The 52,984-nt window shown below is 39.1% G+C and overlaps 1 protein-coding gene and 3 long non-coding RNA genes across 4 annotated transcripts; 3 read left to right on the forward strand and 1 right to left on the reverse strand.

Moving 5' to 3' along the window:
- Positions 1-6,288: 6,288 nt before the first annotated feature.
- On the forward strand, positions 6,289-14,644 carry LOC110015486 (uncharacterized). The gene is made up of 2 exons (XR_002290694.2): positions 6,289-13,675; positions 13,966-14,644. It is a non-coding gene; the product is annotated as an uncharacterized LOC110015486 (long non-coding RNA).
- An 817-nt stretch (positions 14,645-15,461) lies between these two features.
- Positions 15,462-19,136, reverse strand: tob1a (transducer of ERBB2, 1a). Its single transcript, XM_004071497.3, has 2 exons — positions 18,790-19,136; positions 15,462-17,646 (listed from the first exon to the last, which is right to left on the reverse strand). Exon 2 carries the CDS (start codon positions 17,423-17,425, stop codon positions 16,403-16,405), a length of 1,023 nt encoding a protein of 340 aa, XP_004071545.1. The 5' UTR covers positions 17,426-17,646; positions 18,790-19,136; the 3' UTR covers positions 15,462-16,402.
- Positions 19,137-27,919: 8,783 nt separating this feature from the next.
- LOC110015421 (uncharacterized) lies at positions 27,920-31,919 on the forward strand. Its single transcript, XR_002290613.2, has 2 exons — positions 27,920-31,581; positions 31,662-31,919. It is a non-coding gene; the product is annotated as an uncharacterized LOC110015421 (long non-coding RNA).
- Positions 31,920-33,964: 2,045 nt separating this feature from the next.
- Positions 33,965-37,554, forward strand: LOC144994296 (uncharacterized). Its single transcript, XR_013657751.1, has 5 exons — positions 33,965-34,882; positions 35,403-35,460; positions 35,603-35,678; positions 36,490-36,585; positions 37,078-37,554. It is a non-coding gene; the product is annotated as an uncharacterized LOC144994296 (long non-coding RNA).
- The last annotated feature ends 15,430 nt before the right edge of the window (positions 37,555-52,984 follow it).

Genomic DNA, 52,984 nt, shown 5'->3' on the forward strand with positions numbered 1-52,984 from the left:
AGGGTACACCCATGTAAATCAGCGAGCAAACACCGAAACACGCTTTTCACAGAGACGTGGGAGGAAGTGGAAGTGTCATTCTTGAAAAAAGGGTTAATAACTGCACTGGTAAGGTTCTAAAGTGAGGGCTCAGGTGTTATTATAAAGTGTGTCAGATCATAGTACTTTAAAAAATACGAATCTTAACCCTTGTGTGGGTGTGTGATTATACAAATCATGACTCCAGAGACTGAAGTTCTCACAAGATGTTTACCACAAAGGCTCACAGGAGTCATTTGGAAGTGTCTGTCAGGCTGCAGACAAAGTTTTGGCACAGAAACAGACAGGTGTGTTCACACAAGCCCTCTTTACACACTTTGCTCAAGGAGGAACTACTTACTATTTGTGTCTGTTATTCTGTCTGTGATGCACTGAGGTGGGGGAAGCTGGCATAAGTGCATGCAGAATAAAACACAGGAAGGAGGGTAATCCTCAGCCTTTGAATCCACTAAAGCAGAGCTGCAGGAGAGAGCCAGTGTAGCTCAGCTGTTTGTTCAGTTTGAGCATGCAAACATGGCGATAGCACAGTTGCTTCGTTGTGTACTAGCATGGTAGTTGCGCAAAATTAGACACTTTTTGGCGCAGTCCCAAAGCCTCACATGTTTGTTTGTAGTTCTTGGTAAGAGTCAACCTTTTTTTTATGTTGGAAGGTCCTGGTTGGAGAATACCTTTTTTCAGCTTGGGCGTGGTCCTGTTGCTGCGTTACAAGCTTCTAAATCAGGCGTCTTCTGCCACCCGAGGCTCCGGAGTCGCATGCGGCAAAAGAAAATAAAATGATAGTAATTTTTAAAAGTAAGAGTTACTAAATAAGCATTGATTTAATTTAGATTCGTTTATAAACATATGACTGATGGACCTAGAAGTCAGATGAACTACGTAAAGGTTTTTCCATCCATCCCTGCTGACATCAAGAGGTCTTGTTTGCGTTATGCTTCTTCCAGGATGCACACATTTTTAAATACTAAGCAAAAGTTTGACTTTTTTCTGATTGCTCAGTTTATTTGATGAGTTTAAAGCACATACCCCCTTATACTGCAGAACAATGGTCAGAGAGGAATTGCTCATTTTAAATAATGTTTCTACTGGATCAAAAATCAATTAATTCCTATTTATGTTCATGTTGACAGCAGTAGTAAGTAGGAAAAGACATGATGACTCACCAAAGTAGACCTGAGGGAAACGGAAAGGAGAACATTTGCACAGGAAGTCTTTTATTTTAAAAGGAATTCATAAGAACTTCAGTCAGAAGTCAAAATGTATTTCACATTTTGACAAACTGCAAGTTTCTATTTATATTTCTGTTTTCATTCAAGCAAAAAAAGATTTTTTTTTTTTTTTTTTATAAAAGTAACAATTTAATGAATGCAAAGCAGTGTCGATTTCACCTAAAGGGTGAAAGAAGACTTTGTGGCTCCTATTAGGAAAAAAACAGCCTCAAATGGCTCTTTTACTGTTAAAGTTTGCAGGCACCTGTTCTAAATCAACTAGTTGGGACCAAAACTGTTTTGAAGGATTCGGTTTTGCAAATCAATTTGAGCAAATTTCCACTTAAAAAAAAATCAATTTATATATTTCATTGTTTAAAATTTTGTTGTAGTTGATTTATTTTAAAAATCTGAGTACATTTTACATTTTTTGTTGCTTTTTTTCTTCACTTTGTTGGTGTTTTGTGGAGAAATGGTCATTTTCTTGTCATTTCTCCTGTTCTTATAAAATACATATTAAAATAATAATGGAAAACTTAAAAGTGGATTTACACAATAACAAATATACTCCAAATCACAGTGGATTTACTAGCACACTGCTTTTGTAAGTATCATTACACAGCAGGATCTCAGCTCACCTCCTGTTTTTCAGAACATTTGGAAAGCATCCACCAGTTGGCTCCAGTTTCAATACTGCACACAGAAGATAGCCATCTGTTCTATATTTTATTTTTCCACCAAGGTATCACTTTGCTGCTTCGCCCTAAAGTGTCCCCTGCCCCACATTTTTGGCAGAAAAACATCACAGGATATTTTGAATTAGATAAAAAGTATTTTCCCAAATGTAGTGACACGACATTACAATATGTTTCCAGCTGATTTGTATTTATTCTGTCAACAGCAGATTATATTTTAGCGATACGCAATGACACGGCCTGGCCGGACCCTTCTGCAGCTTATCCACGCTTCCTCCTTCCCCGTCAGAAACCTCGCAGTAATCTTCTGCGATGGCTGACAGCGCAATAGGCACTCTATCACCAGATGGGATGGATGTTTTAAAGGCCTACTGTGCTCTGCTATCAGCTGGAGAAAGGAAAAGCCTGAGTGGGAGATGCTCAATAAATCAGCAGAGAAACATAGAGCCCATTGCAGCACACAGGAGCAATGAGAGTGTCTGAGGAATAAGCTTTTCTAAGCAAACATCCAGCAGCCTTGTAAGAGACGTTGGAAAAGTTATCCGCTCCTATCAGTGCAAAAGTTTCTAATGCTATCACTCTGGATTTCTGTACCAAAGCAAAGATTAAGTGGAGGTTGCCAATCGGAAGCTCCTCTCTGTCCCAGAGTGTTTAATCTTCCTTGACTGGAAAAAAAAAAAAAAAAAAAGTCTCAACCTTCTCCCACATGCAGCTCCACTATGTTATTGTGTCATTTCTCAGTTTAACATCACACCATGTGATGGGGATACGTGGAAAATAACAAGACAGACAGGTTCAAATCATCAGAGAAAAGCTCATCACAACACAAAGTTGTTTTTGGTGCACACACTACCCCAGAAATCACAAGGCAGAAGTCGTCTCCACGGTCCAGCTAAGAGCTAAACCGATTTCATTTTTAGGCAAGGTTGGTCAACCAGAAATTACCTGAGGTTTTTCTGTGGTAAAGTTGCTGATTAAGGATTTTAAAGTGTCAGTTTTCTCACCTCAGAGGATCTAAGGGTGATCATTACTGCATTTAAATGATATGCTGACATTTATAACTGGATGCAATAAATCTCTGAGTAACGTCTTTAAGGTATCTTAGGGGGGATACTTAAATGTACTAAAGTTGTTTTTTTTAAGGTGTTCACTGTGAGGACTCTATGCTATATTTTGGTTTTCCAGTTGTGCTGCTGGTTTTGGTCATGTGAGAAATAAACATTCAACCATGTCTTAGTACTTTATTCTTCTTATTTTTTTGGTTTGGGACGCTGTTTTAATAAAAAGCAGATTATTTGTTACGTGGTGCGTTGTCACAATGACATTGTCGAATCATTTGGTCTCCTCCAGCTCCTGTCCGACTCGATAGACCTTGTTTTCTAAATGACATGTAATCAACTCAATCACTTGTCTACTTTGCTTTGCCCTTCTGTTTATTTTGGCAGGTAGTTGTCTGATAGATGATAAACATGATAGGTTGAAAACCTTTAAAGACATGAATCAGAGTTTCAATTGAACATTTCAATAAACTGAACATTTCAAACACATATCAAAATGCTCTTAAATTTAACTTGCAACCAATAACCAGCAATAAACATAAAATGTATTCTTTATTTAATATCAGTCCATACCGGTTGTGTCTTTGGTTTGGTTTCTGGAGCGGGAGTGGAATTAGACCAAACAAAAGATACAGGTGTGAGCTTTTTCAGTGATGAATGAGATGAGGTAGGTGTTTGTTTGTTGTTGACATGGGCATGTCTGGCCCAGGGGGAGACTGTAGGTTCGGCCCTGGTGGAGGCATTCCCAATTGCTGAGATGTTGAACATGAGAAACATGACAAAGCGCCGCTTAGCCGGCTGAGCCAGCAACAACCTCGACTGCAGCAGCAAAGAAAGCGATATACGCTGATTGTCATGATGGGTTAAATGAAGCATCAGTTCACAGAGAAAGTTCACCTCTTTCGTTTTTGTCCAGATGATGAAACAAAAGTTTGTTTTAAAGAAGCCAGCGCAGTTATATAGAACATTTAAGCTATGGGACCAGAACTTCTTTTTTAGGTGTGCATTATCACTGTGCAGTATCACTTTTTAATTCACACCCAGCAGCCGAGTATTCATGGTTTAAATTATCAGAACATTTAAATTTATCAGCTGCACCATTTTCTGACAGAATAACCTGACCACTTTGGACACAGTAGGAGAAATTTTGCTGCAGTGGTAGAAAACTCGGCCATTACAGTTGACACCATGCCATTTCAGATTGGTTTTCCTGCAGCCATTGAGTCATGCCATTCCATGTTCATCCATTATACTTGGGTTTTGATTGCTGGGGCCTTCTTTTAAGTTTCTTGTTCCTTTGGGGGGTCACTGGGACCACTCAACTTCATGTGTCCTTTTCTAAGGAAGGTCTCTGAGACCGCTCCTCCTCAATGTTCCCTGTCCTGTTCCTGTGTTTGCTAGTATGGAGTGACACCAGAGCCGCTCCTCTTCATGTGTCTGTTCCTGAGGAGGGTTGCTGTTTATCCCCCAAGGTCATGTTTCCCGTCCAGGAGGAGCATCATCAAGATTGCTTCCCTTTATGCATCCAGTCCCTGGATAGAGTCGTCTGAACTGCTTTTTCATGCTGTCTGTTCCTGAGGAGTAATTCACCATGTTGACCCCTCACCTCTGTTTGGCTGCAGGAGCCTTAACTGTTTTCTCGACTTGATTTTGTTTTGTTGATCCACAAGGTCGCCTCCTTCCAGGTTTTGTGCTGTATTTGGGCATTTGGAATTTGGCCCTCTTTTGTGAGGGGTACCGTGAGGATTCTGCATAGCCCATGCTACATACCCACCACCCTACGTACTCACCCAATGGGCATTCAAGTGGCCTCTACTAATAAAAATCTATCTAAATCTCGTAAATGTGTGTTTCGGGCTTTGTTCAAAACTCTTGTATTCATGCAAGAGTTTTACGTTCAATAGCAATGCCATTGAACATGCGTTGCAAGCAAAACAAGGTCGAACTTTGACCAATCAGGGTCTCCGATTTCGTATTGACTGGTGAAATCAAATACAACAAAAGCCTGACGACGTCTGTGTTTGTATTTCAAATACAGTTAAACTGAGGCCCCTCGTTGAGATGTTGGTGATCCATAGCCACCATTGCAAGGATGCTAGCAACGAACCAAACTGTTTCCGTTTTGTGCCCAACTTGCCAGATTTGCACCGCTTTGACATTTTGCACCAACTGTAGAAAACGAAAAAGAGGAAGAAACCCCTCCTTGCTTGTCCAGTTTAAACATCATGGGCTATACCCGCATTCAAGAATGCGCTAAACGCACGTTCTTGAACGCTCCTCAGATGACCGTTGTGTATGTAGCTTTAGAGACAATCAAAAGACATAAACGAATAAAAACTTTTGGGCTATGAGTCCAATAAAAATGCACCCTTTCTGACACTATGTGGCCATTTAGAAACAAGCAGATTTGTCTTTATTCTCAACCTTCAGATTTTCAGATCTTCAGAGGGTGCAGGTGATTTTATTTTGCCAAGATTCACCTGACTTCAGTCCAAAACACACGTAGTATTGATATCAACACCAAAGCAGTAACCTGCTATTCTCAGAAGAATTTAAACAAAAAACTGGTTGTGGTCCCCTGAAATGTGTTTCATGGAAAGTGAGCTCACACTGAGAAACACCTGCTGTAAGTTAAGAGATTTTATTTGAATATTGGCTCACTTTGAGGGTCCTGTTAATAGTTTGCAGTAAGCACATACTGCTATAAATCTAAATCCACTGTTAGTGGCTGACATGAGAAACTAAGTTGAATTTCAATGAAATTCTGTAGTAAATTGTTTCACCTGGTTGATACATTGTTTTGTTTTGAATGGCATTTCCCCTCTAAAGTATAAAAAACATGATGCTGAACATAACTTTTACCAGGAATATCTGGGGCGTTGCATTCTGGGACTCTCAAGAACTGCATTTCCAACACGTTAGCTTTTAAGTTGAAACTCCTATCGTCCCCCCAATGTTATATATAGTTTCATAAATGAAGTCAAATAGATTCATTATAATAAGCGGCTCCAGCCTCCTGTGCTAATGACTCAGAAGGGAGAAAATAAAATTCCCCATCTTTCTGGATCTGTATTAACTGCTCAACAGTAAACTGAGGGAGAAAACATTTGATTCTGAAAGGTATTTGTTTTAAGTTAAATGAAGACTCACTCATCTGCCACTCATCTATAGTTTTAAAGGAAAATCTTTGAAAGTCAGACATTTTGAATCTTCGGGAACACATGAACTGCTGTGTAATGAAGTCCATGTGCTTTAAAAGTGTAATGTGCATCTCCACAGCCATGGTAAGCAAAGATGCTCTCTTTGAACCAGGCTATCACTTGGAACATAAAGTAGCTTTCCAATATATATTTAGTCTCTGTCAAAGGGGACGTTTTCAAAGGATTTGGCAGAAAACGGACAACGGCTCATTATAGCAGTCATCTCACAAGCATGAGGCAAAGAGATTTTTAAAAGTACCTTTGTGGCAGTTTGGCTTAAGAAGATTAAATTCACCATCATTGAGTTGGTCTTGAAACAGATCAGTACCCCAACCACTAACCCAGCAGTTAAATGTCTCTTCATTTTTAAACTTTCATGGTCATCTTGGGTTTTAAAATGACCCCAATGCTCTCTAGGCTGAAGAAAATCAGCCAAACCAACATCTGAACCTTTTTTTCACACTGTGCATGTGATGCACACTCAAAAATGCGCTTAAAAAGGCGTTTTTGAGCGCGCTTTTAGCACATGGTGTTCACACTGGACCACTGCTGCTCGATACTAGCACATGTAGCAAAAGATGGAAGAGGTTTGGTGCAAAATGTCAAAGCGGTGCAAATCTTGTAAATCTTGCTCCAGGGTTTTTCTTTCACAGTTCTATTACAATATATAAAAGACTTGGTGTCATACTGGTGTCACACTTATTAGTTTATCCTTCATGATCAATTTTTAAACAGTTGGCACTTCTGTGAATTGAAAAGGACGCCATCCACACGTCATTACCAAATCAGAGTCACTGATGGGTCAGAGTTCAACTGCTTTAACTTTCAACGCATGTATAATGTTTTGCATGTGGAGCCCGAAAACAGACTTAAAATCTTAAAATCAGCAAGACTTTTGAACGCAGAAACCCCAAATGGCGCACATACACGCAATTACATACACTTTTTATTGGAAGTGATCACTTGAACGCGCGTTTCCCGGTGTGAACATAGGGGTTGCCATAGCAAATCATCCATCTAACCCAAACCTCAGCATCCTTCCTGCTCACACCAACCACCCACACATCGTCCTTCACTACATTCATAATCCTCATCTTTGGTCTTTCTCAAGGCCTCTTTCCTTGTAGCTCCAACCTCAACAACCTTTTAGAGCAGAGGTGTCCAACTTCAGGCTTTGGCATTTTGCTGTTTGTTTGTTTTTTTTTAATCCAGCCTTATCTGCTTCATTACCTAGATCAGGTGTGTTTAGCCAATAGCGAGCTTCAATGGCCGTTTGGTTGGAAAACATGTAGGACACCGGCCCTTGAGGCCTCAATTCTGACCCCCCTGTTCTAAAGTCACTGTCCACAACACGGCTGTTCTTCCATCAGACTTTTTTCCCCCTTATTTCATACTTATAGACACTCTATGGTCACACATCACACCTGAAACCTTCCTCCACTTGTTTCAACTAGCTTCCACACACCTCTCCACCTTTTTTTCCACCGTCTGTTGCTCTGGACTCACTAGTGCTTAAGTCCTCCACCTTCTTCATCTCTGATCTCTGTTACCTCACCCTCCCACTTGATGACTTTAGTTAAACACAGATGCTGTATCTTAATGCGGCTGACCTTCAATCCTCTCCTTTCCAGAGCAAACCTCCACATCAGTAAATGTTCCTCTCCCTGCCCTTTGCTCCCTCTACAGATCCCAATCTAAATCAAGATTGAATCATTTTAAAAAAAGCAGAAACTCTACACTTAACTAACTTGACCTGTGCAGTTAAGCAACTTTCTTGTTGTTTTTCACATCTTAACAAATGTTTTAGAGCTGAATCACACAGCAAGTTGAGTTGCAACAGTCCAAAACCTCAACATAATTTCACAATTCTTCAGTTAAACTTCCTCTAAAAGACAACAGTTATCAAACTTCTATCTTTGCTTTTTTTTCCAAACTTTTTTCAGCTTGTCCATGTAATCTGTAATCAGGTTCACATGCTGCCCCAAGGCGTAATGTCCACACAAATCTCCACGCAGATGACTCACATCACCGCGTGCTGAGTTCCATGTTGATGCTGCACCGTGACACAGAGAGGAGAAGGGAGACGCACCAACAGCACCAACAAAACTCCACCCATCTAATTCTCTGTCAAACCTCACTTGAGCACCAACGCTCTTATGCAACGCCACCCACTGAGGTCCCAGTGACACCTCCTTCACAAACTCGCACACATGCAACCCACACAGAAGAATTAACTTACAACATATTTGTTCTGTGTGGGGGAGAGGCGACATCACCAAGTCTGCCTGCATTGTGTCCACAGATCAAACACCACGGTGTAAACAAGGTGTGGGCTATTCAAAGATGGATATCAGGTCCATTTACTTCAGTTGTTAGAAGACAACCAGCTATTGTTGACATTTTGGGACGCAGGCTTTCCTAAAGAGTTAGACGGGGAACCTGACATAATGTTCATGACCCTACAGAAAGGCGTAAAATCACGAGTACGATAACTTAAAGCTTAGCAATAAGAACAAATAAACACACAGAAATCCACCCAACCTCTTTGTCTCAGCAGCTAAGCATGTGAGGAGGGAGTGATGCATGAGCTGGACTTCCTGTGATGGATATTCGGATGACATGATGCCTTTCTTCATACAGTAGGTCAACAAGCTCCATGTTCTTCATTAGTTCACATTAGCTAAAACTATATATCAAAAAAATCATAATTTTGAGGTAATGCTTGATGGTTTTTGTGACTTTTTTTGGATAATACAGGACATAAATAAAGAAAACTAAGCTTAAATTGCATTTCTGAGTATTTCTTTACTCAAATCACTGTGAAGTTTAAAAAAGATTAATTTTGTGACGTAGAAAATACACTGGGGCGGGCCACAAGCTCTCTGCTCTGGAGGAGAGGGCGGGGTTACTCTCCATTAATGGTCCCGCCCACAACTCAAACAAAAACCTTGCTAAATGAAGTTTAATGGGTGGATCTTTTTGCTATTACACCATTTCTAACCCATCGCTTGTTTTTAACGGTTGCCTTTTTTCTAAGTAATTGATCATGGTTCTACATTACTTAAAATTATTTCAATATCACATTTTAGGGTTTTTATTTGGTAAATTTCCCTTCATAGTTGTAAAACCTTTGCTTCCAAGTAAGTCATTTTTTTTCTAGTGGGGAGAAAACTCTCCTTTCCTGGCAATGCAAACCAAAACAGAGCAGGATGGATGGAAGAATCTCTACCATTACTGCAAACTCTGGGCCTATTAGTGTTTCTGTGTGGAATATTCTTGGCTGACAGGTGTGTGCCACATTCCCAAGTCCTTGCTTGAGCAAATGCGCCTGAGGATGCTGGTGGAGGTGGAAGACTGACATTTTTAACGAATCTCTGTTTTTAAAATACAGTGGGGCAAAAAGGTTTTTAGTCAGCCACCAATGTGGAAGTTCTCCCGCTTAAAAAGATGAGAGAGGCCTGTAATTTTCAAAGGTAAACCTTAAATATGAGACACAAAATAAGAAAAAAATACAGAAAATCACATTGCTTTATTTTTTTTAAATGTATTTGTAAATTATGGTGGAGAACCAGAAATCTTGTTTGTTTGTAGGTGACCAAATACTTAATTTCCAGCATAATTCACAAATAAATTCTATAAGAATCCGAAATTCTCATTTTTTCTCTTATAGTTGAGGTATACCTATGATGAAAACTACAGGCCTCTCGTTTTTTTTAAGTGGGAGAAATTGCGCATTTTGTGGCTGACTAAATACATCTTTGCAATGTGTACATTTTCAGTGAACACTAGTTAGGATTGTAGAGAAGCCTAAAAAAACAAGGATGATTAAACAAATAAAATACATATTAACATAGATTTTTTAAAGATGAGGGAGTCAAAGCATCTGTTTCACAGCTGTTTTTGACTTTAACCACAGCTGCAGGCAGTAAAAATACTTTTTGGATATGACTTGGAGATACTTTACCTGACGGGTCAAACCATTTGACAAATTTCTCCTCTGATGGCTAAATATGATCTGGTATGAGTTTTCTGCAGCTCACTTTGATGTGTGTCATATGACAGCCAGTTTTCCTCTCTGTGGAGGAAAATAGAATAGGTAAAAACCAAAAACAACCAAAGGGATCAAATTCATTTACACAAACAAAAATATAGAACTCGCTTTGGGATAACTGAATTTTTAAAATGTGTATCATTTACTACAAACTTCAAACATGGCAGCAAGTCTGCCTCTTGGCAGCAGAGCTCTTCAGACGTAGCTGCAAAGACACGTAACAATGAATATCGAAGGAATACTTTTGAAGGATTGCTTTTGGCTTTACACTTTCAATGTTTAACATTTCTGAGCATCCAGTGATGATTTCCCACTTTCTTCACTCTATTAATACTCGTTTATTCAAAACTAAAGTATAAATGCAGATCAAAATATTTAAAAAACAGTTGCCGTTGACTAGAAACACTATGTACATTAAAATAGTTAAGAAAAAATGTACAAATTTATACATAAAGTGCTTAAGAAAAGGAAATGCATATTTAATTGACAACCCAGCCTTTTAAAACCTATTATTAATGCGCTTTTACTCAGTTAACTTTTTATTTCTTTGTTTTTTTGACAATATTCTTTGTTCCACACATTAGAATCTTAAAGCAGTCAAAATTATTTTATGTCTTTCGGATCATTTTGCATATATTTTTCATTTTTGTCCTATTTTTTTCTTTTTAAAGTATATGCCCGAAATAAAATATCATAATCATCATCATCATCATCCTGGGACATCAGCACATATTTAATGTCTGCATGTACTCTAATGATAAAGTGTAAGCCAAAAGGCAAAATAAGATTAAAGCGAGATAACGGATTATTTAATGGTTTCATGGTTGAAACTTCAACTTGAGAGTGACTCAATGGGGAAAGTAGTAGTTGTGGTTCCTACTGTCACATGTATGAGTGTATGGTTTCTTTACCTTCTTTACCTGCTTCTGAATAATGCTACTTTTATTAAAGAATACTTATTTTTATTTTTTATTTGTTCTTTTCACTGTTTTAGTTGGTTAACTTTTAAATCTGTAAGAGCCACTTTTCATTCCTATGTGGTGCAGTAACAGCGACTTTCCTTCTGCAGAAAGGCCTGCAAAGCTCAGTCAGACGTTTGCATTTTATTAAGCAGGTTTCTGACTGGTTGTTCATTTCTTTTTTTTTTATTGGTTTTATCTTTTTTAGAGAATCCACGAGGTACTGTTAGTTATGAAATGAACGGCCCCACCTCTTTTTAATCATTGAAAGTCTTTCAACCGGTTTGTTTCCATCGATGCTGCAACTTAAGTTCCAGACATTAAACATCTACCTGTTTTTCTTCAAAGACACATGTTAACAGTTGTAAACGAGTGTTTTGACTCTGAGTAAAAAAAAAAAGTGGCTTCAGTCATCATTTAAACTCTTGGCCACAATAGAAACAATTTTTTCAAAAGTAACTATTTCTTTTTAGAAAGTAGCTTTACGGCAGTGAGAGTAAACTTGCACATGAGCGTCCCAGACAGCCCTATTATTGAGATAGTTGAAATTCCTCAACTTTAAGTCCAGCAATGCTGTTCCAGCTGCTGACATTTTTCCCTATGATTTTCATTTCAGCTTTTGTTATTCTAACTTTAACTGCCTTGCAGAAAAAAAAAGAGAATTTACCTGGAGGTTTATTACCTGCTGACACTTGTCGATTTGTCGATCAACTCCTTTAATGCTCAGCAGCAGCGAAATCCCTTTCATTTAGAGGTTCCTCTGCCCCTCTCACACCCCAACAGGTTGCCCGTCAGACACAGAAGCATCCATTTACAGCCTTGTCTCTGCGTTGGTGCAGGCGAACGGCACACAGGTGCCTTTTTCTCTGCATTTCTTTGCCCCAGGGGTCGGCATGAATCTAAGGTGTGTTTGCAAACACTTCCTTCATTATGCATTTGAATCAACAGAGAGGGGGTTAAAAAAAAGCTTCTATTAAGAACCTGGGCCTACAACTGTGTTGGAAAAATATTCAACTCTTGCGCAACCCAAATATGGAAACTAAGGGAACAAAGTGCAGGCCTCATGAGTTGAGGCATGACTGGAGGCTGGCCAGTTATCCCTGCTTTCTTTTTCTCTTTAGCTTGAGTAAATATTTTTCATTAAAGCTGTCCAAAGCAGACCCATATGCTGAGTAAATCTAACCCAACTCTTAAGTGGGCATGCTTCAAAAGCAGGATTTTCAGACTTTTTGGTACTAAGTCAGAAAAAGCTTTTTCCTGAGGGACATTTTTGTTTGCGTTTCCATTTTTACTCTTTGAGGTTTCCAAATCTGCAAGATTCTTTCAGTTTTCTGATATAGATTCTCTATAATCTCTTGATTTAAATCTATAGGAAATAATTTTTTTGCCTTCAGATTTCATAAATTCCCTCTTCGCTCCAGCACAGAAACAAGCTGGTGTTTGCACAAAGCTGGCTATGTCTTCTTCTCTTTATTAATCTTTTAAATGTGTATTTTTCGATGGATTCTACACCCTTCCTCCCCTTAAAACCACCTTTGATCCCTGCAATCAACTTCATGTACATGCATATCGTGACACACGTTATGCTTATTTATTTCTTTTTTTACATTTGTGGAGGAACGTGCATCACAAAAATTCAGAAGAAAATTCTAAGAAGAAAGAAGATAATTCTAGTTGATAAAGGGATTGTTTCGTTTTTGGGTTTTTTTCCCCCCAAAGTGAATGTTACACAGCTGTGAAAATGTTACACAGCTGTGAAGGCTGAGTATATCTGGGTGGGGCTGAAAACTACAAGCGTGTGGCAACCGGTGCTGAACCCAGGTGTGCAAGTAAGTAACTGATAAGAAAAGTATGGAGGTTCTGATCCTTGGTTTTATATCTATATCTGGAAATGCTGATTTTTTTTTTTTTTTTTGAGATTACTATTTATTACACATGGACTACAATTATCCTGTCTTACCCCTGAACTGTTGGGGTTATCTTTTACCGAGCTGCTGACAAAAAAGGGAGAGGTGTGACATCAGAAACTAAAGAACAGCAGTTAAGAAGGATGTAGTTTTCTTTTTATTTTTTTTAGATTTTTGGTTTTCCTCTGCAGAAAGGAGCAGATGGAGGACAGACAAACGAGAACACCAGGGATGGATCATTTGGAAACTAGAAAAGATGTAAACAATGGTTTGCTTAAGGCTGAATGGGAAATAAAGGTGGATAGGTTCTCTGGGTTGGGGCCTCAGCTTGCCTCTGCGGGGCACAGATAAGGCGTGGTGAGCTAATAGTCAGAGAAAAGCTCAGTATCTTCCAGCTTATCGTTGCTCAATCAGCTTCCCGAAATAGATGTGAGGTTGGACTGGGGCAGAGCCAATAACTGTTTTCTGCTGAGGAAGGTGACATTACCATACGGCCTGGTTGGCTGGCAGGGAGGCAAGCTGAGCTCCACCTGTTTTTATGACAGCCAAGGCGAGGTGGGGGTGAGCTCGGGCCACGTTTCAGTGGTCTTTTTAAAACCTCTTTTATTGCTGTTTCTTTTTTTTTGCTCCAACCTGATCTTTTCTTGTGTTTTCTCCTTTTTTTATGCCTTCAAATCATGTGTTTAAGAAAATAGAGGTGAAATTATTAAAATATGTTTTATTCTAGTAAATTCTTCTCAATTTGTGTCTCAAAACACTCATCTTGGTGTTTGTTTGAACAGTAAAATGAATGTAACTGCTTATAAATAAAGTTAAAGTGGGTTTGCTGACTGTTCTCTCCCTTCTGGCAGAAGTGACCTCCCTGGTGTCAACCTCCTGATAAGTCACAGCATGTGTGGAGTGACAGCCTGGAAAAAAATGGAGCAGTTGATATGGTGGGGGGGCGAGGGTCTCCTTTCTGCCCCCCCCCCCCCCCCCCCTCATTCCCCACACAGGGAGTCCCACATGTGATTTACAGCAAAACCGTCACCCACTGGAGGGGTATTTCAGGGTGACCCGTTCCCCGCAGCCTTTCCTTCAGAGGCCTACGTGCGCACAAACACAGAGTCACGGAGAAGCATAAACAAACATTCTCCTCCCCACCCCGTCCCGCTATCGGCACACGCCGTGAACTTTACTCAGTCGTATCAAGCCCCGAGCGCGTCAGGGAACGGTGGGACAGACGAGCCGTGATGAGCCAGCTCCGGCGGGGCCCAAATTTGGCAGCAGGGGTCAGGGTGACAGCGACCCGACGTCCAAACGCCTCTCGTCAACAGCAGTGAGACCAAACTAGCCTCAACTTTTAGGGGAATCATCAGATTATAGTCAAATATTATTTAAAAATTGTTTAAAACTTTTCACAGCTGTCAGCACTTGTAGGTCATTGAACCAACTCAATTATGTTCATTATACCTATTTATTATGTAATGTATATGTAACTAATCTGCTTTCTTTCCTTTTCTGTTAAGAAAATAAAAGCAGAATACAAAACTGCAGCCTCTTGGTTTCACTCCAGCTACTTTATAGTTCTAAATGAAAAGTTGTGGATCAAATTCTGCCGTCCACATAAAAAAAACAGTCCTTCCAGTTATTTGTTAACAGACCTCGTGGTCTGGGACACTAGGTGAAATGCAAGCAGTCAGCTTGGCCTTCTGTCACACAGTGATCAACACCGTTATTTAACACTTGAACTGCCCTCATTCTGTTCCAGCTGCGTACAACGCACTGGGATCATGTAAGCGGGCTCCTTGGAGGTTTATGTGCCTTCCAGAACCTGCTACTGCCAGGCTCACCAACCTGTAAAACCAGGGGGCCCGGCTCTAAGCTCACGGGGCTCACACCGTAAACCAACTCCCACTGAGCAAGAGAAATAATGTCTGTTTAATAGTTGCAACAGATTGGTAAGCACTCTTATGGAGTGTTAAGCTGCTGAGACCAGTAAATCTTCATCACAAGCACAGAAAATAAACTGTGCTGAGATATACTATTATCTGGTATTAGTTTAAATTCCTATGGATCAGCTGTGATCTATAGCTTTTATATTCATGAACCCCAGCATTGAGGAGAGGTGAATGGATGTTAGCCAAGAACATAATGTACGAAATTGATGATTAAAAAGGAATAACCGGATTCATGACTTTAGGGAAAGGAGCTGGAGTTTTGTCTGGACATGTTCAGCCCCAAGAAGGAAAGGGCTTGGTCTTCACTTCCTCCCAAACACCACCAAAATAAAGCGTTTTGTTTTTTCTCTCTCCAAGCTTTTGGTTTTAAAACTAACTTAATAAAGTGTAAGACACTGACTCAATACTTTTGTTATACCGTTTGCTTTTATCAAGTATTGCACAATGTAGGTACAAAATTAATATACGATTACATTTTGTCCATTATATAGCAAAAATCTTTAAACTCTTAACAGAAAATACAACTCTTATGTTTTCAAAAAAAAGCAAATATTCTTAAATCCCACCACTACGGAATATTCTGTACACAATCTTCAGGGTAGTCCATGTTTTTGTTTTGTTTTTTTATTTATTTTTTTTAAACAGATGAATTCAGGTTTTTTTTGTATATTTTTTTAATAAAAAAAAAAGAAAAACATAAAGTTGCTGCAGCCATCACAGATCACTGGAGTAGTAAAAAGATATAAATGCAATACCATGTCGTAGAAACAATAGATACTCTGATATTTTACAAACTCTTGTACTAAATTAAATTATACAATTAGAAAAAGACCAGGAAATCCCACTTATTTCTGCCAATTTTTTGACAAAATTGGCGATGTCCAGTTATGTTTTAAATACTGAAAGAGGCCATGACTTGTGATGATGTCTCTCTTTTTTTTCTTCTTTTTTTTTAATATATATATCTTAAAACAGTTACATAAAAAAAATATTTTGTGCTTGGTTGGCAAAAGAAATGACAACGATGCATTCGTAAGTTTAGGTAACCAAGCTTGGACATCTTGTACTACAAGCTTCATTGTTTAAAGAAAGAAAGAAAAAAAAGAAAACATTATAACTCAAGGGGGCGAAGAAATTCTCCCTCGGGCTCATGCTGTGACTCGAAACTGAGATCTTACAGGTTTACAAGTCTTTTTTTTTTATCTTTTACTTTGACATTCTGTTTTTTTGTTTACACTTTTTTAAGTTGTTTTTTTTTTTGAAAATGTGCATCTGTTTTGCTACCCCCCCATCACATTATCTCTGGTCATTTCTGCATGAAGTAGCTTAAGTAGTACTTTTACGCGTACTAGTTGGCCATGACTGGCTGGAATTGCTGGTTAGAATACTGCATGTTGCTCAAGCTGAAATTCAAGCCATCCATGAGGGACTTGTCGTTAAGGCCACCGTAGGCCGCAAACATATCGAAGGCATTGCTGTACTGCAGCGGGCTGAGGCTGAGCGAGCTGTCTCCTGGGAACAGAGCACTCTGGCTACCCTGGCCCTGCAGGGGAGGGAACACGAACTCCTTGGCATTCGGGGACAAGGCGGAGGGCTTTGGGTGCTGCTGTGGGCCAAGGCCCAGCCCGTACAGCGAGTGCATGGAGGTGGAGATGGCTTTCTGTTTGAGGAGACTGTTCACATTCAGGCCCAGGTTGGTGGGAGAGGTACGGGCCGCTTTGTTCCCAGCGTTGCTGCCGCCGTTGTTGTTGCTGCTGCGTCCACTGCTCTTCATCTTTGTGGAGCCAAACTTGGTAGCTGCGAAAGTGGCTGTAGTGAAGGTTAAAGGCTGAGTGGAGCGGGGCATGAAGGTGGGGCTGACTGCCGCCGAGTGGCCAAATGGGGGAGAAGGAGAGCTGGAGCCCGGAGAGGCACCGTTGGCAGGTTCACTGATGGGCATGAAGACCTGCGCTTCAGGGTTGAAACTGTTCTTGATCTCCTTGTCCAGATCGAGCCCTCCATTGTTGGCTCCACTTTCGTTGCTGTCATCGACATACAATACTTTGATGGGCCCCTTCTCTCCAATCTGATAGGACACCTCATAGGGGTCAATCCACACGCTGAGGTCCTGGGGCAGGTTATTGCGAACATCCTCGATCTCTAGCCCGCTCTCTTTGGCTGCTTTCTCCACCACAGGGTCTACCTTCTCCCCCACGTGGATGCATCGGAATCCTGAGCCTTTGTATGGCTTGTCTGGGTACCAGTGTCCTTCATATTTCTGCTTCAGCTGCCTCTCAAGCTCCTCGCCGAAGATGTTGACCCGCCTCCTGGGCAGCTTATTGTACAGGTACGAGATGATGAAGTTGAGAGCTACTTGGATTTCAAGCTGCATAGCGGACTGCTGAAGTGTACCAGATGTGTGAAGATTAGCTTCTTCTGACCTTGAACGTGTCCACCGGGTCTGCTTTGTTTATCCGTGTTTGGCAACACAGACGTGCTCCAGGCAGGGTGGCAAAAGCGACCGGGACGTGGGTGAAACAGGTTGGAAAATCAAAAAGTGCTGGTTTTGTGATGCAGTGGTGTCCCTCCACAGGGTGTTTAGTACTTTTTTTCCTGCAAAAAAACAAAGAAAGGGGATAAATACTCGAGGAAAGACAACTTATCCACCAAATAAGTATCTGAAATGACCAAAAACGAGGACAAAATATAATAAAGAAATCAAAATCTGTTTATGGCTGATCGGTATGCAGACATAGTAGAGCACAGATCCATCTTTCACTAGAGCTGGGAATCTTCTTACATAATAAGCTAGAGTGGCCCCAGAAAGCAGAATGGAGACAAAGTACGGTGAGGACCGTGCATTTATTTACAGTCAACGTAGCTAAGTTAACGCCTAGTCAATAATACCCGCTGGAAGCCAAGTTAGTGAGGAAACGATCTGGATTTCAGAGCTCCTAAACCTCTGTCACGGGACTGGTTCTGTGTGTAGAGATCTCATTAGGCTAGAGCTTCCCCACACTGAAAACAATGTCCAAATAAGACTTGGCAAACTGTGTCGACACCCATGTTTAGTGGTTTCAAGGGGAGTGGGGGGGGGTGACATCCTTTCCTCTGGAGCATATGTTTGGTGGAAAAAAATGATGTGCAAACGTTCACGGACATCCACGGCACGCGACCTGATCTGATAAAAGCCTGTCAATGACCTGTTGATAGGCTCAGAGACCAAAATCTAGAACATTCTAAACGGTCATTTTACTCTGAAGGGAACTATTTTCAATGAGGAGGTGGAACCCATTTCTACTCGACTCACGACTAGCTTGAAGGAAACTATTTTAGGAGCCATTTCGATTATTAGAGCTCCTAAAAATAGAAAGACAAAAAAATATACGACTTGGTGGTGACGTCAAAACCGTGTGACAGCAAAATGAATTTATTGTCGTTGATTGATATAATCTTGCGCCATCGTTGTGCCAGTTGCTCTAGCGGAGAAAAACTACCAAAATATGTCGCTTTTCGGGGTTGAGAAAGGTCAAAAATGGGGGATTAATTGCCCTTTTTGTACAGCCGGTGCCGTTTTTCCATGAAAATATAACACCCGAATAGCAAACACCGACCGTCTCTGCACGTACACCCCTCCCTAACTTCCACAGGACTGACGCAGCAAATCAGCTTAGAAAGTGCGAACACGGCTATAAAACGACAGCAAACATAAATGCAGACACTACAAGACGGGAAAAAGAAGTCGGGCATACTTACTTTTCGTAAAAAATAAAGATTCTCAGTAGTTCTGAAGTACCGTTGGTTAGTGCAAATAGGAATAAAGTATAAATACTTTCTTTACATAGGATATATTATCAGTTTTACAAAAAATATTCCAGTAAATGTAGGTTTCGGAGGATTGGCGTTTACGGTTTGCTTCGGTTTCTGTTCTTAAGGTTATTTTGCGTGTTTAAAGTCCTCTTTCAGCAGGCTTGCAGAGCAGCTCCCTCCTACACGGGAGTTTCGCAACTTCGTCCCCTTCTTGTGTTGCGTTGCCTTTATTTATAGATTTCCTCCGCCATGGGCACGAGGGAGGCGGTGATGCGGTTTCAGAGGTCAAAACAATACTGGCGAACGCTATTGGCCTGTTCGAGAAGTCCCTCCCTCGGAACCCGGCATTTTTCGAGCGTTCATTGGCTCATCAGGCTGTCAATCAGGACATTTGATTCCAAGAAATGGGAGGGACTCTCATGCACAGGGTTTGCGTCAGAGATAACATAGGTCTTTACTGACAACGAAAAGGGTATAAATAAACTGATAATGCGAAGGAAATAATGTAGTTTTGATACATTTTTTATTCCTACCTGAAACTTGACAAACCGTTATATATAATAGTATAAATACTAGTCAATGAGCTTTGGACATGGACAGTTTATGTGTTTTTTTAATCACATGAATTAAATTAACTTATTCCTGTTTCAATAACGGTAGTGTTCCCTGAAAGTTCTTTCTTTATTTATTTATTTATTTCATTTTGGCTTGAAACGCAGCAGGAATGGGGATGAATACAGGTTTAATGCCTGAAAGGAGATTCCCTGCAGCGGAACAATACAGCTGGCAGCAGTGTGGGTGGTGCCGTGTGCTATCTAGAAAACACAAGCGCTGATTGGTCGAAAACGGGGCAGGAGTCCTACTGGTGTATCCGTATCCAAGGTGCTGATGCAGGCAGCGCACGTCATCGCTCTGGTAAACGCACGCTGTCGCCCAGCTTAAAGTGCACTAACACATCAAACTATGCTAATGACACCAACTCGGTGCTCGGGGGCTGCAGTAATGCATCACACACACACACACACACACACACACACACACACACATAGAAGTGTTTTTATTGTTTATGGTGAGGGGCTAATATTGTAGACGAAACACAGTCGAGCAGTTAAAAGGGAGGAATGCTACTTTCATAGACAACTCCGTAATGGAAAACAGCAGTCTGTCTTGTATGGAAGGGACAGAGTGGACTTTGACTTGAGTGGAGTCATGTGCTTGTTGTATAAGTGTGTGCAAAGGCCTTCTTTGTATGGATCAAACACAAAAGACACACCATATCTTAACATTGGACCCTTAGATATTCACTCTGCGAGTGAATTTTTAGGATCAATTAAAAGTATATATAATTGAGTCTGAGTTCTTTAACTACTCACAATTGAGTGCACTATAGTGAATTTCTATGGCTTTTCTATGTCCGAATTCCCTTCCTACTCCCTAACTATTAAAAAAACAATATTGTGCGGGCCTATCTAGTTCTCTGGAGTGTAAGAGCAGTTTGGACTATATGCTCACTACTTTTTTTTTTTAACAGCGAACATGACGTCAAGGCCTTCACAAAGTAAAAACCTAATAAATAGGAACATTTTACGAAGACTATTTATGAATCCACTGTGTTCTGAAGATGAAAATGTGGAGGGTTTTAAAAAAACACATATTATTTCACAAAAATTCTTCAAACGCAAAACATTGAGGTCTACACTCACCAATCTAGTGAGTATCGATAGATTCTGACAGCACTACAAAATGGCAGACTTTATAGTGCACTGTAGTGAGTTGTTAAAAAATTTCAACACAATCTACAATTCCAAAATCTAGTGCCCTAAAAATTTCCCAAAAGTATCGGTAAAAAAGCCAGTGTGCATCATTGACTGTATAAGGAAACTGGACTGAGGGATCCCTCCATCCTCAGGTTCCAAGTACCCACTGGTCCCAATAAGCCAAATATTACTCAATCATTATATCAGTCAGAGTAACATTTCTTAACCAATCTTGCTAATTTTATTTCCATATTTTTTCTTTATTGCAAGTTATTCAAGCTATAAATTGGTCAATTAGATGCCCTCAATAAAAGTAGGTGGTCTCGCATTGAATATTCAAAACATTTTTATTGACAGAATCTCCCAAGTCCGCTTTCATCTGGTTCCAACATGTTAACGTCCGCATCGCAAAAAAATGGCGACTGAATCGACCTAATTTTCTACGGGTGATGGCAAACTTGCTCAGTCCAGTTCTCTTATACAGTCAATAGTGTGCAACAATGCTCACTAGATTGGCGAATATAGACCACAATGCATTGCATGTTAAATGATTTTTCATGTGAAATAAAGTGTTTTGGTTAAATATTTATAAACCATGCAAGTTTTTATCTTTGGAAGAGTGGGCTCATAAATAATCTTGGTAAAATGTTCATACTTTTTAGGTTTTAACTTAATGAAATCAGTGACATGTTATAAAAAATAATAGTGAGAATGGTGTCCAAATTGCTGTGAAAATCCAGGGCACTACATAGTTTTTTAGTTGTTAGGGAGGGAATTCAGACACCACCTATGTGTTGTTTTCTGTTTCTGGATGTAAACACTCCACTTCCTTCCTACTCATTTTGTGAAACTCAAGCTGTCTTAAACCTCTTTGCACTAGTAATAAACAGCCGTCACCTGACAGAGCAAGGTCGGCAGCCATAATGAGGCATGCTAAGACTGCTATATTGTCTTAGGGTGTAATCCTCTAATGATTAAAGCCTAATGCATCCACTACACTACAGCCTCTGTCACTTCTGCTTATGAAGAAGTGTAACACCTAAATATATCTAATCTCCCTCCCCTCCGTCAGTGCCTTTAGTCTGTTTCCAGTGATGCAAGTGTGGGCAGAGCCAGAAACAAGGTAAAAAGTCATTTACAAAGTGTTTGAGTTCATTTGAGGATTTTTTTTAAACTGCTAACACCTTAAAGAGGAAATGAAATCATGCTGTTCAGACATCACATCCTTTAAACACATCTTTAAAAAACCCTCACCTTTGTAATCTCACCCAGAAGTCAAAGAATAAAAAAAATATTTTCTCTATCAACAACTGGTCTTAGATTTATATTTTTATTATGCTAAATTACCTTTTTTTTCCTTCACACTTTTTAAGAAATATGTTAAATATTTGCAAAAACGTTTGTTTTGCTCTGAGCTGTCAAGCTCAAACTCCGTCTCAAAGCAATCAATTGATTCTTTGCTCTGGATGTGCTGGATTTATACATCATCACATACTACATGAAAACGAACAAATGGCACCTAAACAGACAAGATCCCTCTTCCGTTGTATACAACACTTCCATGTCTGCTTTGCCTCCTTCCTTTCCCTTTTCTTTCCCCCTGCCTGGTTGCCCTCCCCTCTCGAGCTCAGACGGAAAGCCTTTGACGTCACTGGTTGTTATTACTTAACACAGCTCTGCAGAGCGCCCTGGGCTCCTCGTAATAGACAGATGCTTTGCTTTCCCCTTTGAAGAGCAAATGAGGTGGTGGGCGAGACAAGCAACCCAGGAGTCAAATTGAGACGAAGACTGCGGGTTAAAACGGGGGGGTCGGGCTGGAGTCTTTTTTCCCCCCATTTCATGGAGCCAAAATTAAACTGAGATGAATTTCAGAATCTAAATTTTCCCACAGAGCAACAATAGAGCCACTCTCCCCGTGGGGAGTTTTAGTAAATATTAGTCTTTAAAGAATTGATTAAATATGACATTGATTCAATTTTTTTATAATGCAAAACATGCATTCTTGTGACATTTTTTGTTGGAAAAAAAAAAACAAACATGGAAAAAATAATCCTTGGTAGTGAACTAAGCTGCACTGTAAGGCTGCGTCCACATGGCCATCAGCAAAGTGCGTTCAAGTGACCACTTGCAAGGAAAATTCGATGCAAATGCAAGTAAATTCTTGTTTCAGGCTTCCGCAATTCTCACGTTGAAGCGCCGCTATGCAATTTTTTGAAGTATGGTCGGGACCTCTACGTACAAATTAGGCATTCATTAATCACGCACTGGGAGTTCAACCAGCAGAACTTTTGACTGCAAATTCACTCAATCATAAAAACGCATACCTTTGACCAATTGGAGACTCAGATATGGTAGTGACTTGTGGGCAGTGTCCTTTTCAAAACACAGATGTGCTAACCGTTGTAAACATGATCATGGAGGAGATATTAATAGTTGCGGGTTTTGCCCGCCCGAGATTATGTAACACCAAGTCTTTCGTATTTCGGAATAGAGCTGTGAAAGAAAAAGCCTGGAGTAAGATTTGCCAGGTTTGCACCACTTTGACATTTTGCGCCAAGCTTCTTCCAATTGTAGATAAATGCGCTAGTAGCAGGCAGCGACAGTCCGGTTTGAACACCATATGCTAAAAGCCTGCTGAAGAATGCCCATTTAGTGCGTTCTTGAATGTGCATCACCCGGTGTAAATGTAGTAGAAAACGTATGTCCTTTTGGATCTGTGACAGTACACCTCCAGCCAACAGGTACAATATTTTGATCTCAGGTTCAGCCTCTTCGCTTTGCAAAAAGAATACTGAAGCTCAACAAGAGGAACGTAAAGAAGGAATGAAAGGAGCGACAGAAATCAGAGCTCATGATTGATCAGCATTAGTTTGAATGCATCGGAAAACATCTTCTTATTTCATAGCTTGAACTCCTGCAAAAGTCACCCACTTAGTGTGGCATCTCTTTGCAAATCACAAACATCTAGGATGTAGGCAAAAGATGACACAATTTCATTTTCTTTTAGCTTTCGAACAGCTTGTCAGCTGGGGCTGCCTATCAGACATCATGCACCAGTGGCCAGCGGTGAGTCACGCAGCATGCATCCACATGGAGGATTTACAGGGCGCGGTGTATGTAAATGCAGAGGTTGTGTGAGCAGTTGTCACGACAGAAGCATAAATACTTTTTTTTTCTTTCCTGTGCATAAGCCATCCAGGCTGTTACATAATTCATCTGATGGAAGGCTAGTAGTGCAACATCAATAAATCTATTTGCCATCAGGAGGGGAGAGCATTGCAGGGCTCAAATGCACGAAGCTGCTGAATGTGAAGCAGCCCATTTCTAATCTGTGCTCTCTTTTTAAACAAAGGAAATGCATTTCAGCTGAGGATGTTGAGTCTGATCACATTTGTTGATTTATAGATTCTCATAAAGGCCTTGGTTATATTTGATATTTTTTGTTGTTGCATGAAAATAAATTGGAACATCTCTAACTCATTGTCACATTTTGCAACCATTACAATGTCTTTTTTGGCCCGTAAATCACTGGTAAAACTTCAACTGGGCCCTTTTGACTTTATTACCTCATGTTTGCACCTGATGTGATAGTATAATTAAAACAGCAACATAAGAAAGGAAAGAAATCCAATGCAAACCTTTATGGATATTGACATAAGTGCACCTCCCTTTAATGGCTCCGTGCACATTAACTGACTCGAATGATAGAGCTACACCCTACAGTGCCTGAAGGACAAAGAGAATCAATTCAGTTATGAGACACGATAAAGCTACTGGACAGATAAGAGAAAGATGTGGAGGTATTTGTGATTCATCTGAGGCACTGACAGGCAACATCAGTTCTGATTTTGGTTAGTGCCTGACATCACCTTGGTTACCTTGTTTTATTTATTATCCTTTTTTTTTTTTTGGATCCTCCATCCTTCACGCCGTCTGAATGTAAAGTATTTCGTTGAGTTGACAGTCGTTTAAAAGAAGTCTGACTTCCGGCTGGGCTGTCTCCCAGATGCTGGGACATGGTACATGTTGCATGCGAGTCCCAAACAGCAGGACTGAATGTGCCAGACGGCGGCATGAATAACAATAAGAGCAAAGATCCATGGCTGCGTGTTACATAAAATATCCTATAGTGTTGCACTTGGAAGAGGAGATCTATTTTTGACAAGCCCACGGGCGTAGAAACCCTGGTACACACAACTCTGGAGAAGGAGCTGTATTGTAGGAATTCACATAAAAGTCCTGTTTCTGCTGATGGAGTTTGAAAGTGTGCCTGGATGCCTCGGGAAAGGGTGATTCGAACTGCTCCCTTTGTTTTTATAATCCTCTCACCCCCACAAAGTCATTTTCTGGTGTCTGCTCATGGTCAAGATTCAGCCCAAAAAACCCCCCAAAAGACTAGAAGGAGAGGATGAAAAAGAAATGCAAGCAGAAGACAGGGCTTTTGGAGATTTTTGTTCCACAACCTCTGCTGGATGGTATGTTTTTGACCAACTTTCACACCCAAATCATCCAAATGTAACTTTTTCTTCATGCGAAAACAACAGAAAATGGTGTTAATAAACCTCTTGTTTGCCTCTTTTGCCCTCCTGCGGGGTTCAGGATGTGAGAAAAAAATAGTTGAGAACCTCCTGGTGACGTTCTATTTACAGGAGATTTCTTTTTCATGTGAAAAAGCTCTGTGAAGAAAAACTTTTAAAATCCTCTCATTATGAGTTTAGACTTTATGTTTGGGAAACAAAGTCCACAGAACTACTCAACACACAGAGAAAAGTTGAATCTGAGAGCTTTCTTTACACTTTTGCCCCCACTTCTTGTGGGTTTCCATGAACTTGGCCTGTACTATTTTACATCTTCCACCCATATGGGTCAATTACAACCTGCAAATGTTGCCAGGGGAATTTTGTGGTGATGCATCAGAGCAAACGCTCATTGACTTGTGGAGCTTCTCGTAATTGGGCCACTTTTGAAGCATTTTGTGAAAATAGCATCATCACAATAGCAGTTAGTGGGGGACATGAGCTGATGTATACAAATAGTTTGGAGGATACGAAGGCCTGGGCTCTACAGTTACCAGGAAAAAAGTCAAAAGGCAAAGAACATCAATAAAAAAGGAGCTAGGAGGAAAAAAAATCAGGTAATTAAACTTGTACAGTAGCAGACAGAAAAACTGATTTCCTGTTTAAACAAATTCAAGTCATCAGAGTGAAGACCACCTCCAGACAAGCAGAGAGAGCGTGATTAAAAACACTTCAGGAGGGTTTTGGACTGCAGTCCGATGCTCTTCTCATAATTCTGATTAGACCTGTCCATGGGCAGACGCAGCAGGCAATTAGGATTCACAGAGAGGAATTAAAAGTACACAGCAGGAGCCGTCTGCAGAGACGTGTGCCTGATAGATGAAAGTAGAGATAGAGCCAGAAAACAGAGAAGGAAGATGAAGGGGGGAAAAGAGAGAGGAGGGGGGTAATAATTCCACGGTTGTATTGACCAGAGGGAGAATGTGGAAAAATACTTCCTTGAATCTATATACCGGTACTCAGAAACCTTCTAAGAGATGGACACAATTTCATGCATCTCTGAGCAGGCCGGAGTCCATATCTGAATGCATAATTACCATCACCTATAGAGCATGAGCAGAGCACGCCTGTATCACTCATTTGTGCGCAGAATCAATAGATGAAGCGGCAATGACGAAATCTCAAATTGGCATTCTAATCTTTCCACAGCAGACCATTATTTGAAGCCCCACTCCGATCATCTATTTTCAAAGCGTTCCCAGTGGTCTTTTAGTGATGATTATGCTGATTTTAGCCAAAATCTGAAAATCTGTGTTGTTTTATCTGTCAAAATGAAGGAATCAACAGAATAGAGTTTTATTTACAAGACAACAGATAGAGCAGCACCAAAAGGAAGCAGAGCGCTTCCCTCATTAGAGGGGAAAAAAACAGGGTTTCCAGTTTATTAAAAAAACAAACATATCGTACCAGTCTGCAACCCATTTTAAGATCCATAGCTAATTCTACTGATCATGTAACATTGCCGAGAAAAAACGTCACATCCTGAGCATTCTTTATATAATAAAAGTTGCTGCTGTGTCTTCCTCAACTAGTTAAAAAAAGTGGTGAACTTCAGGGAGTTTTGTTTTCTTTCAAGCCTTATGGTTATGTAAATATTATGCAAATGAATTCAATGGTTATGTAAGAAGCTTTTTCTCCAGGAAAACTGATTTGGTATTGACTGAAACCAAACTCTCATACTTGAACCAAATGCCTTTGTCTGTAATATTTATAGTCTTTTTCTGTTTTTATATTTCGTTGTAATGAATTTTAAAGACACAAATACTTCAAAATGTTTTTTAGGTCACAAGTTTTATTCAAAAACAGAAAAGAAAACTTTAAATTATGGTTTATTTTGGTTGGTAATTTCAATTGTTAACCTTTTTTTAACCATTTTTAAAAGCTTTTTTTCCACAATGTTTGGTGAAAGATAAGGTAAAATATGATTTTAAGATGCATTTATTGTCAGGTGTTTAGAAGGAAAAGTATATATTTAATTATCTCAAATGTAAAACGTGAAGGTGGTAAGGGTCTCTTTTACTCCTTTTTTATTGGGCATTTTGACATATATTTTCAGGTCAAAGAACACGTCAATCTGGCTCAAAACAGTATTGCTTGTTTTAAAGATTTTATGAGAATTTGAACCTTCACTCAAGTTTCTCTTAGGTCAGCAACATATAATCATCCGTTATGTGGAAAGCAGACAAAATGCACAATTTTAATAATAGTTACAGTCAGTTGTGTTCATTTCAAAGAACTCCATAGTCTTGGCGCAGCACCGTGTCTGAATATGCATGCTTCTGAGAGCCTGAGTCATGCCAGATCTCCAGCTGCATTATCAATGAGTAACATGCACACAGATATGTGCTAACTCTGACAGCTGAGCAGGACTCTCGGCAGCCGTTGGTTGTACCTGTTTTTGAAACAGATATGGCATCATGGAGTGAGTGATGCATACTTAAAATCCGAACAGGATATCAACCTTTCCCTTTATTTAGCCTCTGTCGCAAATGTGTGCAAATATTAGATGACAGAGTGGTACATGCAAACCAGTTGGAAAGGAAAACTAACAAGAGTTGTGTCGTTGGTTTGGATTTTTGTATGCTTTTTACAAAAAAAAGTACAATTGCTTATAAAATTAATTGTAGAAAACACCACCTTACACTCATATAAAGTGATAAAATGACTTCTAAAAGATGCCCCAAAACACTAACTACCTTTTTTAATTGAGATTTTGTGCCCCTAAAAGTGCTGACCCTGTCGATAAGACATCAAAGCATTGACCCCTGGCTCACCACTCACACACAAATCTTTGTATTTGACATAATGGTGCCATGGATGATGTCTTTGGACAACTGGTGAGTTCACTGGAGAAAGTGGGAGGGACTCCGAGGACATGTGACTAAGGTTGTGACCTCTCAGACATTTAAAGGAAGTTGTTTGAAGTTGATTAGACCATGAAAACCCATAGTGACATCAGCTTAACAGAAAAATGAGTGGTCCACTTGGTTTTTGGTAAAATATACAATTTTATTTTTAAGAAACTATGGGTCAGAGTTCTTATGGGTTAGGGAACTCTGCAGAATACTTTAGTATGTTCAGGGTGAATAAATGGGACATAGTTTTGTTTTTTATGGTTCAAAAAGCATCGTACAGCAGCAAACACAACAGGTTTTTTGACAGATGTCTCGGACTTTTGAAACCAGAATTCTTTTATATCTTGAAAACAATTAAGTGTATAAACTATTTCAATGAAACCTCTACTTGTTAAAAAAAGTCATTTTTCTGTTTCATCAGACTCAATGAAGTGTAGGCCTCTTTGAGAACATCACCTTCACCCAATCATCCAGTCTGTTGTGCAAAACTGTGATTTCCCATTTTTCTTTTGGAACATCTGTCTTTCATAACTTGTGCTGAGAATTTTCTATTATACAGGGGCACAGCTTTTGGATTTTCTAACCCAAGACCTCAATGGCAGCTTCTTTTTTTTATGTTCCTCCTGTAAAACATTCCTGGTTTTTTATTGAACTTTCTCCAAATTTTGGTCGTGCTTTAAAAAATTGTTCTTATTATTATTTCCACTGATAAACAAATTTTTCAAAATTGTTTTAGAGATACTTTTATTATTTTACCTGAGACCTCTTGTTGGGTTTTTTTCTTTTACTGGTAATCTAGCCTGCTTACATTTCTGTGTAAACAACCCCCTAATCACATCAGTGATGACAGGGTTCTTTGAACGGTCTTATGCCTTTCCCCTCTCTTCATCCATCAAAATAATGACCCAATTTAAAGCAGCTAAGCTGATTGAAACCTACAATTCACCTTCACAGTGTGTTGACGTAACTCGGAGCGGTCGCGGTATCCACCCACCACAGAGGCAGCAGAGAAAAGAAAAATCAACAGAAAAGATAAAGAAAAAAAATTCACATTTTTCTGGTCTACAAAGCACAATTTTTGCCACTTAAGTTTCACAAAAAGCGCCTTCCTTGATCATCTCAGGACCAGTTCTTGGCTTCCCCTACATGCAGACAAAACTCTCATTGATGCACAAGGCTCTGATGATGTCACGGTCACCATGGAAACTATTCTCACGGTCCCTCCTCCCTCTTCACTTTCACCTTTCTTCTGCATCCTTTAATTTACGCCACTCCATCTGTCTGTCATTTGTGTACGTGCTCCTGCAAACACACAGGTTGTATTAAAATGATGTGACTAATGTTGCCAGGACAACTGCAGGGTTACACCGAGAAAAACAGAGGCTGTCTTTTTTTTCTTTTTTTTGGCAATAAAGATAGCACAATGTGTTAATATTTGGTTCTCTCATCCTCCTCATCATTCTGTGGACAAACAGCTCACAAAGGCACTCACACACTATTTTGAAAGCATTAAGGAGGCCTTTTTTAAGACAGAAATTAGTGTTTTTTAGAGAAAAGCTGGACAATAAAGACAGTGGGTGTTTCGGATGCAAGTGAATGCATATTTATGACAGAGTGGGGGATATTGTCCTCTGAGGTGGGATGGTGGGTGAGTAATACATGGAAATAATGACAGAAAGAGAGATGGGAAGGGACAGCTATAAATACGATACAAAACAATCTCATTTGTGTTGCTTTTCTTAGTATTTTAACATCAGGAAGTCATTTATAATCAACATGATTATTGCCCATATTTTCCTACCCTTTTTGGGAATTTGCAACAGTTTGTTACTGCCACAGATAGCAAAAAATGAAGAAAAATGTGAGCTGCAGTCCACAGGAGGCTCTACATCTGTGGTTGGTTGAATTATTTATTATCCTGAAAGTTTGCTTTGTTTCTTTGTGGGAATCATCCAGACAATTTTATTCTGAAACTTTCACTTTTCGAAAAACACAACTATCCACACAAAAGGAAATGTACATTCATGGATGTATAAATACTGGCAAAATAGACGCTAATGCCAATAGAATTTTATCACTCAAGAGATTTTTCACAAACTCCATGGGATTTTGTCAAAAAAAAATAAGATTTCCTGTTTCTTTTTAACAGCAGCACAGATAGAGAGTAAAAACCAAAGCATATTCTGTCACTTTATGAGATCTTTTCATCATGTTGTTTTTTTATAATAGTTATTTGCATCTGCAGAAGAGGCAAAATTGTAGAATTAATATATGAAAGATTTTATTTTAAAGAAATCCCTGAGAACTTACCAAATGTCACGTTTGTTCATACTTAAATCAGCTAGGCAAACCAGATGTTCAAACTAAAAGTAAACTTGATCAGAAAATTAAGATTGCCTAATGCTGACATTTACACTTGAGGAAATTATGACCTTTCAGGTTTGTTGTAAGACAATTTTCAGTTCAATTCAATTTTATTTGTGTAGCCCAAATTCACAACAGTCGTCTTAATGGGCTTCGTACTGGTAATTGTAAAGTGAACATGCAATCAAAAGGATCATAGATGCATACAATTCAATAGGATAAATACTAAACTTTAAATTAACAGACTAAGCTAAACTGGGCATCCCTGCCCTTAGATCCTCCTTCGTGGTTTGGAAAAACTCCTAAAAAAACAGAATCCGCAAAAAACGAAGAAAGCTCAGGGTGCCCACATGAAGGAGGAATTCTCCCAAAGGACGGACAGGTGATGTACCAGAACGTATAGAGAAGAATTAACTTATCCAAATCTACAACTACATGCTTAAATAGTCCAATTGATGAGCTTCATCCAGATGAAGTTGGGGGACGGCTGGGGGCGCGAGACGAACCGGAGGCAGGATCCACAGCCAGGTGTAGGAGGAGTAGTAGAGGCAAGCCAGAGACAAGGTACACGGTCAGATACAGAAGCACAGACAAGCCAGAGGTGAGTACCACAGGAGGGGAGTGAGAAAGAGGGACAGTACATGAATCCATGACACCATCCATCTATTTTCCAAGAGAGTGCTTGCCACTGTGCCACCATGCAGCCCCACTTTAATGTTGTTTTATCTTTCGGTACATTCCGTCGGGTCGCCACGGCAAATCAGCTTTCACTGATTCATACAGATAAAAATTCTACGACAGATGCCTTTCCTGATACTGAATTTTATCCAGGCTGGGGATCGGCACAGGGAGACCCAGATCAGATCTGTGTGTGAATGTGTGTGTGGACATGGGTAAATGGGACTGTGCCTGTAAAGTGCTTTGGATCTTCTTAGAAGGTAGTAAAGAATATTTAAGTATACGCCATTTTCTGAAAGTCTTGAAAAAGGTAAAAAAATATTTTTTTTGAAAAATATATATTTCAACCAATCATTCATTTAGGTGTCATGGTGCCTCTGTCAGTTCTCCTCCCCTCTCTGCTTGGCTCCTGATGCATCCCAGCTGTGTCCACTCACCTCATCACCCACCTGGCCTACTTAAGGAGATCCTGATCCAGCATTCATCGCCAGTTAATTGCCCCTGATGGTGCATAACTTGGTCTCTCGTCAAGAGTTTTGCCAAAGTTTTAATGTTCACGTCTAACTATTGTGTTGCCTCACCTTCAGGACATTCTGACCACGAGTGGACACCTGAGTCATCGGATTACCAGAGCCACAGAACCTCTCGGAACACCAAGAGCCTCCAGCCACGTCTCGAGCCATCTCTGACCTCCAGCCACGCCACGAGCCAACTCCGAACACCATCCTCGCCTCAAGCCACAACCGTCAAGCTGCATTCAGAAACTTCGCCCACTGCTCTCCAGCCTCCAGCCTCTTCAAGATTTCCAAGCCACCTCAAATTACATTAAACCTGACTTACCAACTTACTTACCTTGTGTTTTCCTTCCGGGTTCCAACACCTGGGTCGGCCTCGCCTAGCTTGCCATGACATTAGGTTTATTGTGTGCGCAGAGTGTGAATAATTTAGCTTTTTCCACATAGCCCAGTAATCAACTAGCAGCAACTGTAACAATCAATTGTAAAAGGCCATTGTGCACTAAATGGGCTCCACCAACATCAGGTCATTGGGGTGATTCATGGCTGTGGAGGTACCTGTGCATGCCATTTTTACCTTTGCTAATCCTTCTCAGACCGGCTGGCAAGAATGACTTCTGCTGACATAAAACTTATGCAAGATTAAATGTTTATTTATAGCACGCACTAAAAGAGGAAACGCCCACTATCTTCACAATTCTTGTGTGAAGTCCACCGCAATAAATATGCATGTGTAACACAGGTTGTTAGACAAGTACGGTACTACCATCAGCAACAGGTATTAAAATCTATTGTAAAATACTAAAAGTTTCTACCAAATGAGATTTGGAAGGTAAGTATTTCTTTATATCATGTTTTCTTTTTCCTTTTGTTCTTTGGCAGCTTTTGTTTTTTGTGTGTTTGTATTAATTAAAGAGCAGGTCATTGTGACAGCAGAGCGGCCTTTCGGAGGTCAGGTCTCAGTGGCCGAGCTCAAATCCTGCTCATGTGTTATGCAACAGGCATGTACACTGAAAACGCTGCCCTAGTTAGTAGTCCTGGGCCACAGCCATCTGTGTTTGCACAGCAGGAACAATATGGGCCCTGGCACAGCGATTACATAAGTTAACTATACCAAGTACGGTAAAGCAAAAAGCTCAAAAGGAAGTAAAACTCACAAAAGTGTGTTATGTCCATTCAAAAAGATCAAAATTTGTGTCCGTTTCACAAATCTAACTCTTGCAAATCTGCTTTATTTCGTTCATGTTTGCGGCCAAACGTGTGCTCAGCTGCAGTTTTAAAGGCAGTTTGTCACACTCCGTGTACAAAGTCTTTCCACATGGCAAAGCTGACATCAGAACTCTGTTTGTGCAAGCATTTATGACACACATCTAATAAAAAGGAGCTTGCAAGCCTTATCTAGGAGCACAGAATTGCAAAACTGTTATAGCAGATAGAAAAGACTGTTATACGGGTTTTCACATTCAAAAGAATCAGTCAAAATTATCCCCGCAGGTATAAATCTCCCTCAAATGGGAAGGCAGATTGTTGTCAAAGAAAAGCAACAATGGCTTCCTGCTGGGATTTTTGAATAACACTCAACGTTGCGCAAACATGAACAGAAAAAAACCCTCCAAGGACACAGAAGCAGTAAATGTAGAAGACAAAAACTTGTCTCCCATGAAGATGAATTTACTCTTGAAAGCATTGAAAAAATTGTGGTCAGACATAAATCATAAGTTTCTCCGTCATGTTTGTATTGAGCAACAGGACCCACCAACACATATAGCGCTGAAAACCATTCATTTCCCAGACCAATATTGACAGTACGCATGCCCTGCAGAGCTCAGCCATGCATGCTTCAGTTCAGACCCTTAACCAGCCTCTAATCAGACTGTCAAATGCCAGACCGAATGCCAGGACTCCCCAAATGCTCCTCCTCTTACCACATTGGTCAATGAACCCCTTGTTCTCAGCCAGAGCCCATGTTTTATGGAAGCTGCACCTCAAATGTCAATGTTTGAGCAAAAATTCTAGTCAAACGGCTGAATTCAATGATAGTTGTAAAAGTTGGGACCAAATGAAGGGATGTTGATTTGGTGGATGGCTTCTTGTCAATAATTAGCATGTGTACAAAAGCTGTACACAGCGTAAGCAGCAGCCAGGAGGGACGGGAGGAGAGGGCATGCAAGTGGAAAAATCATTATCTGAGCTCTGGGGGCTGTTTCAGGCCAGCTAAGAAAACTGAAAAGTCGACGCATGAGAGGAAGCAGGACACTGACAGGGTCACTTGCTGAATTTTGTTTTTCAGCCAGACATTTTCTTTGGTAGTTATAGATTATTCAATAAGCAGTTGAAACTCCAGATGCAACCATGATGTAAAGTAAATAAGTTTCTATGAGGGGCCGTATAAGACATTATTTATTCTGAACCATTCACATTCATACATTCTTGCTCTCACAGTCATATATACTCTCTTTCGCATACATATATTCTCTTACGCATCCATATATTCTCTCTCTCACATTCATACATTCTTGCTCTCACAGTCATATATACTCTCTTTCGCATACATATATTCTCACTTGCACATTCATATATTCTCTCTCTCGCATGCATATATATTACTTTACACATACATACATTCTCACTCTCATTGTCACTCTTAAAAAAGAATGTATGTATGTGAAAGACAAGTATATATGAACGTGTGAGGAAGAGTTTATATGTGTGTGTGAGAGAGGAGTATGCATGAAACGGAAGTGACTTTGGATGAAAAGGAAGGCACTTTGAATGAAAAGGAAGGCACTTTGAATGAAACGGAAGGCAGATGATTTCTCGTGCTCTGATTGGACGAGAGGCCGCCACCTCCCATTTTGAACACACTCTAAACCCTATCACTTGTACTGACTCATAACTATTAAGGTTACACAACTTAAATGTCATTTTGTAGTTGATTCAACTATAATGTATTAAGCTCTATCAAGATTTTTTCAAATTTAACTTAACAGTGCTAAATATTTTAAAGCTTATTTGTATCTAGCACTCAAAAATTTTAAGATCCCTGAAGTAGCGTCATGACGTCATCACGTACTGGTGGGAGGGTCTTTCGTTTTCTCTACGTTAGCTCAGGTGGCCATGTTGGATTTGCCGAATGCGAGTATGCGACGTTTGAAATTGAAAGTCGAGCATTTTATTTTTCTGCAAAGCGTTGCGATTTCGTCCCGCTTCAAGACGCCCCAACCTCGGGTTTTTTTTTTTCATCCGCCTCATCGCTGATGGTGCCGTCTTGTCTTCAGCCCTGATTTAATTTGGTAAGTATCGTTCATGGTTTATTTTGAATGAATGCTTTAAGAATGCTCTTATACTACCGTAAATGTGGTTTACTGTTGTTTAAACATATGTGTGTTACGATTGTTTTAGAGCTTAATGTGGCAATGCATACATGATTAGTTTGTCATAGCAGACGTATGGCGAGCCAAACCCAAAATGCATTTCTGCCCGTAAGTTACGACAGTGATGAGGTTTTTTTTTTTTTCAGAGGTAGAAATGATCTGTTATGCTGCAATCACACTAAACATGATCCGCGTGTGAAATTCGCGTTGGAGGCCTCTGTCTGTGGCTAAAGTTTGCTGCTGGACATTTGTCCAAAAATGTCACTCAAAGCCTCTAACGGTTGTGTGGGAGGAGCTACCGCCAACAGTTTTAAGCCTGGTTGCTACATGGAAGCATTGGGTTTTGAATGCAGCTTTAAGCTTTTATAAATCACTGATCTCCGTTATAAAAAAGGTTTTTGTAAAAATAAATTAATCAACGTGCTCGTGTTGTGTTCAGGTACCGAACTACAGAGTGTTCAGTGTTTCACCTCCAGGTAGACGCCAAGGCCAGCCAGGTAACTTGTCTCAGTTATTTGTCTAGAGCTATTTTAAAAAAACAAAAAATGCAATAGGTTGTGTAGTGCAATAAATGTTTTTTGATCAGAATATAATTGAAACATTTTTTAACATTGAAAAATCTCTTTTGGACTTTTTCAGATACTGAACTTCAGAAACTGAACTTCAGAAAGTTCACCAGAAAGTCACCATTTCACCAGAAAAGAGGTGTCAGTGGGTGAGTTTTATACTTATTTAATATATTCATCCTGAACTATTACCATTATTAGATTTATACGGCAGCATGGAAACATTTATGCACATTTTAACTAGCCAAAGGTCTAAATAGAGCTGAAATTATTTACATTTGAACTAAACATATTTAGATTGCAGGCTGAAGGTGGCACAATGGAATGGAGGTGCAAGTTGTGTTCTGTTACTTTGGCACTATGCAGTACTACATATAATACTGCAGTACTACATAGCAAATATTCCAAAGTGTTTCCACTGCCATGTATGTGGAAACACTTTGGAATATTGTCATGTCTTTATGACAGTATATTACAATAATAAAATGATGTTGCATTAGCACCATTCCATCATTTGAAACCATGAAAACTCATCTGACAAGATCTGAAATGGATTTATGTAGAGTAGATGCAGTCAGAGGAAATTGTGCAGTTTTTACATGTTTGTGTAACTTAAAGCTGCCCTTTTCTGAGACTAAGTCCACCAAAACAGACAGGAACTGGCCAGCTTGGTTAGGATTTATGACCTCCAGGTGAATTTCTAATGTGCATAATTCAAAAACGGATAACAAATCATTTGTAAACAGCTGTAAGAAGCCAAGGTGTAACTTGCCTTAAAAATGACTTTGGGTCTTTGACCTGAAGTGGATCATGCCATGAACACTGTATGTCCTCTTACTAGAAATAGACATCTAGAAAAGGTATCATTTTATTATTTCTTAAAGTTCCTTAAATAAATATTGGAAGTGTTTGCTCTGCATTTGCTTCAAAGGTAATGGATATTTCTTTTTATTCTTTTAGGACCAGCGTGACGTGAACATGAGACGGGCACTTGTCCTCCTTGCACTTCCTGTTTATCTGCATGAAGATGCCTCCAACTTCTTCAAGACCTGTACAGTAAGTGCAAACGACTCCCTGTCAATGGTTTTCACTAATCCTTTAATATTGATTGAGATTTTATTGAGTGACATAATAAATAGGGCAATTGTTTGTAGTTTGTAAACTGAGTGATATTTTTAAATGGTTTTAAAAATGAGATGGAAGATGAGACGAACATCAGGGACTCCTGATTGGAAGGAGTGGGAACATTTTCGTTTACCTTTTTCTGCTCCTGATCCATCATTATTTGAATAAAGAAAAATGAAGCTTTAGTCTTAAATTATTTTATAAATGTCCTCCTTCAGAAAAATGCTAAAGAACTTTTTAAAAACACAATTTTAATTGGAGTTGGTCCTTAAAACATCATAGCCAGTTGATTAAAAGCTAACAGAATGTTAGCATGAAAAGATTCCCATTGACAGATGGCAGGAATGTCAGTTTTGGACATTAGTGTGATGAATATCTTTGAGGGTCTGAACTCATCTGTGTTTTTTGTTTTGTATTTTCCAGAATACCAGACCTCACAGACACTTCTGTGGGTATCTTCTCAGTTGTCGTGGTGATGCTCCTGATACTGCCGTCAGTGGTCCCACACATCTGGCTGACTAATCTCTTCTAACTCTTCGGGGACATCTATGCTCTGGACCTACAGCACCCCAAAAAACTTGAACTTGCCTTCATATTTATTCAGAATGCTGTCTTGAGCCTTGAGGACAGCAAACCACTGAAAGGACATTTATTGACGCTGAAGAATGTTTCGTTGAGTGAGTCTTCCAGAATGGACTATTTGTTGGTTTAAGTGTTATGTAACTAATGTGTTTTGTTGTGATCATATGCTTTTTCTGCCGTACAATACAAAACCAACTCTTTTTGTCAATATGTTGTGTGGCACTCTTATAATGCAGTTTTATTGCACTTATTGTTTCTTCATCCTCTTGATATTTGTGCTTTTTTTTAAAGAGCAATTAAAAAAAGTGTATTATGCAATCACTATTGTGTGGCCTTCACGTTTGTTGGTTTTTATCAATGTTAGCCTTTAAAATGTAGTGGGGCAGTATCAATATCTCTGTTTAGAATACATTTTAAGCTGAAGAATTTTAAATATTTTCAATGCTACACATTTAATGAGTTAAAGAATTTATAAAGCATTTGAGTGAATTTTACATATTTTATGAGTTGAGTAATATAAAAATATAGTTAGTTAAAGCGTTTTTTAGTTGGAAAATATTAAAAACTTTAAGTAAATAATCTCTCTTTTATAAGTTGAGGAATCTTAATATTTTTTATATGAAATAATACAAATGTAAGCCAACTGACAATATGAATTTTAATAAATGTTAACTTAAAAGTTTTAATAATATAACTTAACTGTTGCGTAATCTGTTACACAATAATTTTTAAGTTCAGTCAACTCGCTAGGGATTACAGTGCAGACGCTAACATGAACCAGCAAGAAATCCCAAATTAACAGACTTGTGGTGTGGAAAGGTATGTTTTTCAGCTAGCAGGAATAATCAAAGTATCCGTTCTCTGTTTCAAAATGAGATTGCCACAAAACCGTATGTTATCTCATACTGGAACAGCTTTGGATGTAGAATTCAGTGGGAAAAGGTTTGGACCCTGCCACAAAAGTATTTCATCACCAATAAAATCAGAGAAATTTCTTTCAAAATTCTTCACAAATTTTATCCAGTGAAACATTTCTTTACTAAGTTTAAAAAAGATCTGGACATAAACTGTTCATTCTGTCATTCCTCACCAGAAACTGTGCCTCATCTTTTTTGGTTTTGCTCTTTCACTCAACTATTTTGGAAAGATGTGATACATTTTACAAGAACTCATCTATGTGAAGATTATAGATTATTTTACGAGCATATTATTTTTGGATATTTTACATAAGAGACTTAATGCAGAAAAAATACATGTAGTTAATTTACTTATGATTATGGCTAATACTTTATACACAAGTGTAAATATGCCAACAAAAAAAACGTGTTTTATGTTTTTCAGAAAGAAATGGTTTTGTATGTGAACAGTATTAAATCTTCCACTAACAAAAAAGCTGTCAGAACAGTTGAAACATGGTCTCTCCTGAAACTTTAACAGATTCCTTTGCCTTATTATTTTTGTTTTCTTTTTGCATAACCTGTTTTACATGGTTATCATTATGTTTTTTTTGTTCATTCTCATGGCGAACGTGAAGATTGTATTTTGCACACAGTGGAGTTTTGTGTTTGGTATTTTGTATGTGCAAGATATTGTTAATAAAGTTTATTTTTAAAAAAAAACGAACCGGCAAGAAGTAGCCACGGGGGTCCTGCAGCCATCGGAACCTTAACAAATATTTCATCTCCACCTCACCGTTGCCTTTTTTAAGAAATGACAGCTGGTTTTCCCACATTTATATGTAGTTATGGATCGAAAACAAGAGGAATTTGTTTTAATGTAAATGCGTGTTCCAGCGTCTACAGGAAGTGTCGCCCATAATTCACGCAAAGGCTCATGGGGGCTAGGAATAAGGTGGATACGGATTTTCTGTTTCGGTGGCACTTCTATTACCATTATTGGTATTTGAGACATTCCTTTGTGTCTCTAAAGATGCAGACAGATTTGTGACCACTTGAGGTGAAGATAAAATATTTCTTAAGGTTCCGATGGCCTTCTTATTGGTTCGTGTTAGCGTCTGTTCAAAATGGGAGGTGGCGGCCTCTCGTCCAATCAGAGCACGAGAAATCATCTGCCTTCCGTTTCATTCAAAGTGCCTTCCTTTTCATTCAAAGTGCCTTCCTTTTCATCCAAAGTCACTTCCGTTTCATGCATACTCCTCTCTCACACACACATATAAACTCTTCCTCACACGTTCATATATACTTGTCTTTCACATACATACATTCTTTTTTAAGAGTGACAATGAGAGTGAGAATGTATGTATGTGTAAAGTAATATATATGCATGCGAGAGAGAGAATATATGGATGTGCAAGTGAGAATATATGTATGCGAAAGAGAGTATATATGACTGTGAGAGCAAGAATGTATGAATGTGAGAGAGAGAATATATGGATGCGTAAGAGAATATATGTATGCGAAAGAGAGTATATATGACTGTGAGAGCAAGAATGTATGAATGTGAATGGTTCAGAATAAATAATGTCTTATACGGCCCCTCATAAGTTTCCAACCTCTTTTACCTTGGAAGTCTGTCTAGGACAACAACAACAACAGGGAAAGAAAAAAAAAGAAAAATCCAGCTTGTGAGGGGAGAAATTGCTTCAGTATCTGTGATGCTGATGATGCCAGATACCTCTGTGCCGCCGGGAATAACGCTGTTTCTATTCCTGCATATCTACCTCACGAGCACAACTGCAACATCCTGCCATCATCCTGTGCGTTTGCATATTCTGCCGTCTGATTTATGCGCTGACCCACAAACAACAACAAAACCTGCCTTAAGATGCGTAATTCACCAAATTCTTTGAACCCAGATTTAGCACATATACTGATCCTTCACCACCAAGAGATTAAGCATCTCATTTCTCAATGAAAAAAAGGATCACTGGGGTCCTCTGGCACTGAAAGGGAGAAGCTGGAAGATGATGTGCATCTAATGACACGGCCTCTTCAAGGACAATGGAGGACCAAGGGATGTGGCTGACTTCCAAGTTGCCCACACGTAGAAAAAGAGCAGATGCAATCAATACAAAATGAAGCTTGGGGCTAAAAATACGCTGAGACGAACAGCTGCAAAGAGAAGTGTGAGCTGTGGAAATTAGAGGAGGGATAACAATAAAGGTAGCATTTAATGAGCGAATGCTCCAATCTCACATTTCTGGTAACCCAGGCTCAGTTTACACCCTGACATTATGGTGCAATGCAACAGCTTTTTTGCTACACTAAATTGGACCATTAAACCTGATGTTGGGAATTTGAAATCAGTAAATTATACTAGAGAATACTGGGATGTTAGAATTCTGTATTTATCAATAAAAACAAGAAAGCAAAGAAAAATAGCGTGAATGCATCCTTCTATGCAAAAATTATCAATTTGTTTGGACAAATGTAGAGAACTCAACTTATCTTACTAACATGATCATTTGTACATAGATTAGTAAATGTTGATTGTTTAATTTAACAGGATTTGTTCATTTTAAATCTAAAACGTGTTCATGAGGTCATTTTGATGTTTTGGATTTGTTTACAAAATGTGCACTTTTTTTTTGTTCAGTTGAATGGAAAATGTTTAGAGACTTGGCTTTTTTAGTGTTAAGTTTATTGTAAAGAACAGGAAGACTTTTCAGAAAAGAGAACAAAGGGGTTTGATTCCCTTCAAATTAGTAATAAATAAATAATTACTGTAGGGGTGATGACATTTTTCAAAATGAAAGCCTTCCATAAAAACAAAAAAAGCCTACGTCTAATGTTAAAAATGATCAGGGAGCTAGAATAAAGAAAATTCTCTCTGACTTAAGTTTAACCTGAGAAACATGCAGAAAAACCCACTTTTGTACAAATTAAGGCAAATCCTTAGGGATTTTTTGCCTTTAAGGAATGGCGACAGTCACATCCCAGTTGTTTCTACTTGATCTTTCTCCCCCAAGTCATAAATGTATTAACAAAAATTAAAAATGCTGCTACTAATCTCAACGGATTCGATTTTGTCAGGGCAGCATGCTGAAAATGCACAGCAGCACTTCTGGGGTCACGAATCAGGTCCTTTATGACATGTTCTCTTGAGATTATATTAACAACCAACAAGGCAAAATTCTTTTTTTTTTCCTTTCACAGTCCATTTCTGCAAGTTTGTACTAAACTTCACAAAGTCAGCCTGTTTTCCATGCCCACTGTTATTCCAGCTCTTTAATTCCTTTGTCCCTGCAGTGAATTGTTTTCAGCCCCCTCCGGTCATCCAATGCTGCAGCCTCGAGTCAAGGGAACTGAGTGTTCCTATCTCTCCTTTTATTATGATGCTTCCAGATTACATAGATTATTTACTGAATATGGTTGCAGGGAGATGCGAGGCATTAAGAGTCCAAAGTCTTATCATTAATCTGATTATTCTGTCCCAAAAATTCAAATTTTGTCATATAAATTTAACAATAACTGGTTCCATGCATATTGCCTACTTTCTATTTCCCTTTATCACAAAAAGAAAACAAATTCAAACAGCTGACCCACATAAAAGTACGATAATACAGTTTATAAAATCACACAATTGAGGTTCATGAAAGCAAAAATCCAATCTATTATGAAAGCTCAAACAGCATTCAAGTTCTGAATCATTAAAGATCATTGCCAAAGACATATCGTACCCTGGTGAAGGACGCACTTTTATACTGGCGAACACCTTACTGAGTGCAAGTTGTTGACCTTGTTACTGCAACACCATAACAGTATTTTTCCAGCAGACTTGCACGCTCATTGCCTAAACAGAGAACAAGGATCTGGGGCGGCTGTGGCCTGGGAGGTGAAACAGCCAATCAGATATTTGGTGGCGTCCTTGGGCAAGACACTTAACCCCATGTTGGCCACTGATGCACTCAGTGGTGTGTGGGTGTAACCATCAGAAGACCTTGCAGACTAGTGACCAATGTCACAAGCACACTGTGAGAAAGTAAACAGTTTTGGAGCAACGAGGTTTAAGACAAAATAGAACTTTTTATTCCTTTAAATAATTTTACTTGTTAACAAAATGCAGCATCATTTCCTAGTGAGCTTAAGGTGAAAACTGACCAAAACATTTAGGCAAAAACAACACAAACTGATGAACTGAACATGCAGGTCAAACAACATTTTCAAAACTACAGCTGAATGCAGAAGAGAAGCGGAGCGTCATGACAAAAAAAGACTCAACAAAATAGCACAGACATAGCGTTTGGCAAGTATTTGTGTGAGCTCTGATTACACTAACACCACAGTGTCCTGAGAGGAAGAATGTTTGCAGCCCAAATAAGCTGCTCTGCTGGCACAGAATGAAGAGTTCACAGTCCCGTTCCTCCTGGAGGTTATTTCATTTATTGCCTCTGCTCAGGCAGATCCCTCCTTACATCACAGTCACCCTGTCTGCAAGGACACAATAACCATTAAATAACCCATTATAGGAGGATACTGCAGTGGCAGCAGGTACAGTCCTATGCAATAGTATTAGCATTTTCAACAAGATGCAGCACTAAACTCAGTATTATATCATTTTTTTTAGCATGTGCAATGTGATCTATTTCACATTTGCAAGGATTTGAAACCTTGTTTACAGACATTTCAAATATTTGACCAGGTTTTAAGTTGTTTTAACCTATTTTTGGTCTTTCTCAGCTTTTCTCGCAATCAGCTCAGTCGAGAATTTTTGTCTCAGTAGGAGCTAAGACCTAGAAATAAGAAAATTATTATTAAAATGAGTCAAATTCATTTTGTTCCACGCTCTTAAAAATAAAAAGTTCATTTTAATTTTAATTTTGAAGTTGTTATTTTAAAGTTCAATAAAAATTAGATTAACATTTATTGTCATTATTTTCTAAGCAAAAATTTAGATTTGTGTTTCTAGTTATAGATTTTATGAGGATTCGAGAAGTTGGGCCAACTTGTACTTGTAAGATCATATTCTCATTTGGTTGCCATTTTGTTGTAAAATCAGTAGTTTCCAATCACCAATCAAAATAAACTACAGACAGGTGCATAAAAACTCAAAAAACTACAAAACACTTGCTTAGAACTAGCAAAAAAAGATGTATCATTAGACTGTATTACATTCAGTTTAAGGTTACTCTATCTAACACTTAGCTTTTTTGGCTTATTTTTCACATTCCAAATGCTTGAGTGGAACTTCTTGTTTCTATATTTTGATATCTTGTAAAGTAAAAACTATTTGCTGCATGTGAAGATACGTTTAGGAGCTTAAGAGCTTTGCGATAAGTGTATTTGGTCACATCCTCATGTAAAAACTATCTATTACAATTAATCCACAAGAGGAAATTAAATGTTGAAGCAACTCATTTTCCAGTGTTCTCCAGAGAATCATTGCAGGTTTCACAGCTGTAGGAAGGAAGGACCTGGAAGGACCATAACAGTAATAAATGAATGAATCCATTAAAGTAAACAATAGTCCTTCAGAAGGGTCAGCAATTCAGAGGTGGCAGTAGTGTCTGTCAGTTACCGCTCAGGATGGATCTCTGTTGGATGTAATAACACAGTGGCTCACAAATCCTTTGGTGTCTGAATGGCAAAGAAAAGTTTGTGTGGCAATAAAAAATAAAAAATAAAAAGGATGAGCAGGTTACAGGAAAAACAGCTGAGTCACTTTTGTTCTCAAGAAATTCTTACATAAAATCAATAAAGCAGGGTAGTGGAGGCATCAAATGGTAGACTGCAGCTGGAGAGCTCCTCCTGACTCGGGTGAAGTATGATGGTTTCAGATCTGAGCTGTGTTATTTTTTCAAGCAGTCATTACAAAGCATTTTTTGTTTCAGTGGGGCATTTTTCTGAACAGCAAAACAAAATAAAGTCAGGCTTTCATTGCAGTTTTTTTTAAACGTTATGTCAAATTATCATTTGAAATAACTTAAAACTAAAGTTACTCTATTTTAAAATTAAGCCTGAAGAAAAAATATACATAATTTTGTTTGGTAGTTTGACATTTTCTCTTTCCCTACTGTCTGTCCATACGTCCTTTACCGATGCAGTTAACCTCTCATGTCCTTAATAGTGACTAAACAAATGAAAGGTAGGCAAACTAAATGCACCAGGTGGTACAAGCAGCAGTGGATATACTTAACAGAGAGAGACACACATGCATCATGTTTCACTGCCCAAAATAAGCACAACAAGCAGCTGTGCTATGGATGGATGATGAATATTTCATTGCAATGCAAAATACCAGTATTAGGCATACAGGATATCTTCTACTTGATAGATAAAATTGAAAATATGTAGGATATTTTTTAAGTCAAGCACTAATTATACTAGAAAAATTATGGATTATGGCATGCTGTCCAAAGGTGGACACAGGATGTGTGATGTCATGCATTGGGGTTTTTGTAGACTCGTTAGAAGGCTATATGTGAAGATCTTGAGTTGGCTGACATTGACATCACTAAAATTCTCAGAATGGCCCTACTACAGTTTTTTAGACACACAACGGTAGTAAGGCTGTTTTAGAGGCAATGGTTCAGTGGTCACCTGTTAATTTTAAAGTTACATCTCAGTTTGTGTGTTTTGTTTAATTTTAACGTTAAAAAAAAGTTCAGCTTCCAGGGATCTCAAATATGTATACAGAACATGTTGTGTTTTTTGTTCATTGTTGTAAAGATGGGCCGTTTTACATTAGATTGAATGGATGCTGCCTTGTTTGCCCACAGCGAAGCATTTCCTCTTGGCCAGAGTGCCTTTGACCCAAAAGGACATTTTGTTTAGTTGCTCTGATTTCTCTTGAGCTGCTACTTTGGCATGAAACAATTTGGTAGCTTGCAGAGGTCTTCCCCAGTAGAGATACCTTTTCTCTAAAATGATACGACAGTGCTTAAAGTCAAAAGCTTAAAGGACAGATGGGCTAGAACAAAGGATTACAATTCCCTATCCCTGAAGGAATACATAGTGAGGGACTATCTATTATCCTGGATTTTAATGCAATCCCAAAACATGGTCACTACTTTTTTTTAAGAGCAAACATGACATCACCCATTTGTCAAAGTAAAAACCTCAGTAATATGAACATTTTACAAACACTATTTATGATCCACTGTTTTCTGATAATGAAAACCATAAAAAATAAATTCAAATAAATGCTTTTTCCAATGACAATTCAGTAAAATGCAATGCTTTGTGGTCTATATTTATCAATCTAGTGAGCATCGATAGAAAATGGTTTTTCACAGAGTCTTCTGGGTAATTTCCAGGGCACTGGATTTTAAAATCACACAGCTCTACAAAATGGTGAACGCCCAATATAGTTTACTAAACAGTGAGGAAATTTGGACACACCATAAAAAAAATTAAAAACCTGACAAGAAAGGGCTCAATAGCAAGGCTGAATGTAAACAGACTGCAAACAAGGTGGTGACTTAGGCAAACCGTGACGTGTTTCAGAGCTGACAGAAGGAGTAAACACCACCACAAACTGTACAGACATGTGTGTTAACTGTTAAAGGCCAGAATGGGTTATGGAGTACTTTGAGTGCCGCCAGGAATCAGAAGCAATCAATCCCCTGTCATGTTGGAGCCACATTATCAATGGATTCCACCAGGGCTGGAGTCTCTGTATCATAATGGTAACGAGCTACCCTCACCTGCTAAACTCACCTGACTCCATTCCTTTAGTTTTGAAACCAGCCTTAAGGAAGAAGAGCCACACATCTAGAAAGTTCTAAAAAATACTATTTTCATTTTGCAAAATTTGAATAAGTTAAAAATAAGGAACTATAAATCTTTGATTTTCTGTCGTAATCTTCATTTCACAGCCAGAATGTGTTGCTGTCACAGTGACTTCCTTCATAAATGACTGAACGGAGAAGTGTTGGACAACTCAGAGGGCTGTGTTGACCTTTCCACTGTTATTTCTTAAACACATTCTGTGTGAGTGCGTGCTTCACTGAGGTGAGGAAGACTACATTTTGAACCGGCACTGTTTTTCAACAGCTACTTTTTACTACTCAAAATTTAAAAATCAACTTTGACCATAGTGGTCTTTTAAGTATAATTATGGCATTTTCAGGCTAAATTTTAAAAATGGTTTAATTTCTAGTTTCTGCAGTGACAGTGGATCATCAGTAATTCGCCCCTGAGCTGTGGGTGGAACCACTGACACAGAGTAAGCCTGCCCCCATTCCCCAGTATCCCCTTGTTTACATGCTCTCCAGCTTTTTCTTTTTTTTTGTATTTTTTTTTTTTTTTATTGAACACAATACAAAACAACACCAGAACATTTACATAAAATTCACAAAATATGGCGAATGCAAGAAAGAATACCGCAATTTGAAAGGAAGCAAAAAAAGGGGAAAAAAAATCTTATCAGTATGCATACATAAACCTGTCCATATTCATAATCATAGAGAAATTTGGGAAAAGGATAAAATAAGGAAACAACAATTTGAGAGTTGGATAGTGTTACAAAATGTACATACTCTCCAGCTAGCCTGAAGCCCATCACAAGCCCAAGCTAACAATAGCAGTGCAACAAAAATGGGGTGCAATATTGCAGCTATACAGCCGGACAGCTTTGAGCCAGATGGCAGCTTGGACGATGAAAACAAAGACGTACAGGACACTGTTCTATTTGTCTGCAAGTGGATCCATCAGAATGGAGCAGAGCGGGGAGCTTGAGACAAACCGAATGTAGTTTTGTATGTAACAAGCTTTTTCAAATGGCAGGGTTTTATCTGATTCCTAACGTTTTGAATAAAGAAATACACTGAAACTTATTTTCTTTGTAAATGTCCTCCATCATGAGAAAAAGGCTAAAAAGAACATATTAAAAATACAAAGACCACCATTTTCATCTCTGATTTTCTCCAAAAATGACCAGCTACATTCACTTGTGTTGCAGTCTCACAGTTGTGCTCCTCTCTGGGTCTCTTTTGCTTTTGTATCACTCACTCACAATGTCAAGTTTGTTGCTTAGTGAAAGCAAATCTCAGCAATGTTTCTTTCCGAAAAGAAAAAAAGGTGAAATGTGATTGCATCACTTCCTCTGAGAATGGTAGAAAATAAAACCTACAATTGCAAAATAGCTAAAGTCGAGATTGTCCTTTTTGGGTTTTTGTTTTTAGTGTGAGCTCAGCAATTTCCATTATTGCATGGCTTGGTAATGTCAGCGCTGTCAGGCCTGCTAGTGATTTACAGTTTCAGCATTAAGAGAGGTGTCAACAGAAAAAACAAATGGTCCACAGTTTAATATGCTGCCGTGCGCAACATACAAATGAAGTTTTCCTGCATGCCCTAAAACCTTTGTAAAGTGAGAATATCTCTCAAAGAGTGAGCTTTCTGGAAAAGGTCAACCTTATAATTGAAACCCTGAAGCAGTGATAAGATGATACCAAAGGGTACTTCAAGTTGCCATGACTCCCGATAAGGATTTTGAAAGATGACACAGCAAAATTGTGGTGGGGGAAAGTATAAGGTGAATATTTTTGGAGTTTGCCACCTTTATTTTGGGCTTCAACGTCTCAATATTGAGATTTTGAGATATTTCTGTGTCTTTTCTAGCACCACTTCCTTCGGCAATACCAAAGGTTGAGGAATGATAATGTTTTTCTCTCCCTTCCAGTCTGTCGGGCGAGTTCTTAAACTTGCATTGTGGAGCCTCCTGTACAAAAAAACTGCTTGTGCAAACAGCCTCTCCCCACCTCCCCTGTCTCCTTCCCTCCTGACAGTCTCTGCCCTTCATTTTGTGCTATGTGGTTTCTTTTTACTCCCACTTTGCTATGTCAACTCCACCAAATGCAAAACATACTCTGGGGTTTGTTTGAAGCTCTCAACGTCTAATTCAACAACTCCAACAATCAAACTAAAAAGCATGTGTTTGCTAATTCACGCAGCATCCCCAATTAAAAAAAAAAAGAAGAAGCGATCCCTGCCAAAATAAGTTCCAAAGTGTTGTGGCAAGACCATACAAAGTTCTTCATAGGGTGGAGGTTGCTCTGTCACTCATCATACCACCACCACAAGCAATTGCTCCTGCTGGATAGCTCTTGGTCTGTTGCTGGGTAGAAGACAATATCCACCCCTCTGTTTGATTGGTTACTGCAATCTTTAAAGCCCCACCTCTTGGAAGTGTCCTCTGTGACCACAGCCATCTGTCACAAACAGACAGTGAAGAGCACTGCTAGCAACTGTTCTAAGGCCAGGTATGTTTTAATGTGTTGGCTGCTAAAGTTGGAGAACACATGGTCAGGTAATCTGATCCAACTTCTGCTGACATCCAACCCTCAATGAAATGAGGGTTTACGATAAGTTAATGTCAATTTATTGGACAATGTTTGCTGGCTTCCCTATTGAATCTGTCTGTTGGCGTAAATGCAAACACCAACGGTATGAGTCCGGATTCCACCGGGTTAAGAATTTTTCATAGATATCACGACTCAACACGCGCACCCATTTCTGACACAACTAATTGGAATGCAGTCATTATCAGAGGCATCAGTTAAAGCACAGTTTGACAGCTCAAAATGTCATCGCTGCACATTTTATGTTTGGTAATTTGAAGGGGTGGAACCTTCAAATTATAATCTGCACATGGTTGCTTGAGCCAGGGTTCGCTCAGGTGTGACCCTGCTTAATGTCATCCTCCCTGAAGCTCCATCCATTCATCCCTTTTTCCAAGAATCCTTCTCTTCCCTCTCCATCACATAACCAGTAAACGTGGCTAATCAATTTACCCCTAAATGCTATGTCTTTTATCTTCTGGATCTAAAAAGATGAGCAGCCGGTTTGTTTCTTAGAGGACTGTGTGAGCTGGATGTTGTTCTTCTCTTCCTTTCCTCTTCCAAACAGGTCAATGTTGACTCATACGATCAATAATCCTATTACATCACATAAACTAATGTGTCTCTTTCTTTCACCTTCCATGTGATCTTCCTAATTTTACTCATGATTTGATTTGAAAAACATTTCAAAACAAAAAGTTTTTGATATCATTTCCCCAGAAGCATTTATCCTAACACTGTTATCTACATATTAGGCTGTGTTGATGCCAGTTCAGGTGAGCTCTAATCATTAACTGCATGGATTAATAGTGACAGACGTGAATTTGGTGGACCTTGTTGGGCTGACAATTTAAAGACAAGAAACCATCCATCCATTTTCTTAACCCATCATATCCCTTTTGGGGGTCACAGGGTCGCCAGACCTTGTTCCAGCTACTGTTGGGCAAAGGCAGGGTACACGGTGTACCCTGCCAGGGTGTACCGTACACCCTGGACAGATCGCCAGTCCATCACAGGGTGAACAATCACTTTCACACGCATACTTTAAGAGTAATTAAATAAGCAATGAAGCATGTTTTTTTGGACTGTGGAAGCTGGAGTGCCTGGAGGAAACCATGCACAGGGAAAACATGCAGACTCCACCCAAAAAAGTCCCAGCCAGGATTCAGAACCACACTTTCTCACTATGAGGCCAGTGTAATAACCACTGCGCCACCGCACAACCAAGAGAAGGAACCAGTGAATGAAATTTATAAGAAATTGCTTGTACTTTCAGTTCTGATTCAATCAGTTTGTGCTTTTTTGGAAAAAGAAAATTACAGACAAAAACTATATTTAGTAAAATGTCTCTTACTGTGCAGCATTTCCACAAATACTGTGTCTTTAAACCAATGATTTGAAAACCTAGCTCAATGACTCATCAGCCAAACACACAGGAAAAGGGTTAACAAGAAAATAAAAGTCACCCGAGCAGCTAATTGTAAATGATTTATTCAGTGAAGTTGCTAAAAAATATTTTTAGAATTGTTGATTATTGATGAACTCCAGCTCAGACTTACAGGTCTGTTTAACAGAATCTGCTTTGAAGGGCCTATACCATGCCATTTTTCAGCATTTTATAATAAACAAAATCCATATATGTATGATAAAACATTACATATATTTTATATATATATAGGTACACAAAAGAACACATTTTTAATGAAATATGAGTTATTTTTGCCGCTAACTTTCCTACCCAGAAGTAAAATGACTCGATATCTGAGGCACCGCTCCGTGTGGGTGCCACCCATTTATTGATGTCCACCTAGAACCGGCCTCAGCTGCGTGTCTGTGTTTCACCTACGAAAACAAACAACATCTGAACTTTTGCAAAGATGGATGTGAAAATTGTTTATATAAAATGAAAGAGATTTTGCAGATCCCTGTTAGCTCTGTGGTAAAAGTGTGTGTGTGTGTGTGTGTGTGTGCGTTAGCCTGGGGGCTGAGCTGGCAGCCCAGGCTCTTCCTGGAAGGGGCTGTTCTTACTTGTCTATGTTAGCTTGTAAGAACCCGCTCGTTTTCGTGGGTTGGGAGGGGCTGGTTCTTGGATTTTTAAAGGAATACTCAGAAATGTGTGAACGGATTAAAATACTGCTTTGGCGTTTCTTTTTGTGAGGAATGAATATTGTAAAACACTTAAAAGCTCAAAAAATGTGAGTTTGCATGGTAAAGGCCCTTTAAAAAATATGCTAGCATTTGTTTTTATGTACATTGGTGCAGGCTTTACCAACCTTAAAATTAGTTTAAATGAATAAGAAGACCAAAATATATTTAATATTTTTTCAAAATCAATCGTTTGAGTTTATAAAAGCTCTAATTGAGCATTATTAGGATTGAGTCTTTGTGATTGGCAGTTGGGTGGACCTATGGAGACTTCAGATAGTCCCATCCAAGCATTAATTTTTAGCACATGATTGGATTCTGCAGAGTAAATGGTAAATGTTTTTCACATTGGAAGACTTTGTAGGGTGGCAAATGACAGGATTTAAAATATGCATTTCAAAAATTTTGTATTATGGATAAGTTTTTAATAATGAGTCTTCCAAAAAGTACCGTACTAATTCCCTCCTGCCATAGCAAGGAAACAGCACAGATTTGGTTAAGGCCAGTGTGCTGACGGACACAATATAGGGTGAGGCAAATCATTTAAGGGATTTATTGATAATATTACATTTTTGTTATTTTTGCAATGCTTAAGGAAGCTTGTCTTGATGGTGTCTTAATCTTTGATAATGATACTAATATTGACTCCAAAATTGGGGGGCAAGTAGGTGTGGGAGGATCTTTTTCCCCTTGCCCTCCCTGTAAGGTTAAGGTGGTGCAATTAAATGATTACAGGTACCAGCTAAACTCCCCACCATAACTAGTCTTTTCAAATACTAGAGCTGGAGTTCTTTTTGGGTAAACTGCTGAAAGGATTTTCTTTTCTACAGATTATTACCAGCCTCAAGACTTAAACAGTATGATGACATCCCTCACCTCTCACAAATTATATTTGAAAAACACTTTTTCCAGCAAATAAGGAGTGAACTCATTCCATTAAGCAGTGTGCACTCCAATGATTGAACCAACTGCAACCTGCAAATGTTGACAGATTTAGCTTGTGTGTGTATTTGCACGCTCCAGCTATCAGTTTGTCTATTTGACGTCCGTCCAGAGATTATATTGCAAACAAAAAAAACAGGGACTGGAGCAGAGGGATGAGCAGGAAGACGATATGGACAGTGGAATATTTTGGATCTAACGCTGGAGTGTTCCATGTAACCTGATGCGGTCATCTGAGCAAAACTGCAGAGATAGAAAACTGTAAAATCTCAGATGACATGTGGATAAAGACAGCTTTCCGAATTAACTATGGCTGTACTTTCATGTTTTATTCATAATGGTGTATGTTGTTGGTTAATTAGGAGAGACATGAAAGAGTTATGTGGCTAACTTAATCATCTCACAATGAAAACCCTTTCTTTAATGAGTTTCCCGCTGAGGCAGCCAGAGAATGAGGCATTAGAGCAAAATGATTTTTTTTCTCACTTTTCCTCACAAAGCCAGCTCAGGACTCCAAAAATGTGACTCGATTTTTTTTAAAACACCACTGCAAGCGTAGCTGTGGTGTTATTGCAGGTCAGCGAAGGCTGCACGGAGGTGCCGTGACTACAGGAGCACCCTCCATCCCTTCATCCCACATTCCCTCTATCAATTGACCACCTGGTGTTAGGCAACACACTCCCCCTCCATCTGCTCCCGTTCGCAAGCAAAAGAGACTCCGAGGGACAGATGGATAGATGAAGGGGATGGAAAAATAGGAGGAAGGGTAAACAGCCTGGTCAGCAGTCAAAGCAGCTGAGAATAGTTTATCAGTATTAGATTAACTGAAGGCCTTAGCACTGCAAAATAGCTCACATAAAAAATAAAAATCAGCAATTATTCACTGTTGCTTTGCACCCCAAGAAGGCCATATCAATTCAGAGTGGTTCTGTATTTATGCACAAATCAGACTGACCTGTACACATTTTCAACAATGTCATTGTGGATCTCTGCTGACCCGCAAACACGACAAATGTCAAAGGAACATGTTGAAACATGCAGAGGCAGCTGCATTTTTGAAAGACTGCAGCTCCTCCTATTGATTTATGAAAACACATTACAAATCCAACTGCAGTCTGCTTTATTTTTTTCATAACACACATTTTCAGTAGAAAACAGAGAAATCTTGACCTTGAGGGTGTTTTTACAAAAGATTTCAAACATTTAAAAAGTAGTTTAGGATTGTAAATTGGCTGTAAAGGAAATGAAAAAACAAGCTTAGTATGTTTCTGTTTTGGAACTTAGTCTTTATGCAAAATGACAGTAGTATCAATGTCCTTCTGTTATGGTGTTGCAAAGAAATATGAAAAAATTTAAAAGAAAATCTTAAGCTAAACCATCAGTAAATCATGCAGAGAACACAAAGCATCAGAGAAAAGAGCA

The sequence above is a fragment of the Oryzias latipes genome, chromosome 8 (assembly GCF_053564925.1).
Source record: "Oryzias latipes strain Hd-rR chromosome 8, Olatipes_Hd-rR_3.1".
Classification (NCBI taxonomy): Eukaryota; Metazoa; Chordata; class Actinopteri; order Beloniformes; family Adrianichthyidae; genus Oryzias; species Oryzias latipes.

What these genes read in the sequence shown, in the direction of transcription:
- tob1a (XM_004071497.3), bottom strand. Translation starts at nt 17,425, where the DNA reads ATGCAGCTTGAAATCCAAGTAGCTCTCAACTTCATCATCTCGTACCTG.